Here is a 72,089-nt window from a genome sequence, read left to right as displayed (position 1 = left end):
GCTTGTTATCATCAAATAACACTATCATTCTCAGCTGCCGACTTCCGGCCTGGGAGAAGTGCGACGCGGAAGAACCGTCGCGTCGCCTCGACGTAGCTGAAGTCGACCCAAAGCCAAAGAAGGCTACTGAGTCGACCCTGAAGCACTTTGACTCCTGCTGCATGAAGGTACATCCTGCTTTAGATGATTGCCTCGTTATATTTATCTACGTATTATCGGCGAACTCGACTAAAATCCGGCCAAGGTCGGGTTGCTCTTGCCCCCGAGTTCACGGTGAACGAGGGCCTAATTCGGCCCCCATAAATTTATGAAGATAACCTCGACGTGGGCGCATTGATCAGGCTCAAAAGGCCGAAAATGGTTTCTCCGTGGGTTCCGACCCCACTGCACCTAAACCTCGGCAGGGTCCGAGGGAGATAGCTGTGAAAGCCCTAGTGGTGATTTGGTTAGTGGCTCGTACTCCCCTTCGGAGGCGGCGCTAACCCCTCTTTATAGACCTACGGTCTGAAAACCGAGCTCGAAAAAGCTCGGCTAGACCTCCGAGAAGCGGCCTAGCACGGCCCTACTTGGCGGTCAGAGGCCCAAACCCAACGCCTCTAGAATCTAAGAACTAAGCTCGGCGACCCTCGCGATCTTCGGATCCGAGCTACAAGACTTGGTGAAATTTCCTAGGAGCCCCCCTAGTTAGTGTAATCGGAGTTCGAACACTCAAACAAGTTAAGAAGAAAGAAAAGGCTAAGCACAGCTAAAAAACATGCCTTTATTAAGCAGCCCGAGGGCTCGGATACAAAGTCGAGAGTCGGCAAAAGTACCAAACCTCGTTCACAAGCAAAAAAAGATAAAGGGAGAAAGGTAAACGCGGAGAAGTGAAAATAAATCTTTTCATTAATAAAGAAATGCCGAAAGGCTAAGTACAAAATCAAAGGTCGACCGATCAACAGTTTCGAAGGCCGACCTCATCTACAATAAAAAAAAAAAGAAGAGAGAGAAGAAAGAAAATCTACGCCCTAAGAGGCGGCGGCAGCATCGGGCGTCACCCTCAGGGTTCATCTGTGGCGACGACCTGGGGGCCTTCGGCAGGCACAGGCCCGGGGTCTACGGCGGGAAACCTCGGCGGACGCCTCGGTAATTCCGTGAGGGGGAACCTCCGTCGCCGCTAGCGCGGCTGAGTCCGCCTCAGCCTCGATGGAACTCCTCCTCGGCCGCGAGGGCATCAGGGAACGTCGTCGTCGGAGCCGTTAGCCCACCTCATCCTCGGACGAATCATGGAGAGGTCGAATTGGGGGCAGATCCGAGCCATCTGCCTCCGGAAGTTTTCGAAACCCCGGAGGAACCCGTCCACAGTCTCCTCCTTCCAACATATCACGGAAACTTTTCCGACTCCTTGAAAGAGCTCCACGGCGTTCTCGGCCCGCTCGAGCGCCTTCTTCTCACGGGCCTCGAGCTGCTCGATCTTGAGGCGGAAGACCCCGCCCTCGTACTTGAGGCCCGCGATCTCGGACTAGGCCTCCCCCAGATGCGCCCCAGAGGCGCGCAAGGGCCGACTTTGCCAGCGAATGAGCGGCCCTCTCCTACCTCGAGCACCTTGGCCATAGCCAGGCGGCCGGCCTCCAGTGGCCTCCCCCCGCGCCTCGGCCTCGGATAGGTGCCGCCTCTAGCTCGGCGATTCTTTTCTTAGCCGGCTCCAGCTGCCGGCTAACTCGCCGAGTCTCTTCTTGACACCCTTGGGCGATGAACACCAGGGTGTCAACCTCATGAATGTGCTGCAAGGAAAAAAGAGGAAACACTTATGAGCTGAAAGACCTACAATTAACGCTCGCCGATAACTTAAAAGGAAAATCAGGAAAGTAGCTTACCCGAGCGGTGTTACGGTACAGTACCGTCGAACGACCTCTTCCAACGGGATGTTGGCAAACTCAGCCCGGTCCGCTGGAAGCATTGCACGCCGAACACCGGCTCGTGCAACATCAGGCATCAATGGATAGCCGAGCTCCCCTCGAGGTATTGGGGATCCGGCTCGCCCGACTCCTCTCGCCGGGGCCCTCGAAGAGCTCGGCTCCTCCGAGCTGGCGACCTCAGAGCCTCTGGCCGGCACCGGTCCCGGGCGCCGTAGGTGAATGGGGGTCGGCCTCCCCGCTGGGCAACAGGAGCGGGACAGAGAGGGCCGTTGTGCCCGCGTCGCCAGCGTCCCTGCGTCCGCCCCTGATCAGATACAGAGGCCCCCGCCTCCGAGCCCCTCGCCCCGGCCGATGTAGAAGCACCGGCCGACCTCGACTTCTTCCGAGGCTGGGGAATTGCCCCCCGGCCTCGGCCTCCCGCCTCTTCAATCGGAAGAAAAGAGACGTGCTGCTGGTCGGCATGTGAGGGATGTCTGAAACCGAAAATTTTTCTAAGTATCAGGCCACTGTTAGAAAAAAAAAAAGAGAGCAAGTAAGAACAAGGCGATGCGACTACTCTTACCCTCGGGGCGCGCCGAACTTAGGCCCACGCTTGCCAAGGCGCCCTCTCGTAGGAGCTCGGTCAGGTTGAACCCCTTCCCGAGAGCCCGCAGAGAGTCCAAAACCCTCGACTCCCTCCCCGAGGGATTGGAAAGCCTATTAAGGGCTTTCAGCCGCGGGTGCCCCCACCTTGGGTCGAACCCCCACGGCGCCTCGGACGCAAGAAAGAAAAATTTTTCCTTCCACTCATGAATAGAGGAAGGGGCACCCTGGAAGAGTGACATACCGCCCCAAAAGGCAAAGTATAGCCACCTCGCATCCTCCGGGTTTTTCTTCAATAAAAAACACCGGCGAAAAATGCTCACCGTGATCGGAATCCCGTGCCCAAGACATAAGGACAGAAACCCCGATTATGTCCTTCCACGAGTTCGGAGCAAGCTGTGCTGGAACGAGTTGGTACTCTACCAGCAGGTTGCTCACGAACTCGTGAACAGGAAACCGCAAGCCGGCCCAGAGCGTCTCGCGATAGATCGCGATCCGACCTGGGGGCGGCCGCGTCACCCTGTCTTCCGGCCCTGCGGTTTCGAGACGAAAACCCGGGCTGGAAGAAGAACGGAGCGGATCAACTCCAACTCCTCCCCCGACAGACTCGACCCGACATCCTCTGGACCAGAACCCATCCCTACAGGAAAGTGGAACAAGCCGGAGGAAAAGAAAATGAAAAGGAGGGGGAAGAAGAACCCTAACTGGTACAGGGTAGAGACCTACGGGGAAGTCGCCGGAAATCGCTCCGGGCACCGTCGGCAAGATTGGGTTGAGAGGAGGAGCAAAGAAGGAGACGGCAAAGACAAAGGTAACCAAATAGAACCTTTAGGGCAGGTTCGTGGGGTTTATATAGGCCCCCCTAACGGCCCAGATCGGCGGGCTCGGTTTCCGCCCCCCGCTCGGATTGCGCCTTGTGTCGGCCTCAGAAGCCGAAGCACTGTATTGAATCCAGAGCAATGAATCGAGTACGAATCGAAGCGCCGTCCCATCGGATCTCGCGGCCTCATCATGGATCCGAACAACCGGACCATCTTGAAAGACGAGCGGTACGCCACTCCCGCTTCCTCCGTTTAATAGGCCTCAGGGACACGTGGAGCGTCGATCTAGCCCCCGCTTTCCCTGATCGTTGTCCCACCAATACGAGAACAGAAACACCCGACCTTGGTCGTGCCACGTATTCACTTTGAGGCACCGAAACGACGTACGCTATTTAAGAGGGGAGCCTCGACCACGAGATCGAGGCGCGCCTCATTGGGCCCAGGAATCCTCATCATGAGTTCTCCGAATGGAGCGACTTCGGAAATCCAAGGGGCGTTTGTCCTCGTTGTAGCCGCCTCGGGATGCCTAAGGCGGCAGACCCCGTCATAAGTCCGCCACCTAAAGGCGACCTCGAGGTACCAAAGGACGCAAACTCCCGTCATAAAAAGCTCCCGGACACGCAAGGACGCGGATGCGATTCTCCTCCGACCTCGATAACCGGCAAGGACATTTTCTACTTCCCGCATCCAAGCCTGCAAGCCTGCTCGGACTCGGAAGTCGGGGGGGTAGTGTTGGGGAAATACGGTTTTCCTCCGGTAATACAGTAACCCCGCCGCTAGAAAGGCCGCATGATCGCCGACCTCGGAACAACTGAGGTCGGCGTCCGACCTCAGAGCCTCCGACCTGGGAGAATCCCGACCTCAAAGGTTTATCCGCGTCAGCCACTTACTACGGCTGTACCTCTGAGAGGTCTGGCCAAAGGCCATACCCTGCCGCTGTCCAGCATTTATTACGCCGTGATCTCTGCAAAACCCCTGGAATCACTCAACAATTGATGAAAGTCTCCGGCTTACTCAACAATTAATGCATACCGCCAGCTTACTCAATAATTAATGCGCAATGGCTCCAGTTATTCTACGGACCCGCAACTCGCCACGGCAGTCAGCCCAGCCGAGTCCAATCAACGATGATAAGTCCCTGATCTCGGCCATGCCTCCAACATCAATGCAATGACTTCACCTGATCGTGCGCCAGTTCTGAGCGGCATATCGAGCCATACAAGCGGCCTCGTCCAATCACACCACAGGTACACCAACCCCCCTTATAAAAGGGAACTTTCGCTTTTCAGAGGGGGGGACAAAAAAACTAATAAACACACTTTCTTCTTCTCACATAGATTGCCCCCCCTTCTGACTTGAGCGTCGGAGGGCCGGCGCCGGAAGACCCGGCCACCGGCTTTTTGCAGGCACCACAACGGAGGATGCCACTCGCCGACGGACAGCCGCTCCGCTGCCGCTCCCCTCCTCGACCGACGATCGCCCCCGGGTCCAATTTCCAGCAACAACTACTGCCAACTCCAAATCATGTGTTAGATAGTTCTACTCGTAGGGCTTCAGCTGTCTAGAGGCATCGGCAACTATCTTATCATTTTGCATCAGTACACAACCTAACCCTTTCTTGGAGGCATCACTATAGATAGTGAAACCCCAAGTACTGGTTGGCAGAGTAAGAATAGGAGCAGATACTAGCCTTTGTTTTAGCTCTTGAAAACTTTGCTCGAAATCTTTACTCCATACAAACTTTGCTCGTTTCTAGGTCAAACAAGTCAAAGGAGTAGCAATCCGGAAAATTCTTCCACAAATCTTCTTGTAATAACCAGCCGACCAAGAAGCTTCTATTTCATGTAAATTGGTAGGACGAGGCCCAATCCACCACTGCTTCTATTTTTTTTGGGTCCACTGACACCCCTTCTTTAGAGATCATATGACTAAGAAATACAATACTATCCAGCCAGAATTCACATTTGCTCAGCTTGGCATATAATCTCTTCTCCTGAAGAATCTGTAACACCACTCTCAAGTGATCTTCATGTTCCTCTTTGCTCTTAGAATAGATCAATATATCATCAATGAAAACAATAACAAACTGATCCAAATACTGTTTAAAGATCCTGTTCATCAGATCCATAAATGTAGCTGGCGTATTGGTTAGTTTAAATGGCATGACCAAAAATTCATAGTGCCTATACCTAGTGCAAAACGCAGTCTTCGGCACATCATCAGCTAGGATTTCAATTGGTGATATCCAAACTGTAGATCTATCTTGGAGAAGACTTGGCCACCTTGCAACTGATCAAATAAATCATCAATTTGGGACAGAGGGTATTTGTTCTTCATTGTCACCTTGTTCAGTTCCCGATAATCAATACACAGCCGCATGCTTCCATCCTTCTTCTTGACAAATAGTACAGAAGCTCCCCATGGGGAAACACTCGGCCGGATGAATTTCTTCTCTAGGAGTTTCTGTAGCTGAACCTTCAACTCTCTCAGCTCTGTCAGGGCCATCCGATAAGGAGCCTTCGAGATAGGACTAACACCCGGTAAGAGATCGATTCGAAAATTAATCTTCCGATCAGAAGATAATCCAGGTAGATCATCAGGGATACATTTGGATACTCTCTCACAGTAGGGATATCATTTAGCCTTGCTTCTTTTGTAGTGCCTACCACACAAGCTAAATAGGCCTGACACCCTTTCTGAGGGCCTTCCTTGCACTGATAGCAAAGATAATGTGTAAAGAGGGTTCTATAATTGTTGCATTACCCTGATAGAAAATTTCCGTTCACCAAGTATTTGAAACACTACCATCTTGCCAAAGCAATCAATGTGAGCATGATATTTAGACAGCCAATTCATACCAAAGATGACATCAAAATCATACATATCTAACAGCACCAGGTCAGCTAACAATTCTCTGTCCTTTATCTGAACTATGCAGTTTTTATGAACTGAATCAACCACTACTGTCCTCTTAAGAGGGGTAGCAAACAAGTAAAGGCTCATCTAACTTATCAGGCATAAGATGCAAAGATGCAGAGAACTTGAAGGATATAAAAGAATGTGTAGCCCCAGAATCAAATAGTACAGAAGCATCAACAAAGTTGATGGGGATCATACCTGCCACACTCTGTCACTAGCACTAGCATCCTGCTGTGTCAGTGCGAACACTCGTGCAGCTCCTCTCTGCATCTGACCAGTCGGTCTAGAAGATCCAGAATCAGCCTTCTTTTTGTTTGGGCAATCTCTGGCTATGTGTCTTGGTTGCCCACAGGTGAAACACGCTCCATCTTCTTCAAGCAAGGACCGGAATGAAGCTTGCCACAATAACGACAAGTCTCAAATTTCTTCTTCTTGTTGGGAGGGTCTCTATAGTTTCTTGGCCGGTTCATCAGATTCTTGACATTTCGGGACTTTTCTGCTCACCTCTTTCCTTCTATGACTTCTTCAGATCTGCTTCTACTTTCAGTGCTCTCTCTAGGACTTCTCCATAGCTTGTAAAAATCAGGATTGACAATCGGGATTGAATTTCGTCCCTTAGGCCTGCTCAAATTGTTAGCCTTGCTCTCTTCAGCCTCCTAAATTGGGGACAGAACCGACCCAATTCATTGAACTTATTGGCATATTCAAGCCCATCATATTATTTGTCTGTCTCAAAGATAAAAACTTATTTTCCTTAGTCCTTCTGACCGACTTAGGAAAGTACTGCCCATAGAACATTTTCTTGAATTCATCCCAAGTCAGCTGATCATCATCATCTTCAATTGCAGCTTTCATGGTTGTCCACCAAAACTTTGCATTTCCTCTTAGCATAGGAATAACCTACCTAACCTTGACATCCTCGGAAAACTGCAGAGCATCATACATCTCTTCCATCCCCCGAATATATGTCTCAGTAGTCAACGGATCGACTCCACCATCAAATATAAAAGGATTCAGTCTCCGGAATCACTCATAGTAGGAGTCCACAAGCTGTGCAGGTCCGGCAGTGGCTTGCATCTGCTGTTGCATCAGTTGTTGCATCTGCTGTTGCTGCTGAAGAAGCTGAGCTATTACTTAACATACTCCAGTAAAATCTGCCTGGGTGGTAGCTGGGCTGGAGTTTGCTCAACCGGTTGGCTGGCAACTCTCTCACTCTTGGACTCTCCTCCTAGCTACAATATTTGCTAAGATTGTCCTCTCTGTTGCTCATTTTCTCCTATCAAATTTAGTTAATTATTAACTAATTTTCTTTCTTTGATATGCCGAATTTATTAAACGGACTTAACTACTCATTCCCCTTATTAAAATTAGAGTTTTTTTTATTTTTTATTTATCTTATTAAACCTATTGCTCTGTACCACTAAAAGTCACATCCCGAATCCAGATCATGATGCGTGCTATTGCAATTTATGCACACATAGCATGAAGCCACTTAAAATTTTATAACAAAATAATAGTTTCATTTGCTAATGTCATAACATTATTCATGAATTGGAACAGTCAAGCTTCTAAAATTTGATTTACATAACTTTTCAGTTACTCCACCCTGAATACACCAGCGCCTTGCTCCTAGTAATCTTATTCATTTGTAGGAAAAATAGTGAAAAGATATGAGCTACACAACTCAGTAAGTAACCAGTACTATCTTATTGGATCAAGCATATTATGCCAATGCAATGTTTAAGAAGCTAACAGTTGTAGCAAAATAAAGCTTTTTAGATGATTTACACAAATCAGGTCATAAAGCAATGCCATGTTCCATCCATGAAAGTTCATAATCATGATAATGCAAGTTATATAAGAATGTTGCCATTTATCAATACTTTATAAAACATGCTCTCAGACAGATGTGCTACTTGGTCACTATATCCATGACAGGGCCATATTCGTGTCGACGATTTCATATTGTTACCAACTTTAACACATTGGCAGAGGCCTATTCATATTCGTTACCACTTAAACCATTGACAGGGGCCTTATTCTTTGGATGCTAGCTCCAGGGTATCGACTGGCCTCTATTTCTAGAAGCGGTCATAGTTATCTAAGAGTTCATAAATCATATTTTTTTTCTTTCATAAATCATAATCATCGTAAATAGTTGAAAATGATAAATGGCATCGTTATGCATAAAATTCATGATCATGCCACAAATGTCATTTCCATACAATTATCGTAACCATATTCATACTCATCATATATCATGAAGGAATGCAATTTGATCAAATTCATGAATCACATTCAATTTATGCTTGATTCTAATTTGAGAAAATACATCAAATCAAATACAATTCATAATTTCATACTTACAATTAAACAGTAATTTGAAATCAATAAAATTGTGCCAAGGTTACTTACCTCAATTTGCTCACCTTCCTAGGTTAGATGGCAATTCTCCAATACCTCAGCAATATCATCAAATTATATGTTATTTGCACGTTCAATTTCTATTTATTTATACTCTTTTCTTAATTATCCATTTAGAACCCATCCATAGGACTCAATTTCATTATCGGATTCCTACCTAGTTCAATTTTAATTTCTAGTTCAAGTCTAGTCAAATTCTTGATTCAGGTCTAATCATTCCTGGTTCAAGTCGATCCAAATCTCTAGTTCAAGTCTAGTCAAATTTCGATTCAGATCTAACCAATTTCTGGTTTAGGTCTGACCCAAATTTTGGTTTAGGTCTAGTCAAATTTTGATTCAAGTCTAATCCATTTATGGTTCAATCTGACCCAAATCTCTGGTTCAGGTCTAGTCAAATTTCTGATTCAGGTCTAACCAATTTTCTGGTTCAGGTCTGATCAGATTTTTGGTTTAGGTCTAACCCAATGTCTGTTCAGGTCTGGTCAGATCTCTAGTTAGGTCTGACTCAATGTCTGGTTCAGGTCTGGTCAAATCTCTGATTTAGGTCTGACGAATGACTGGTTCAGGTCGGTCAGATCTCTGGTTTAGGTCTGACCCAATTTCTGGTTCAGGCCTGACCCAATTGTAGGGTTAATATTATTATTCATCTTTATTTATATATGTTTATTATCTTAATCTCTAATTAATTATTGACTATTTAATTATTAATTTTTTTCTTTTTTTTTCTTTTTTCTTTTTCTTCTTTTCTTTATTTTTCTTTTCTTTCTCTACTTCTTTCTTCTTCGTTCTCTTCCCCAAGGTTCCCCCATTCTTTCTTCTTTCTTTAATCTTCTCCTCCTCTTCTCTCGTGACAAAGGAAAAGAGGAGGCTCAGGAGAGGCCGGGCAGCACCCCCCCCCCCCCCGCCGCCTACGGTGCTCGCAGCCCGCGCTTGTGGCCGTGCGGGCGGCAGGCGACGGGTGGCCTGCGGCGCGCGCGCGGCTCGTGGCCTATGCAGCAGCGGGTGGCCTGCGGCCTACGGCCGCGGCTGGCGCCCGCGGCCTGTGGCTAAGGCCGGCACTACAATCGGTGTTCCCAGGTGAGTCCTTAAACCACCCCCCCCCCCCTTTTTTCTTATCTCCTACCCCTTCCTTCTCCTGCGAAGGAGATCAGCTCGGGGAGAGGGTCGGCCTGAGGCCGGCGGTGCCAACTATGCCTACGATAGTCTCAATGGCCGCGGTCTGCCCTCCCCATCTTCATCTCTCTTTCTTCCCTCTTCTTCCCTTCCCGTTTTTAATTTTTATTTTTAAACTAAATCTACTCTACGAAGCATAAATTGTAAGAGGAAAGGGATTAGAGCTTATCTGATCTGAAGTGGTCGCCCGTCTCCTACTCCGGCGATGTGCCTTCTACTCCAACGACATGGGTCTAACACCGGGTCCTGCCAGCCAGAGAGGATTGTGAAGAGAGACAGTGCAAAGAGAGAAAAAAGATGATGAAATGCTCACCGATCGGGGCTTCTTGTGGGCCCCTGATTGCGTGGGGAAGGCCTGCCGGTTGTAACTGCCCACATCAGGCAGTTACAAATGCCTGTCCTTTGGTGTGATGGTCCCCCCCTCGTTTCTCCTAGAAATGAGGGACGGTTATCGCAAAAAGGTTAGTTTGGTCATGCATCATGACTGGTCGAGTTAGTGCATGCGACAAGGTACTATTTTTATTTTTTTTCTATGACCGAATTGGTCACAAAAAACTGTCTTGAGATTGGGCATAAAGTACACTTATACCCAATAGTATTTATCCTTCTGAGGTTTATTTTTATCCAATACTAAACTCATAACTTAACAGAATATTAGTCAAACCGTTAGCTTTAATGCAATCCAAATGCCACATCAGAAAAAATTTCAAAAACAACCAAAATAACCTTACAAAAACCTTTCTGAGGTTTATATTTATTCCACTTATACCCAATATTTTGTAAAAACTTACACTTGCACCTATTTAAATTGACAGTATTAGTGAAACTATTTATCTATTGAAAAAAGACAAAATTACCACTATAAGCTCCTCTTATACTTTTTCAACTCTCGGAACTTTTCGAAGTATTACATCTTCAAGAGTTTTCTTCTTTTTAAGATTAAGCAGATAAGATTTTTTCCTTCTTACTACCTTACCACGAGCGTCATTTTCTGATGAGAGACCAACAACAAGCTTCCTTCCCAACCGACATCCGACGACTAGCATCCTTTCCGACCAACCTCTATCTTTTCTGATCAAGTTTTGTTCTCGCTTTTTCCGCCCATAAAGATCAGAGATGCCGGAGTATTGTTTATTAATTTCGAGTTCTATTTGTTAATATTGTAGACATTGTTGCTATGATTCCTCAACATTGTTGCTATGAATGAGGATTTCTATATCAACATATGGAGCTATAATAACTCAGGCAGCCTATCATCAAAAGGATCCAAATCAGTACGTGCATGAGAACTCTTTTTTTGGAAGGTACATCAGTTGTAGTTCCATAACCTGGCTTAGACCATGGATAGGTTGGCTCAAGCAACAAAACTTTTGATGTTAGTTCCCTGCAGCAAAAAATTTTAGAGGCATCCACTTGCTTGAGAGGTGCTAAATTACTTTTTGCTTAGCACATGGTTCTTTTTTGATAATTTATGAAGATCAAGCTCAGATCCGTTGTGCCTCACGGCTATTCTCCTCCTTGGATAGATGTAAGGCTAATTTGTCATTTTTTAATTTTTTTCTAATATGGCATTTAGTCTTTTTTAAGTTAATGGTTTCGCTAACATTCTGTTAAGTTATGGATTAAAATGTTGGATAAAAACAAATCTTAGGAGGATAAGCGTAGATTTTTCAAACTATTTGATATAAGTATAATTTTATTTCTAATCTTAAGGAGCTTTTTGTAATTTATTCATCACATAAGAATAATTTTAATTTTTTTATATGAGGTAAATGGATTAACTAATATCGTTAATTTAATCTTATGTAAGTTATAAATTTTATAAATTGGTGGATATATATAAGTGTAATAAGTATTTTTTTAAAAAAAATGTAATTAATTTAATCGATGGACAGAAAGGTTAGTTTGTTCCTGCATCACGAGTGGCCAAGTTGGTGCATGCAACGAAGTACTATTTTCAATATTTTCTGAATTGAGTTGTTCAATATATTTTATTAATTATAAGTGCATTGACCTAGCTTGTACTTTTTTATTATAGTACTTGTGTAGTGATAAGTGCTGATTAATCTATAATTTAATATTCTTTTTCCAGCACTTATCAATGTTCTTAAATGGAAAACTACTTGTTTTACCATGAAATCGAATAATCATTGAAATAAATTTAAATTATGGTAAGTGATGAGAGCACAAAAGTGCGACCTACATATTGCTAAAATTAGTGTTATTGTTAACCGATAATGATAAATTCACTGGATTAATATTATATTTAGGTTTAACATAGATTAGTATAAATTAGAGATAAAATGCACATTGAGTACAAATTTGACTTCAAATCGGATCCGAGTCGGGTTCGGGTCCGAATCGGGTCCATCTCTTTTGTGTTTCTGGAAAATAATTTTGGGCAAATCTAAATTGGCCATGTCATAACTATAAGGTGCTGGGTGACCCATGACTTGAAAGACTTGCAACTGACCTCTAGTCAGAATAGATGACCCGTGACGAACTTAGTCCGTCCGTCTACAAGCCAAATTTCATATCACATTATTTTATTCATATGACTAATTGGATGGAACTTGGTATCTCCCAGAGTCCAGACCTTCCTCCAAATCCAATTCCATTGCAGAAACGGGTACATGACCCATATTCAGTTCAACGAGGCGTGAACACAGCCTTCCCGTGATCCCGTTCTTCACACACGCCACATTCCGTGCGATGACGGGAGACCCCAAGCCCATCCCGCAGCATCCCTGCTCCAATCTGTAATCCCGTGATCACGCCTCCTCCACGATTCCTCCCAGCTTCCAGCCGGATCAGCCTCCGACGCCGCGTCCGAGCTTCAACTTTCCAGCGATCTCCCAGCACCCGATCAAGCCGTGAAGCCCTCAGCCGTTCCGTGCATTCATTCTTCCCCCTTCCGGATCTGCAGCTCCTCCGCCTCCACGCGCGCCTCCTTCCTTCCACGATCGATCCCGTTACTGCAGCCTCCGCGTCCGGACAGCCCGCGACCCCACGTTCCGCCTCCAAGCCGGCACCGCATCCGTGAATGGCGTCCTCCCGTGATCGGCTCCTCCCAGCGCCCGGATCCACGTCTCCTCCTCTTCCAAAGCTTCCGGATTAGCACTCCATCCTAGCTGCTCGTGAAGCGCCTCCTTCCTTCTGCAAGCGATCCATCCCACCATCCGTGCATTCCTCCCAACGATCAAGCCATGATCCTGTTTTTCGAGAAGAAGAAAATCAAGCGCCCATTGATCCTGCGACCGTTTTGATCCTTCGCCGGCTTCAAGGCTTTGGCAAGCTATATAAATGGGAGGACGGCAGAGGAGAGGGGGGGGGGCTCGGTTCAACAGAAAAACAGGGGAGACCCCCTGTTTCAGTGAAAAGAAGAAGAAAGCAGAGAGGGAGATGAAGAAATAAAATAAAAAAAAAAGAGAGAAGAGAGAGAGGCTGGGAGCGGAAGGGAGTGAAGAGCAATTTTTTATGAAGATGGGAGGACTTCCGGCCACCATGAGCAGCTAAGCCTCGGTTTAGGGGTTTGATGAAGCCATAGAGGAGTATTTGTTTCATTTTTATTGATTTGAGTTTGTATTGTAAGATGGTTGCATGATGAAGAATTTATCAATTGATCTTATGATTTATCCAATTTATGTGAATCATTTATCTTGCATAAAATATTTTACATAGATTGATCTATTTCATCGAATCCAACACCTGTGGTTTGGAGGAGATATTCATGTGACATCGATTTCATGTTTAATGACTTAATGATCAGATGCATCATGCTAGGTTAGACAGGTCATGCTTATCGTTAGAGTAGATGGTTTGTGCTAGACTTAGATGATTCATGCTGGGAATTAGTTATAATTTTCTTTTGTGATTGCTTTGGCTTGTAGTCGGGAGCAATCAAGTCTTACATACAACTCAATCATTGAAAAGCGTCACGGATATAAATCTATCGGTGGAATCTAGCCCTAAACACCTCTCTCCATAGATAATTCATACTACTACACCCATATTAATTCTTAGTTTTTATCATTTACTCTAGCTTATCCCCTTTGAAGTAATTATTTAATTAGAAAAATAACTTGTCTCCAATCCCTGTGGACCGACACCCGTAATCACTATCCTACAGGATACGTGCTATTGCGTGGTTTATTTTTGAAATTGAAATAACCGATCAATTTTTGGCGCCATTGCTGGTGATTGCTAGCATAGTTATTTTTCTTACTAAAAAAAATTTTAAAAAAAAAAATAAAAAATTTTTCTTAAAAAAAAAAATTTCTATTATTGTTACTTTTCTTATCTTCTTTTTCTCCCTTACTAATTTTTATTTTTTTTATATATTATTTGATCAGGAATCGAGGAAAAAAATCTGGGATGATCAAAAGGAGAACTGCCGGAAAAGAAATGCTGTAGAGGTTTGCAAAAAAAAAAAAAAAATAAATTGCTGGGGAAATTCCCTTTGGTAACCTCTAAACTTTTCTTATTTAAATTAATTATTGGCTTGAAATTTTGTGGTGATTGTTTGATTTTAGTTATAGCAAAATTGTGAATGCATGCCTGATACACATACACAAATCAATCTGCACATAGTAAGGGCAATCACCCCAACAAGATAAGAGCCGGATTTCATCACCGGACTCTTGCCCAACTTAGGTGAACTCAATCTCACATAGTGTCACTTTAATTAAAATCAATTAGACATTGGCTCCTAGGGACATTCGAGCTCAATAGGACGAAGATCACCGAAAGTTGCACCAATTTTGCTCTGTGGCTTAGTTGATGTCTAGGCAAGCTTTGTCCCTATAAGGGAGACAGTTCATCTGTTCGAGGCAAGTGGGTTTTAAGTGGGACCTTTGCGAACGCATCGTGACCCCTCCACTTACCTGGGAGCTTACCTAGTCAACTCGGTTCATTAGACCGGATTGGAGGCTTAGGTGCCCTCTTCAAACAAGTTAGGAGCTGTCTAGTGATTTTAGGTCAAAGACTAGGATTGATATGCTTTTCTCTTTTATTGCATGCTTGATTGATCGAGTACTAGTGTATGCACGGTAGTCGTTCTAGAGTACAAAACCTATTACCTTTCGACCCTGAAATAGAACGAACCCTTAGGAACATTCGAGCTAAGATCAAAACATTAGGATCATCCCCACCTCTTAAGATGGCTGAAGAACAACCCAAACTCCTGAGGGAATACTTTACTCCCACTATTTACACTTCCCCATCTTGCATTCGATTACCTGAGGTAGCAGCTGTACAATATGAAATAAAGTCTAGTGTGATCCAAATGCTTCCATCTTTTTATGGGCTCACCAATGAAGATCCATATAAACACCTAGATGAATTTCTTGAGATTTGCACCACTGTCAAGATTCAAAACTTCACTGATGATGCTTTAAAACTTAGATTATTCCCCTTCTCCCTTAAAGATAGAGCTAAGCAATGGCTGAATTCTTTAGAGGCCAATTCGATTCATTCCTGGGGTCAAATGCAACAAGAATTTCTTAAAAAATACTTTCCCATAGGAAGAACGAACCAGTTTAGACGTGCCATTACAAGCTTCTCCTAAACCGAGGGAGAAGAATTTCATGAAACTTGGGAGAGATTTAGGGACCTAATCCGTAAATGCCCTCATCATCAAATACCTAAGTGGCAACTAGTGCAAAGTTTTTATGACGGATTGACAGAACGAAACCGTCAGATGATCGATGCTGCATGCGGGGGGACTTTCATGCTTCGAAATGAGCATGAAGCATGGCAACTATTTGAAAATCTTAATGAAAACTCCCTCCACCATGCTTCATGTTCTCGTCAAGCATCCCCGAATTTTTAAAGAAAAGGAGCCATTTGTGAAATAAGTCATTCTATGGACCTGTCTAGCAAGGTAGATGCATTGTCCCATAAGATTGACCAACTAATGATAGGAGGACATGTCGTTAGCTCTTCCCAAGCACAAGTGTGTGCTATCTGTTCTAGCCCATCGCATCCAATTCATGAGTGCCCCTCAGCACCCCAATATCCCGAACTCGTGCAAGAACACATCAATGCTGCTCAAACACAGTCCAGACCGGGTAATGACCCATTTTCCAATACATATAACCCGGGATGGCGAAATCATCCAAACTTTTCTTGGAAGCAGCAAGCTTCGAACACAGCCCAACCCTATTCCCAAAATTTTCAAAATTCTCAGAATTTTCAAACCCAACAAAATATTCATCCCTACCGTCCCTCAACTCAATTTCAACACATTCTTCCTCCACCCCAAAGAAACACAGCCTTTGAGGAGAAAGTGTTGAACGCCCTTCAAGGTTTGGAAACCATTACACTATTGGTGCACTCTCACACGCAATCAATCGCCAAGCTAGAATCCCAGATGGGGCAACTAGCTAATGCACTGAACAAGCGAGAGGAAGGAAAGCTTCCAAGCCAACCACTAAGTAATCCTAGGGGACAATACATGGCTCAAGAAAATCAATTAAATGAAATTCATCATGAACAAGCCAATGCTTTAACTACCCTAAGGAGTGGACGTATAATAGACAATAAGATTGGGGAGGACAACAATAAGAAAGGTGAAGAAGAGGATAGAAATGTGTCAAATGAAAATCTAAAACCTTCTTCTTCTTCTTCAGCTAGTCCATCTTCTGCCAAAACTCACATCCCAAAGGCCTCATTTCCTGAAGCTCTTACTTCACCCTCTCCATTTGGCAAAAAGGGAACTTCATTAGAAGAGATGATAGAGGTCTTCAAACAAGTTAAAATCAACCTCCCACTCCTTGATGCCATCAGACAAGTTTCCTCCTATGCCAAATTTCTCAAAGACCTTTGTACACAAAAGCAAAAATCTAGGACACATGTGTCTAAGAAGGTCTTCCTAACTGAGCAAGTGAGTTCTATTCTCCAACACAACACCCCTCCAAAATTCAAAGATCCTGGTGCTCCCACGATCTCCTGTGTCTTAGGAAATAATTTCATTGATCGAGCACTCTTAGATCTAGGGGCAAGTGTCAACCTTTTACCTTATTCAGTTTATGAGAAACTTGGTTTAGGTGAGTTAAAACCAACCTCGGTATCCCTTCAATTGGCTGATCGATCTGTAAAAACACCACGTGGGATAATTGAAGATGTTCTTGTCAAGGTAGACAAATTCTATTTTCCAGTAGATTTCATTGTCCTTGATATGGAATATGAGCCCAATCCTAATAAACAAATCCCCGTGATCTTTGGGCGGCCCTTTTTAGCAACAGCCAATGCATGCATCAATTGTAGAACAGGGGTAATGAACATATCATTTGGGAATATGAAGGTAAAATTAAATGTGTTCAATACGGCCGACCAACCCGCAAAGGAAATTGAGTGTTTTATGATAGACAAAATAGATGACCTCATAGAAGGAGATGCAAAAACTATCTCACTATGTCTAGCTGAAGACAATAAACTTAGCGCTTGTTGGGAGGTAACCCAATTCTCTTAGATTATTTCTTAACATTGAGGACAATGTTAGGTTTAGGTTTGGGGGTATTCATCTTGATTTTCATCCCCAAAAAAAAAAATAAAATAAAAAAAATAAATAAATAAATAAATAAAAATAAAAAAATAATAAAAAATAGAAAATAATAATAAAAAAAATAAAAAATAAAAATAAAAATATTTTTTAAAAAATGTGTTTATTTTCATTTTTTATAAAATAATAAAAAAAGTTATTAAAAAAAAGTTTTTGTTAAAAAAAAATCCTAATTTATATACATTTATGCGAGAATGATAAACACACGAGGTATATAAAATCTAAAAAGCCCAATGACTAGTGGGAAGTAATACAAATTTAAGTTCTTTTTATTAAGTCTCTCTTAGGGAGTTGTAAGCTAATTAATACTTTGGAATTTCACTACACACTGGCCGACTCTTCTAAGGTCTAGGCTCGACATTATGTTGAGAGTATGGTAGCAACCTTGGACCCTGATGAATCATACTTATCTAATCCAAAAAAAAAAAACATCAATAAAAATGGATTTAGTCAGGAACATCGAAAAGGGCTACCTATTGTCAAAGATCAAGTGGGCTTGTGATGAGGACTCCGAGCATAAGTCCGTAGGGGAGTCTTGATGCCCGACACCTTATGCCAACTGGTGTGAGAGTTGTCGACTGATTGCTCGTTACACGGAGAAATCACCACAAGAGTAAAAGTGCACAATTTATATATCTTTCTTTAAAAAAAAAAATGTTGTATTGACTGAAAAAGACAATAGTGTGAAAGCCGTCGTTGTAAAAATTCGAGTAAACTGGAATATTACAGATAAAGCCCGTGAGGTACTAAAGTAAACATCCACAACTCTCGAAATCCTGCAGATAAGATGATTTTGAATCAGTGAGTAGGTCTTTTCGACCAATCCTTGGAAACTACTAGTATTAACAATATTTTGGAGATCCGAACCCTTAGCTTGTGTACGGTCCAGATTTCACCGAGCACTCTAGTATAAATAAGTCTTACAACTCCCTAAATAGAAACTTAATGACTTTAACTTAGATTGCATACTAACCTAGAATTTGGGCTGACTTAGTAAATAAAACCGTGTGTGCTTTGAAATTCTTATCATTTATGTATCTTAGATAATAATAATAATAATAAAAGAGAGTTTTTGAAAATCTTAGCTAGTATGCATTTGGAATTCGATTTTCACTTCATAGATCAATCGATCTAATAAAAAAAATAATAAAAAAATAAAAAATAAAAAAATATAATAATAATAAATAATAATAAAAAAATAATTTATTGAAGTTTGTGGGTATCTTCACTGAAAACTGTCACGAGACTAAAACTCGTCCACTAGGGTAACCTAGGGGTTTAAAGCCATGTTGCATATGGTAAATGCAATCGCGATGCCTGCGAAAGTGAGTTAGAGTTTTTCTTTTCTAATTTTATTTTGCTCGAGGACTAGCAAAACATAGGTTTGGGGGTGTGATAAGTGCTGATTAATCTATAATTTAATATTCTTTTTCCAGCACTTATCAATGTTCTTAAATGGAAAACTACTTGTTTTACCATGAAATCGAATAATCATTGAAATAAATTTAAATTATGGTAAGTGATGAGAGCACAAAAGTGCGACCTACATATTACTAAAATTAGTGTTATTGTTAACCGATAATGATAAATTCACTGGATTAATATTATATTTAGGTTTAACATAGATTAGTATAAATTAGAGATAAAATGCACATTGAGTACAAATTTGACTTCAAATCGGATCCGAGTCGGGTTCGGGTCCGAATCGGGTCCATCTCTTTTGTGTTTCTGGAAAATAATTTTGGGCAAATCTAAATTGGCCATGTCATAACTATAAGGTGCTGGGTGACCCATGACTTGAAAGACTTGCAACTGACCTCTAGTCAGAATAGATGACCCGTGACGAACTTAGTCCGTCCGTCTACAAGCCAAATTTCATATCACATTATTTTATTCATATGACTAATTGGATGGAACTTGGTATCTCCGAGAGTCCAGACCTTCCTCCAAATCCAATTCCATTGCAGAAACGGGTACATGACCCATATTCAGTTCAACGAGGCGTGAACACAGCCTTCCCGTGATCCCGTTCTTCACGCACGCCACATTCCGTGCGATGACGAGAGACCCCAAGCCCATCCCGCAGCATCCCTGCTCCAATCTGTAATCCCGTGATCACGCCTCCTCCACGATTCCTCCCAGCTTCCAGCCGGATCAGCCTCCGACGCCGCGTCCGAGCTTCAACTTTCCAGCGATCTCCCAGCACCCGATCAAGCCGTGAAGCCCTCAGCCGTTCCGTGCATTCATTCTTCCCCCTTCCGGATCTGCAGCTCCTCCGCCTCCACGCGCGCCTCCTTCCTTCCACGATCGATCCCGTTACTGCAGCCTCCGCGTCCGGACAGCCCGCGACCCCACGTTCCGCCTCCAAGCCGGCACCGCATCCGTGAATGGCATCCTCCCGTGATCGGCTCCTCCCAGCGCCCGGATCCACGTCTCCTCCTCTTCCAAAGCTTTCGGATTAGCACTCCATCCTAGCTGCTCGTGAAGCGCCTCCTTCCTTCCGCAAGCGATCCATCCCACCATCCGTGCATTCCTCCCAACGATCAAGCCATGATCCTGTTTTCCGAGAAGAAGAAAATCAAGCGCCCATTGATCCCGCGACCGTTTTGATCCTTCGCCGGCTTCAAGGCTTTGGCAAGCTATATAAATGGGAGGACGGCAGAGGAGAGGGGGGGGGCTCGATTCAACAGAAAAACAGGGGAGACCCCCTGTTTCAGTGAAAAGAAGAAGAAAGCCGAGAGGGAGATGAAGAAATAAAATAAAAAAAAAGAGAGAAGAGAGAGAGGCTGGGAGCGGAAGGGAGTGAAGAGCAATTTTTTATGAAGATGGGAGGACTTCCGGCCACCATGAGCAGCTAAGCCTCGGTTTAGGGGTTTGATGAAGCCATAGAGGAGTATTTGTTTCATTTTTATTGATTTGAGTTTGTATTGTAAGATGGTTGCATGATGAAGAATTTATCAATTGATCTTATGATTTATCCAATTTATGTGAATCATTTATCTTGCATAAAATATTTTACATAGATTGATCTATTTCATCGAATCCAACATCTGTGGTTTGGAGGAGATATTCATGTGACATCAATTTCATGTTTAATGACTTAATGATCAGATGCATCATGCTAGGTTAGACAGGTCATGCTTATCGTTAGAGTAGATGGTTTGTGCTAGACTTAGATGATTCATGCTGGTAATTAGTTATAATTTTCTTTCGTGATTGCTTTGGCTTGTAGTCGGGAGCAATCAAGTCTTACATACAACTCAATCATTGAAAAGCGTCACGGATATAAATCTATCGGTGGAATCTAGCCCTAAACACCTCTCTCCATAGATAATTCATACTACTACACCCATATTAATTCTTAGTTTTTAGCATTTACTCTAGCTTATCCCCTTTGAAGTAATTATTTAATTAGGAAAAATAACTTGTCTCCAATCCCTGTGGACCGACACCCGTAATCACTATCCTACAGGATACGTGCTATTGCGTGGTTTATTTTTGAAATTGAAATAACCGATCATGTAGCCTGTCACATAAACAACACATGTTATGTGGTAGGCTAACATTCATTTGTATCTAGGTCATAATTTGTGTTCAAGTATTATGGCATGTTAAATGCATAATTTTCTTTGCAGATGTTGGGTGTTATTTCTATCATAAAATCAGGAAACTTTACATTTTCTAATGTACTTCGATAAAATTTGTTCAAAGCAGATGGACCTGGTGGGAGAGATCGAGATGTAGGCTCATGTGTGGTGCATCCAAAGGAAAACCAGGAAATTCAGTTTTTGTAAGGCTGGGGTCGACTCATGGAAAGCTGGGGTCGACCCATGAAGAGCTGGGGTTGACCCCAGTGAAGGAAGGGTCGACCCCAAGAAGTCACAGGGAGACGACAGAGAGTACTTCTCTGTCAGTCTCAGGTGGGGTCGACCCCTAACAGTCAGGAGTCAACCCCTGGGGTCGACCCCAATGAAAGAAGGGTCGACCCCAGGAGTAACAGGGAGACGACAGAGAGCTATTTTCTGTCGTCTCAGGAAGGGGTCGACCCCTAGTCTGTGAGGGATCGACCCCTAAAGTATTGGGGTCGACCCCTGATCTGCAGGGGTCGACTCCAACGCCGTGCCAGGCGTGCCATTCAGTCAATGACGAAAATTTTTGGTCTTTGACTGGTTTAGGAACTTCATGATTTATGTTCCTAAGGGACTAAGTCATTCTTGGGCTAGGTTTAGACTCAAGGAAAGAGAGCATGTAAGTCATGGACTTGGGTTGAGTGCTTTCTAATGTGGCTTAGGGGGAGATTGAGTTGGCTTGGGATTAGACTAAAATTGAGAGCCTATATAAAAGCTTGATGTAATCAGTTTTAGGGTTATCACTTGTATTATTTTCTGGAGAAATAAGAGCCGCCTGAAAACTTTCTTCCACGTTCTCTCTTCTCTTCCTCTTCTTCTCCACGAAAATCCTAGTTTGTGATTGTGATTCTCTATCTCTTCTTCTTTCTTTCCCCACGCGGCTTGACGCCCTAGGTTAGCGGATATCAGGAATCCACACGCTTCCGCACAGCGCCAACATTTGGTATCAGAGCAAGGTTTTGGCGTAGGAAAGAAGAAACGAAGGAAAGACATCAAGAAAAAAGCAGTCCGCTTATCTCCCTTCAAGGTGATTTTTCAAATCAGATTTGTGTTTATTTGTGATTGTGGTCTGGCCAACCATGAACAATAACATGAAGGTGGAGTTTGAGAAGTTTAATGGAAAGAAAAACTTCTCTATGTGGAAGGTCCGGGTGGAGGATCTCTTGGTGTAGAACTATCTGGATTCGGCCTTGGAGGACAGGCTGGAGGGTATGACAGATAAGGAATGGTTTTTTTTGGAGAAAAGGGCTTGCGCTGCCATCAGAGGATGCTTGGCAGATTCAGCCTTGTACAGCATCCTAGAGGAGAAGACACCCAAGGGATTATGGACAAAGTTGCATACCATGTATATAGGGAAGAATATGTGCAACAAATTGATGTTGAAGAAACAATTGTACAGCCTTTGGATGCATGAAGGTGGAGATATTGTTCTTCATATTCAGAGGTTTGACCAGATTTGCAATGACTTGCAGACCCTTGGGGTGAAGATGGAAGAGGAGGATAGATCTCTACTCTTGGTTTGCTCGCTGCCAAGTTCTTATGATCCTTTGGTTACTACTTTGTTGTATAGGAAGGAGACGCTGAATTATGAAAACATAATTTCTGTGCTAAGGTCCAATGAGCAAAGAGAAAGATTGACAAAGGATGGAGTTCCTCAGGAAAGTCTTACTGTCGGAGAGAGGCCTGGGAGAGGGAAGGAACGGAGCAAGCAAAGGGGACGATCAAAGTCCAAGAAAGGCAAGAAAGAGTTCAGATGCTACAAGTGCAATGAAGCAGGACACTTGAAGCGGATTGTCCGCTTTGGAAGAAGCTTCAAGGAGAGAAGAATGGCAAAGATTCAGTCAGTGTCGTGGCTGATCTCAAGGTGGAGGATGACCTTTTGGTAGTTTCGGATGATCACAGGAACAACACGGATATCTGGACAATGGATTCAGCCTGCTCTCATCACTACACACCAAATCGGTCTTGATTTGCTCCATACACCAAAATCGATGAGGGGAGTGTGACATTAGGAGATGATTATCCTTGCAAGGTGGCCGGCATTGGGACCATCAAGGTGAGGATGTCTAATGGGATGGTGCGGACTCTTACCAATGTAAAGCATGTCTTGGATCTGAAAAAGAATCTAGTGTCACTTGGCTACTTGGAGAAGAACGATTAAAGCTTTAGTTGCCGTTCCAGGAGTGGTATTTTGAATATATCCACAGGAGCCATAGTTGTGATGAAGGGGAGGAGGTTGGAGAATAATTTGTACACGATGAAAGGGTCCGTGGTGTGTAGGTGATCCGAAACAGTAGCAGTGGCATAGGGTCTGCAGGAAGCATATCGTTTGTGGCATTACTACATGGGCCACATGGGAGATCGTGGTATGAAGATGCTGAGCAAAGATGGACTGATATCAGATCTGGATGGAGGAGTTCTAGAGGTGTGTGAGCCTTGCCAGTTAGGGAAGCAACATAGGGTGAAGTTTTCTACCAGTACTACACGCAGCGGTGGTCCCCTGGAGCTAGTGCACACGGATATTTGGGGACCGGCCACGGTCACAGCCAGGAATGAGGCAAAATATTTTTTAACCCTTATTGATGACTTTTCAAGAAGAGTTTGGGTGTACTTCTTGAGGAAAAAGTCAGAGGTCTTCTCTAAGTTCAAAGCCTGGAGGGCAGAGGTAGAGAAAGAGAAGGAATGCTGTGTGAAGTGTGTACGGTCCGATAATGGTGGCGAATTCACAAGTAAGGAGTTTCTGAAATTTTGCGAAGATTGTCGGATCAAGAGGCAATTTTCAGTGAGGAAGACTCCTCAACAGAATGGTGTGGCCGAAAGGATGAACAGGACTCTCATGGAGAAAGCTAGATGTATGAGAATGCAGGCAGGGCTTCCCAAGGTGTTTTGGGTGGACACAGTAGACACAGCCTGCTACTTGGTGAATCGATCTCCTCATACAAAGCTAGATGAGAGGATTTCAGAAGAGCTATGGTCTGGAAAGAAGGTAGAGGTTGTCCATCTTAGAGTATTTGGGTGCACGGCATTTGTGCACATTGATCCCAATGAGCGGAGCAAGTTGGATGCCAAGTCACGAAAGATGGTGTTCATAGGATATCCGCGTGGAGTCAAGGGTTATCGGCTGTGGGATCCCTTGGAGAAGAAGACTACTATCAGTAGGGATGTGGTCTTTGATGAGAATTCAGTCCTAAAGATGCAAAGGGTGAAAGAAGAGCGGGGGGAGAACCAGCCGGATAGGGTTGGACAGCTAACTTTTTATTCAGTTTTACCTTTTGCAGGTGCACTAGAAAGACATGAAATTTAGGTGGAGCACCAGTCAGAGGTGCCTCCACATGTGGAGAGGAGCGAGATGCTAACTCGGAAACGAGATGTGCAAAGGGAGGAACAAGATCCCAGCAGAAGCATCGGAGTCGCACTGCACAAGCCTAAACGGATTATGAGGTAGCCGGAGAGGTATGGTTTTGGCGAAACCATGTCTTATGCATTGGTTGCTGTGAATGGAGACCCGGAGACCTATGAGGAGGCATTGGCATGCTAGGATAGCGATAGGTGGGTCCAAGCTATGGCAGAGGAGATGCAGTCTCTTCAGAAAAATCAAACTTGGCGGTTGGTGCAGTTGCCAAGTGGAAAGAAGCCTATTGGATGCAAGTGGGTGTTCCAATGCAAGGAAGGACTTTCAAATAAAGAAGGCATCAGATACAAGGCCAGGTTAGTGGCTAAGGGATACTCCCAGAAGGAGGGCATTGATTATAATGAAGTATTCTCCCCAGTTGTTCGACATACTTCTATTCGGATGCTGTTGAGTATTGTTGCCATCCAGGATTTGGAGTTGGAGCAAATGGATGTTAAAACAGCCTTCCTCCATGGGAATTTGGAGGAGAAGATTTATATGGAGCAGCCAAAGGTGTTTGGTGAGCCAGGGTCAGAAGGAAAGGTCTGTTTGCTGCAGAGATCACTCTATAGGTTGAAGCAATCATGAAGGCAGTGGTACTTGCGGTTCGACACATATGTGAGGAGCATTGGCATGACCAGATGTGAGTATGACCCTTGTGTCTATGTGAAGACTCTTGAGGATGAGTCTAGATTATATCTACTCTTGTATGTAGATGACATGCTGATTGCTTGCAAGAGTAGAGGAATTGTGGAAGACTTAAAGGTAGCCTTATCTCGAAAATTTGAGATGAAGGATTTGGGTCCAGCCACGAAGATTCTAGGCATGGAGATTCTCAGGAATAGAACCAAGAAGGTGCTGCATTTATCTCAGGAAGGTTACATCAGAAAGGTATTGCGGAGATATGGCATGGATGGAGCAAAATCGGCGGCATTACAATAGCCGGTCATGTCAGTCTTTCGAAGATAATGTTACCACAGACTGAGGTGGAAGCTGAGGAGATGAAGAGCATTTCATATGCTTCAAGAGTTGGAAGTTTGATGTATGCCATGGTCTGTTGTAGACCAGATCTTGCACATGCAGTTAGCCAAGTCAGCGGTTCATGGCTAACCCTGGCAAAGAGCATTGGAGAGCACTGAAAGGTGTTTTCAGATACTTGGTGGGCACAGTTGGAGTTGGTATTTGCTATGGACAGGAAGGTAGCAAGAAGAAGAATTCCAACATGACCAAGGAGAACCAGAGCCGGATGATTGGTTTTGTGGATGCTGATTACGGAGGAGACATGGACACACGTCGTTCTACCACAGGTTATGTGTTTTGTTTGAACGGAGGTCCAGTGTCATGGAGATCAAGCGTGCAACCAATCACGGCATTGTCTACAACAGAAGCGTAGTATATTGGTATCACAGAAGCTGCCAAGGAAGCTCAATGATTGAAAGGATTGGCGTTGGAAATGGGATTTGCACAGGAGGCTGTCAGGGTGCATTATGATAGCCAGAGTGCATTATGTTTGGTTCAGAACTCGGTCTATCATGTGAGGACCAAACATATTGACATCAGGTACCACAGAATTAGAGAGTTGGTGGAAGAACGTGAAGTGGAGCTAGCCAAAGTTCATACGAAGGAGAACCTGGCAGATGCCCTGACCAAGACTCTTCCAAGGGATGGCTTCCTTAGGTGTGTGACGCTGATGGGATTGATGGACCAGGAGAAGCTTGCAAAGGCTTTGGAGCGCCAAGGTGGAGATTGTAGGCTCATGTGTGGCGCATCCAAAGAAAAATCAGCTCAAAATTCAGTTTCTGCAAGGCTGGGGTCGACTCATGGAAAGCTGGGGTCGACCCATGAAGAGCTGGGGTTGACCCCAGTGAAGGAAGGGTCGACCCCAAGAAGTCACAGGAAGACGACAGAGAGCACTTTTCTGTCGGTCTCAGGTGGGGTCGACCCCTAACAGTCAGGGGTCGACCCCTAACAGTCAGGGGTCGACCCCAGTGAAGGAAGGGTCGACCCCAGAAAGTCATAGGGAGACAACAGAGAGCTGTTTTCTGTCGTCTCAGGAAGGGGTCGACCCTAGTGAAGGAGGGGTCGACCCCTGTCTATTAGGGGTCGACCCCTGAAGTATTGGGGTCGACCTCTGATCTGCAGGGGTCGACTCCAACACCGTGCCAGGCGTGCCATTCAGTCAATGACAGAAATTTTTGGTCTTTGACTAGCTTAGGGACTTCATGATTATGTTCCTAAGGGTCTAAGTCATTCTTGGGCTAGGTTTAGACTCAAGGGGAGAGAGCATGTAAGTCATGGACTTGGGTTGAGTACTTTCTAATGTGGCTTAGGGGGAGATTGAGTTGGCTTGGGATTAGACTAAAATTGATAGCCTATATAAAGGCTTGATGTAATCAGTTTTAGGATTATCACTTGTATTATTTTCTGGAGAAATAAGAGCCGCCAGAAAACTTTCTCCCACGTTCTCTCTTCTCTTCCTCTTCTTCTCCACGAAAATTCTAGTTTGTGATTGTGATTCTCTATCTCTTCTTCCTTCTTTCCCCACGCGGCCTGACGCCCTAGGGGACGCCCTAGGTTAGCGGATATCAGGGAACCACATGCTTCTGCACAGCGCCAACACGAGAAATCGTGTAGTGGAGGGTAGGTAAGTGGCAAGGTGGTACTGCTCTACTTAGTCATTTTTTTTATAACTATTATAAGGGCAATTCTATTAAACAATAAAAAAATAACATTTACTCCTTCAAGTTACCCATCCAATCGGATACTATTGTAACGGAATAATCCATCAATTTATCCGTCCATCCAAACATCCAAATTCCATATTCCATGGAATAAATATTATTTCTCCAAACTCTAAATTTTATCTTGGAGCAAAGTGCTACCTTAGAATTGCACGGCACAAAACTCCCTCCCCTAATTCCTAAAGGTTTGATATTTAGGGAGGTTTAAAGTTCAAATCCTTGATGGCACGTAAGGTTAAAAATGGATCAAATTTAGATTGGGCATTAATTTATTCATATCTATATTCATACTTTATAAATTGTATTTATATTTATTTTAAACCAAAATAGATATAAATTGCATACTACTCCGAGTATAAATTGGATTCGTGACTAAAATTTGATACGAATAATATATCTAACAAACGATAAATGATCATATTACATTATATAATTGGAACACATTGGCAGTTTTCAAGAGTAAGATAATGGGAATTATCTTACATGAAGAATTTATATATTAAAAAAAAAACGATCATAAAAATATATAACCATCCATGTCGATAATAAACAAGCTCGTATGTATAGTTTAAACAATTTTTAAACTAATGTTAAATATTTGGATATTTGAACCTAAAAAGGCATATTGTATATCTAAATCCCAAAAAGATGCAAATCCGAAATGCAGAAAAACCAACTATTCGAATATCCAAATCTGACTCCGGAAACATAATTAAAATCTGCATCTATATTCATATTCAAAAAATTCATATTTTTATATTCGAAGCCAATAGGATAGTGATTTTTATATTAACTAAACCGCACTATTAGATTCAGTAACATGTTATTATTTGACTACTCAAAAGAGATTCATACAAATTAAAGGTTACTTTGAAGACACCAATGAATGACTTGGCATGCATCGTGGATTAATTTTGAAGTTCAATTGTGAGACTCGTAAGGGCGTATATGTCGAAAAAAATTTGGGTACTTATACAAGACCAAGAAATTCAAAAAATATCTTTTAGCTATCTTTTTTGGATAAGATCGTAGATTGTTACGAATAGTATCAAAGCAAACTCGGTTGGACGGATTAATTTTTTACACTAGATCATGTACACTGCACTAATTTCCATGCGGTGAACAGGTTGTGAAGGGCAAAGTCTTATTTTTTCTTGGGTAAAAGTGGCTTTTCATATAACTCTTAAGTGAGTACAGCCAAGTACATCAATAGAAAGAAAATAAAACAAATTATAAGGGACATCAGGATCCCTAATCCAGATAACTTCTCCAGAATGCATGCCGAGTCATGAAGGAGGCAACTCAATCGGCAGCTCTGTTCGCCTTCCGATACACATGTGCTGCATGAAAATAATCTATCTCCCTAATCAGTCTGCAAGTCTCCCGAATTAGCGGGTGGCCACCTCCAAATCTATCCACTCCTGATATCTAGTCAATCACCGTAGAGGAATTACCCTCAAGGTATACCCCATCTGCACCATATACTCTCCTCTCAGGTTGCCCGCAGCTCCACCTCAATGGCGGTCAAACCAGAGGTGCGTCGGCCTCCCGTCACAATCAGCCTACCCTGGTAAGCTCTGATCAGAAATCCTACTCCTCTATAAACTCCATCCGCCGATCTACCGCCACTGAAATTAACTTTGAGATTACCAAAGGATCGGGGCACTCAGAAAAAAAAAGGGCAAATCTGAATGCTGTGACAGCGAAACGGGTACCCCAGATGTCCTTGGCCATTTTAGAGGATCTCGACGCGGTTGCCGTGGTGATCTCTATAGAATTCCGAAAATCTCTATCCACCACCGTCCTTGGAGCCGACCCACTGCCCTCAAAGAGGTGCGCATTTTTGTCCAACTATATGTGATAGGCTAGGTATGCCCTCATGATCTCCTCCTCGACAGTGCTAGGTCTCCTCATAGAATTTTGTATATGATGCAATAGGTCCTCCACTGACTGCAATGTATGTGGTTGAGGAACAGACGACCTCTCCCAAATATGTACTGCCCTGGGATAGCTGAGGATAACATGAGTAATAATCTCCTCAATGCCCGGTCAAGCCTCATATAATGGAGTGGTCTGGATACCTCACCTTGCTAACAGCTCCTTGGTCACCTTCCATAAGAATGAGGGCAAAGTCTTGGTGGTACGTTCGGGTCGTGTATCGTTGTCACATGGTGTATTCTTTCTCCGGTCCCACTGAGCCGCCCTCTCGATGGCTAGAAGCCAGAGCTAGCATTTCTGTCAATTTCGCTGCAGCATTCGTCTCTCTGTCAGTGCCTACTGTTTGATTCCGGTTCTCCTGCCTCTGTCTCGCGGAAGAGACTCGGAATGCAAAACTTGGAGAAAGATCAAGTAGTCCTCATCATGCAGTCCCCGGATCTCGCCGATCCCCAACCCTTCTCCGGCGAGAAACCAACCCCAAACCATAATTCGAATCCGAACTCCGCCACCGCCGCCGCGGTCCCTCCGTCGAAGCCCTCCCGGCCAACCCTCAACCGCCTCGCGGTCTCGAAGCCCAAATCCCGCTTCGTGGAACTCAACTACCCTCCCCTTCTGAAGCCCGAGCACCAGCCCCTGTCCGAGATCCCCAAAAGATCCGACGACACGGACTCCGACTCCGACGATCAAGAAGAAGACGAGGAGGAGGAAGAGGAGGAGCAGCCCATCTCCGACAAATTTCTCCCGAAGAGCGGCCGGTGGTGGTTCGGGTGGCAGGCCCTGCTCGAGTGGTCCGCCTTCGTCGCCATCACCGCCTGCCTCGTCTCCAGCCTCACCCTCCCCTCCCTCAAGCTTCATACGCTCTGGGGTCTGAAACAGTGGAAGTGGTGCCTGATGGGCCTGGTGGTGCTGTGCGGCCGCCTCGTCTCCGGGTGGCTGGTGTGGGCCCTGGTGTTCGTCATCGAGCGCTACTTCCTCCTCCAAGAGAAGGTGCTCTACTTCGTGTACGGCCTTCGGAAGAGCGTCCGCAGCTGCGTCTGGCTGGCCCTCGTCGTCCTCTCCTGGTACCTCGTCTTCGACCCCAAGGTGGACACCTCCCCCATCCTCTACCGCTTCTCCCGCGCCCTCGTCGCCTTCCTCGTCGCCGCCACCATCTGGCTCCTCAAGATCCTCCTCGTCAAGGTCCTCGCCTCCTCCTTCCACGTCGCCACCTTCTTCGACCGCATGAAGGAGAGCGTCTTCCACCAATACATCCTCGAGAGCCTCTCCGGGCCACCCCTTGAAGAAGATAATGTTGACACCACCAGTCGCACTAAAGAGGAGGAGAATGAGAAGAAGAGGAAGAAGAAGCTGAAGCGGCGATCGCCGGTGGCTGGGATGATCATGGGGCGGTCGAAGACGATGCCGGCGAGGATGGGGGGGTCGTCGCGGAGGATAGACATGAAGAAGCTCCGGGATCTGAGCCGGGCGGCGGCGAACGGGCGCAGCGTGAGGCGGCTGGTGAGTCACATCATGAAGACGGGGCTCTCCTTGTCGACGCTCTCGAGGACGGTGGACCGGACGGTGGACCGCTTCGGGGAGACGGACGCGGACTCGGAGATCACCAGCGAGCGGGAGGCCCGCGTCTCGGCCGAGCGCATCTTCAAGAACGTCGCCAAGCCCCACCACAAGTACGTCCCCACCTGCTCTTGATTGGTTGCACGCTACGAGCTACTACGCCTTATGATAATACTAGTTAATATAATATACTAACTCGTAACTAATATAATACTTGCTAGTTTTAGTACTATATCATCTTCACTTTATCCTTGGAACCCCCCAATTTTAACAGGGCACAAAATGGATACGAAACTCTGCTGTTGAGGATTATTTAGAGACGGTAATTTATGATTCCATCCGTTAACTTGGTTTATAAATAATGATTTTAAATAAATTTAGGTTGGACATAAATAGATTTAGATTATAGATGGATCAATTTATATAAATTTGTTTATTTAGATTTGACCTATTTGATATTATTTTTTTGCTAAAATAGATAATTTATAAATTTTTGGTATATATATATATATTTAATAAAATTAAAAAATAATAAGCCTGAGTACTATAAGCAGCTCTCTTTTTTCAACCGAGGGCGTGCCTCTGGCTGACCTATTTAATAGTTGGCTCGGACTATTATCATACTGTACCAATATAATGCCGTGCGACGGCGCACGGCGAGTGGTCAACCGTCGCCTGCCACGTATGCGATGGGAGTCAGGACTGGAGGGCGACCGTGCCCGGTGATATTCTCACCCTGGTAGAGTGAGTCTGGGTCTGGGTTGATATAAAAAAGTGATAAATGGGTCTTATTTGGACGTATCGATTATCAAATGGTTTTCAGAAAGTTTTTTTCTGGTAAGACAATGACTTGGCGACATGGTAATAATGTAAACCAGAGCAGCATGTCCCTCTCTTCTCATTCATGGCCAACCAAACGGCTTGAATATAATAAATCGTTTGCACCAAAATCCTAACATCAAAATTAATTGTATAAGTAGCTGCTCTGAAACAAAATATAATAAAAAAATATTTAATTTTATATATAAATAATGAGATATAACCAAAAAAAAACTCAGCCAACTATCATCTATCTTTATTTTTATATTTATCATTATATCGATCATTATTTTTTTTTTAACTTTAGTTGCTTTATTTTACTCCCGTTTATTTGTAACTATTAGCATAGAATCATGCTAACAGCTACATGCTACCTCCTCCTTACAGTAGTAAAAGCTCTTAAAGATTAAAACACTAAGAACCGCACTATCAACTCTTCATCCTATCTTTCTTTTAGTTTTAGACAGAGCACACCCATGCACTTGCATAAACCTGCCAAAGGATATGCACCCCGTTCATCCCGTAGTAGAAAATTAGACAACTAAAACATTCGCACGCAAATTTTTCTATTCACTATATAGAAGTTGGTATTATTAACACCAATTTATTTGGCCATCATCAAAATTCATTGCTTAACATGTAGAAAAAATTTGACTATTAAAACTTTCTATTTATTTTAATATATTATATTATTATATTTTATTTTAAAAATAGTTAAAAAAAGAAAAGTCATAATTTAGGCATCATGAAAGACTAGTATTAATGATGTTGGTATCAATTACAAGAATTCTGCATGAAGGTTTTTGTGCAGAATTTTTCGTTTGGATACCGATTTAATAATATTGGTATTATCAACTAAAGAGTTTACTCTATCATTATTAAAGTTCATTAATTAATATATAAAAAATATTATTAAATTTTGGAAGTATAATTTATTAAATTATCTTTATTTAAAAAATATTTTAGAAAGGTAAGGTAATATTGTACTTTTGTGCGGGTTATATTCTATTTCATAAGCTTTGGGACTCTGGTATCCTGCCTGTTATATCCTGCAGGGTACATGCTAGTTCATAATTATTCTCCAGTAAACTTTTGGCTCTTTAGCAAAAGGAGAGAGAACGTGATTTTTTTTTGGGTCAAAATTACCCTTTATAATGCCGCCAGAGCCTTTCCATGTTTTAATGAGGGTTGTTCACTGAAAAATGAGGGTGCAGTAGGCTGTTTTCTAAAACTTGTCTTCTTTTTTTTTCTTCTTTCTTTCTTTTTTTTTTTATATATATTTATTTATAGATGGGCACCTTACAGTACATAAGTACAGATATACTTAATAAAGTCTAAAAATAAAATATCACGAAGAGTTTTGAGCAGCTCTCCATCCTGCGTCCATAGAGTACCGTCTGAATAACTAGCCACGTAAGAGACCACTCAATCCGCGGTTTCATTAGCCTCCTCATAAACATGCTTGGTCAAAAAGAACTTTTTTATTTTTACTTATAGCTCAAATAGGTCCATTCGCCATTTTGGGACCCTCTTGTATCCATCCTAGCCGAGTCGCCCTCCTTTTACGATGGATCTGACCTAAAACTTGTCTTTAGAAAAGCTTGTTTGCTTTAGCTTTGAAAGTAGGTTATCTGGTGCAGATTGGCGGTCATAAGTGCCCGTCCTTTTCACACTTTGCTGCCCATTTCTCTTTTTCCGCACCCTTCGGATTGATGAGATATGGGTTACGTCTCCAGCCCTGTTTTTTATTGGCCTCCTTTGTTGAAATTCTAATTTTATCACTCTCATCTTTTCACTGATGCTTAATTATTTAAGACTTTGATGGCCTTATCGAGTGGGACGTGATGTTGCAAGAGCTAATTTTATAAAATATCCGATGACACAAAGCTTGCTCGAGTGGGGCGTGATGCTGCAAGGGCTAATTTTATCAAATAACCGTTGAGATCATATCATCTCACAAAGATTGCACTTAGTGAATCTGCTAACCTTGCTCTATATAAACCCACCGTATGTTCTAGTGGCACATGGTGTGACAATTTATGCGACTTCATTATTAGAAACATGTCTAACTCAGATTCGGAAAGATGTTCGCTCACCTCGTGGACCAAAAATGCTTTATTCATGTTTTAGAGTAGAAGTGCAAATGAGCCCTATCCGAACTCAACTCAACTAGTACTAAACTTGAGTCGAGCTTGAGTAGCAAAATATTCAACTTAAAGACATGTAAGCCTAGATGAATATATATATATATATATATATATATATAATATTTTTATTTATATTTTATATTATATATATATATTAATTTAATATTTTAAAATATAATTTTATGTTATATTTAGTATTAATCATTTTTTTTAATTATGACGATAGCTCGAATTCGAGCTCGAATATGGCTCAGTTGGTTTTTGAGTCGAGTCGAATCAATTTTGAGTATTGTTTTTTTTTTTTTTTTTATCGAGTCGAGTTCGGGTTTGGATATCAAGTCTAGATCGATCTCGAGTCAAGCTCGAGCCTCTAGCTACTTGCTCATCTGGATTGATTACACCCCTATCGTAGAGATGCAGAAGGAAGTGGAATTAGACAAAGTGACAAGGAAAAAGTAGATGAAGAACGCAAACCTTATGATATCTGAAAGCATTTGGATAGCATGCCTGCTTCAGTTTCCATAGTTTCCTCAATAACAAGCTATGCTCTATGATGACCTGGAGAAAATAGATTAATCGATAAATTTAACAAATAATAACTACAACCTTGGTCTGGGAATTGAGAAATATTTGATTTGAATAAAGGAACTGAGAGATTCTTAATTCAGCCACACCTTCAATAACACCCAACTTCTCGCCCCTCTTGCAAACACTATGGGACATGGATTAATGAATGATTGCAGGTATATTGAGGAGGAGGATTTGAAGAGGTTCCTGACCAGGGAGGAGGTGCACACAATATTTCCACTCTTCGAAGGAGCCCTTGAGACAGGAAAGATTAAGAAGTCTGCATTCCGCAATTGGGTGGTAAGATTAAGCTTTCACATGATACACTTGTTAAGTTGGTACTTTAATATTCCATTATATGTGTGCACAGCAGAAAAATATTGTTTGGCAACATAATTTGAATAAAGACAAGCTAAGTATATATCTAGTATAAGGCGAAGTAGCTGTTTATTCTATCTTAACAATTGTATTTGTTGCTGCTCCACTGCACACAGATGCCTATTAACTGTAAGAAAAATGCCCACTTCACTCTTAGTGTACTCACAAGGTCTGACAGTTCCTAGGAAATTAGATCAAAAATAAATAAATAAAAAAATATATAATATAAATAATAAACAATCCTTAAGACAATCCTTATGGAACATGACTCGGCCATCCAAAATTTGATCTCTAATTCTCCACCCACAGATCTTTAGCCTGCTATAGAGTAATAAAACAATAAAAAGATGCTTACATGTCCAAACAGAGATCAACTGTAATCTTTGATTACCAGTTTACCAAGTAAATCGGTTAGCCACTTTGGTTTATTTCTAATTATCCTCAAATACAGGGCTCAATTGACAAGAGAGCACTGATTATCTCTCGCTCTCTCTCTTCCCTTCTTAGTTGTCTTCTTCCTCTACCCTCATTACCTCCGGCTTCTCCCTTTTACTCGGTCTCCATCTTCTAGGCCGGGCTCCACAGTAAAAGTAAGGTCCAATGCTTATGCCTAAGCTTGGCCCGGCCCGAATATCGGGCGGATATATTTGTCAAGCCCGCCAAATCTAGAAAAGCCAATCCCAGGCCAACTCACCAAGTCCGATTTCCTCTTTCCCCACCATTTCAGGCTAAGTGCAATAAAATTTTGTAGTAAAAAATATAATTGCTTTATATATATATATATATGTATGTATATATATATATATATGTGTATATATATATATATGTATGTATATATATATATATGTATGTATATATATATATATATATATATATATATATATATATATATATATATATATATGTATATATATATATATGTATGTATGTATATATATATGTATGTATGTATATATATATATATATATATATGTATGTATGTATATATATATATGTATGTATGTATATATATATATGTATGTATGTATATATATATATATGTATGTATATATATATATATGTATGTATATATATATATATATGTATGTATATATATATATATGTATGTATATATATATATAGATATGTATATATATATATATATATATATATATATATATATATGTATGTATGTATATATATATATATATATATATATATATATATATATATATATATATATATATATGTATGTATGTATATATATATATATATATATATATATATATATGTATGTATGTATATATATATATATATATATATATATATATATATATATATATATATGTCTGTATGTATAATTAATTTGGATTAGGTCATTTTATAAATTTTCTCAAGCTTGAACCGATTTTTAAATTGGGCTTACTTTTTTAGCTAGGCTTTTTAGTTGGGTTGGGCAGGCTAGACAGAAAACCTAGCCCGTGATCAGCTCTACTTCTACCTTCTATCCACTCTTTTTGTGTGTGTGTGTCCCAGGCCAACTCACCAAGTCCGATTTCCTCTTTCCCCACCATTTCAGGCTAAGTGCAATAAAATTTTGTAGTAAAAAATATAATTGCTTTATATATATATATATATATATATATATATATATATATATATATATATATATATATATATATATATATATATATATATATATATGTCTGTATGTATAATTAATTTTGGATTAGGTCATTTTATAAATTTTCTCAAGCTTGAACCGATTTTTAAATCGGGCTTACTTTTTTAGCTAGGCTTTTTAGTTGGGTTGGGCAGGCTAGACAGAAAACCTAGAGAGGCCTACTTTTCTTAAAAAATTTACCAATAGAGAGGCCTACTACCCAGGGAAGTGGTCCTTCACCCCTAACCGCTACTAGAAAACCACTAATCTTGTTTCACTTTCAAAAGGCTTTCCCATTGCTATATATCATTGTTTAAAGAAAAATTATAGAAACTTGGAAATCTACCACCCAGGAAATCTACCATCTGATCATTGTTTGATCAGATGTTGGCATGTTTACTGCTATGCCGAAAAATATTTTAGCACATTTAGAGAGTAATTCAGAGAAACCTGAAGGCACATGAGCACAGTCTGAAAATCATCTTATACTTTGCGAGTAATCATATTTTAGCCATGATACTGCAAAGTACACTGATTTTGACAGAAATATTTGCCCCCTTAAAATAAGCCAATCCTAAGTCATTATGATGTGCACTTACTACTAGAGTTTTCAAACTTTGCTCCTTTACAACTAGAAAAAAATATTATCCGGCTAATTTTATGCTTTTAACTCCTAATATTATCAATTTCCATTGCAGGTGAGAGCATATCGAGAGCGGAAGTCATTGGCTCATTCCCTGAATGACACAAAGACTGCAGTGCAGCAGCTGCACAAGCTGGCGAGTGCAGTTGTGAGTGTGATCATTCTTATGATTTCACTTCTTGTGATGGGGGTGGCCACCACAAAACTCCTTCTGGTAGTCACTTCGCAGTTGCTGGTGGCAGGCTTCATGTTTAAGAACATGGTTAAGATCATCTTTGAGTCCATCATCTTCGTCTTTGTCATGCACCCTTTCGATGTGGGTGATCGCTGTGTGATTGATGGTGTTCAGGTTAGCCCCTACTGAGACATCATGTGGTTTGAATGCTCTACAAGCAATAAGAGCATCTCTTTCCCAAAACTTGTTTACCTTTATGAATTACAAACAACTGATGCTTGGTTGTTTGGTTTTTGATGCTAGCATTGATAGGCAATTGCCTTCTACCAAAAAAGATGAAAACATAATGCTCATTTTGCAAAGTCATTCTTAATTTTACAAGTTGCTTCAATTTGAAGCTTTTAGTATGTTTCAATATCAAAGCTTCCTGTCCTTTTCAAATTAATAGATTAGACTAACATGCTTGGATATTCTAAATGATGCTCCACTGAGTATGATAAATCTTCTATGTATTTTGGGCATCATAGTTGCTTTGCCTGCATTTTCTCTGATCTCTCTCTCTCTCTCTCTCTCTCTCTCTCTCTCTCTCTCTCTCTCTCTCTCTCTCTCTCTCATGCTCGGTTTAGTTGGAATTGCAAATTTGTGATGATCATCATTTTTTTTTCTTTTTGAGAAAAGAGGGGTAGGCAATGATCATTCATTATCATCTTGGCACTTAAACATAGATGCGGTGAAGATCTATTTGCTTATATTTAGTCAGTTAAATATCGCCTATAAAATGTACTGTAGGTCTGTAGCTATATATTTTCCACCTTTGAATATATGGCCCATTAATTGATCATGCATAGCGATGGTTCTTTGTCGAGGTCTGTTGCTTATTAGTGAAGTGCCCAGTGTTATATGTAAAGATACCTTGGTATTTTCTTTATATATTAAATTGTATTCTTGATATGTATCATGAAGCCTATGTGAGTAGCTGGATGTTGTGCAGATGATTGTTGAAGAAATGAACATATTGACTACAGTCTTCCTTCGGTATGATAACGAGAAGATCTACTACCCTAATGCAGTACTGTTGTCAAAGCCCATCAGCAACTTCTATAGAAGTCCTGACATGGGTGATATGATTGAGTTTTCGATCGATGTTTCTACCCCAGTCGAAACTGTTACTGCTCTAAGGAAATCAATACAAGCGTAAGCATAACTAGCCCTTTACCTCTGATCTGCAAGTTATGACTTTCATACAACATGCTTGCTTTGTATGATATGTGACTTCAGTTAACTTTTTCTCTGCACTTGATGAATTAGCATTTCATAGCCTTCTTACAGCACATTGACAAAAGTTAACGGATGTAAAGTCTAAGCCTCACAGAGCAAGCCTACAACATCCAAGATTTTACTGTAGATAATAGAAGGCTGTTGCAGTTCAAACTCCAAACCCACAACATGCTTCCTTTCTCCTCTCTCTCTCTCTCTCACACACACACACACACACACACATAGCAATATCCAAAATTTGAACCCTAGACCTCTTGAAGGGCAAGCCTTTAGGGGTGAGGTGCCAATCATCTGTGCTAACCAAGGCACGCCATACTATACCGAACCGAATAGTATAGAATGTACCTTACTGTACCAGTTTAGTACCAATGCATAATACTGAGGGCGTATTGACATTTGGTACGCCGAACTGGCCTCCATATTGGACATATTGATACAGTAACAGGTTGACACCGGTATGGAGCCCGGTACTAAGACAGTATACCATGGTGTTGATAATTGTTGGCAACATGCTTCATCTCTTTAGAATTATCAAAAAATGAGGAACCTGTGACAAAGTACCTCAAAGAGAAATAAGCCTATAACTATTTTTCTCTGGGGAATCTAGCTCATGAACTTGTGTATTGCCATGTTGGTGCAGGTACCTGGAGAGCAAGCCAAAGTATTGGCACCCAAAGCACTCAGTTCTAGTGAAAGAGATTGAAAATGTCAACAAAATGAAAATGGCTCTAACTGTGCTCCACACAATGAACCATCAGAACTTCCCTGAAAAGAATAATCGGCGGTCAGAACTTGTATTTGAGCTGAAGAAGATCTTTGAAAGTCTTGGCATCAAATATCATCTCCTCCCTCAAGAGATCCATCTAACCCAAGTCGTTATGGCAGATGGAAGGATGCCTGCACAGTAAACTTACCAACTAATCTTATCCTCTGCTGCCTAAATGAAGTCTGGTAATGGGATGTGGCTAGAGAGAAAAGTGGCTGGTCAAAGGTCAGTTTGTAAGTTTGCTTGGTTTTTTGTGGTTGATAACCAGTTGAATATGAAAGCTGCAAGGAGTGGAGAAGAGCAAGACAAGATTTACTAATGAGATTATAGGGGGCAGTTTTTGAAATTGGTGGAATGACTGCAATAGAAAGAAAAATCTGATAATGTCTTCAAGAGAGAACAATAATCCCCCACAACCATGCTGGTCTCCTTATGCAGTCCTGCTATTTAATGTTGGTCAGTGAAAAGTATTTGTAAACAGAAATATAGTGAATGCATCTCAATTCTGACATTTTTCCTTTGGTTGTAAGTAAAATTTGTATGAAATAGATTTGCCAAATCTCTACCAAAATATTCAGGAAAGAGAACAGTTACCTATAGAAGATGATCTCATTGTATTGGATATTGGTTTCTGCTCCCTGAGACTTGATCTTTCTCTCGGTATGGACAGAAGGGATATCCCACTCGGATAGAAGAGAAAATGATCGATCAGTCTGGGAGGGGGACCAAGACCCTATAAATACTAGTAGAGTTTCTCCCCATCAAAAATAACTCCCAAGATCCAATGGATGGGATTGCCACAATTAGCCCAATAACCTTAAGCATTCATATAAGTAAAATGCCCAATAATCACTCACTTAGGCCCATCTTGAGTGGGTTACACTTATGTGAGCAGTTATGTGGTCACTTGGGCCATATGCAGAAGCCCATAAGCTTACAATCTCCTACTTGGACTATGTTGACCACAAGGTTTCAAAAGAATACATATATATATATATATATATATATATATATATATATATATATATATATATATATATATATATATATATATATATATATATATATATATTTAAATTTATCTATATGTGGTCAAGTGATTGAATAATCAGAGGAAAAACTTTAAATGCCGGAATTTTTTTTTTTAATAAAACAACTTTATGGTCCTTTCACCATGCTCTAGGTCCTTTAACTTGAATGAAAAAGTTCAATGGTAAGGGTCAGGCGGTCCTATGCTATCCTTTTAAAGAGCCACACACTTCCTTCCGTAACCACAAGTGCCATCAAAGCAAAATCAAGTAACTTTATTTGGGATACTTAATGAGTGAAGTGGTCATATTTAATTCACTCTCATGACAGACGTATCTTTATGTCTATCATTGGTCCTAATGTATAATCCCAATGGATTAGAAACAACTTTATAGCTAGTCAAAGCAAAAATGCATAACTGTACATGATCTACATAGACCCCAATGTATATACTGCATAGTTTTACACATCTATAGAATCAACGAGTCCCATTGATTTTACATGATCTATATAGATGCCAGGTGCTAGCCCCTTAGTCATTGGATCTGCAAGCATGCGGTCTGTACTAATGTGCTCAACTGTAATTTGACGACTGGCAATCTTTTTCTTTACAACAAGATACTTGGTGTCTAGATGCCTAGACCCACTTGAGAACTTGTTGTTATTGGAAAAAGCTACTGCTGCTGAATTATCATAGAAGAGTCTGAGTGGATGAAAAATAGAATCCACAATCTTAAGATCTGTGATGAAGTTCCTCAGCTAAATCGCCTGTGATGTGGCCTCAAAACAAGCAATATACTCTGCAGCCATTGTGGAAGGAGCAGTAATGGACTGCTTCTGGCTCTTCCATGAAACCACTTGACCTGCTAGTAGGAAGACATATACAGATGTTGACTTCCTAGTATGGCAAAATCAGAGTCAGTGAACCCAATAATCTCCAGCTTATCTGACCTCCTATATGTTAGCATGAAACCTGTAGTCTCTTGTAGATACCTGAATACCTTTTTGGCAGCATCCCAATAAGCTTTGCCTGGGTCACTTGGAAATCTACCAAGCAATCCAACGACAAAAGCTATATCAGGACGTGTGCACATTTGCGCATACATAAGGCTACCAATTGTAGACGCATAAGGTATATCTACCATCTCATCTCATTCCAACTGATTTTTCGGGCATTGGGATTTACTGAGTATATCTTCTTTATGTACCGAAGCAGTATTGGATCTGCCTTTATGAAAATTAAACTTTTTCAGAATTTTATAGATGTAAGGTCTTTGAGACAGACCTAAAATACTCTTCGATCTGTCTCTCAAATTTCTATGCCAAGGACATAGGAAGCTTCACCCATATCTTTCATTTCAAAATTCTGAGCTAGAAAGGCTTTTGTATCATGTAGCAGGCCAAGATCATTACCAGCAAGCAGAATGTCGTCAACATATAGGACTAAAAATATAACTTTGCTCCCACTGAACTTTTAGTATATACATTGATCAACAACATTTTTCTTAAAACTGTAAGTCAAAATCACCTCATTGAATTTGAGGTACCATTGTCGGAAGGATTGTTTTAGTCCATATATTAACTTCTTAAGTCTGCATACTAAGTGCTCCTGCCCATCTTGTATGAATCCTTCAGGTTGAGTCATATAAATCTCTTCACACAAATCTCCATTTAAAAAAGCAGTTTTGACATCCATTTAATGTAGCTCAAGGTCAAAGTGAGCTACCAAAGCCATGATAATTCTGAAGGAGTCCTTTCTCAAGACTGGAGAGAAAGTCTCAGTGAAGTCAATACCTTCTTTCTGCATGAATCCTTTGGCTACCAATCGGGCCTTGTATCTTTCTATGTTACCTTTGGAATCTTGTTTGGTCTTAAAAATCCATCGACAACCAACAGGCTTTGAACCTTTAGGTAATACAACAAGGTACCAGACTTAGTTTTGAGCCATAGATTCAAGCACATCTTTTATGGCATTGAACCACTCTTCAGATTTATTACTATTCATAGCTTTGGAAAAACTAAGGGGATCATCAACACATAGGCCATTTTCATGTAGGTAGACAATATAATCATTCGGTATGGTCGATAATTTCAGCTGTTCTCCTACAGGTGCTTGCTGTGGGATAGCAGTGGGTCCAGTAACTTGATTGAGTGGCTCCTGTTCCACCTCCACATTTTGAGGTTCCTGAATTATGGGTTGCAACATTGAAAATGGTATAAACCCATATGGAACAGATCCAGAAGTCCCTTGTGAGGAAGAGTTTTGCCTTGCCAGTTCCTCGAACTTTATGTGTCGAGGTTGTGCACTCCCACTAATTGAGTCATTCTCTAAGAACTTCGCAGTTCTTGTTTCTATGATCTTGATATGGGATGATGGATAGTAAAACCTATACCATTTGGACCTTTTTGGATAACTGATAAAGAAACCTGATATGGTTCTATTGTCCAACTTCTTGATATATGGGTTATACACCCTAGCCTCAGCATTACAACCCCACGTGTGAAAATATCTCAAACTCGATTTTCTTCCTATCCATAACCCATAGGGTGTCTTTGGAACAGCTTTCGAAGGAACCCGATTCAAGATATGCATGGCTGTTTTTAAGGCAAGCAAAGTGGTAGGTTAGAGTAACTCATCATACTTCTGACCATATCAATTAATGTGTGATTCCTCCTTTCAGCTATACCATTTTGGCTAGGTATGCCAGGAGTGGTGTACTGAGGAACTATGCCACACTGTACAAAAAACTTTGCGAAAGGGCCAAGAGCTTGGCCTATAGCCGTCTGTCTACCAAAATACTCACCATCTCGATCTGATCTTACTACTTTAATTCTCTTACCAAGTTGGTTTTCTACCTCGGCTTTGAAGACTTTAAAAGCATCAAGTGCTTCAGATTTTTTCTTTAGCAAGTAGATATAACCAAATTGAGAATAGTCATTAGTAAAGGTAATGAAATATTTTTGGCCTGAAATATAATGCAGGAATGGTCCACAAATATCCATATGAATCAAGTCAAGTGTTTCATCACTTCTTATGGCATTCTCAGAGGAAGTCTTGGTCTGCTTTTCCTTTGTACAGTCCACGCAGACTCCACAGAGAAGGTAATGTCCAGTAATCCTTCTCTTATTACCCTTTGAATTCTCTCTTTGGAGATATGCCCTAATCTCCTACGCCATAAGAGAGATAACTGACTACTGTTATCTTTATTTTTATGCAAGGTTACTAAAGATTGATTTTGGGTAGTATTAAGATGAATCTGATACAACCCATCAATCAGAATACCTAAACCAACACATTGGGATTTATAACATAATTGAAGCTGGGAATTGATAAAGCTAAAAGAAAATCACAACATATCAAGTTTAGATACAGAAATTAAATTTCTAGAAAAAATATGAATATAAAGAGTGTTTTCTAGATCAAGTACAAAACCAAAATCTAGAATCAACCTAAAAGTGCCAACTGAATGAACTTTGCACGCCATTCCTAGTAATCACGCTGCGCTCATACACTCTTGGCAACCTGCTGTTCAGATATCCCTGCATGGAATTTGCCACATGAACAGTGGCACTAGTGTCAATCCACCAAGTATTGAATGAAACAGATACTAAATGTATTTCAAGGATCACTGAAACAAAAGAATTACCTCTTTTCTGAAGCCACGTGGCATAACGAGGGCAATCCTTTTTCACATGTCCTTTCTTCCTGCAGAAGAAGCATCTGCATTCCTGAATGCCAGCTTGATTTCCCTTTGCAGCTGACACCTGTTTAGCTTTCTTCTTTCCCGAGTCACATCTAGCAAACCTGCTACTCTCTCCTCTGGTTCATTTTTGTCCTTTATGAGAGATCATATTAATGCTAAGAGATCCCTCTTGCTTCAACCTACCCTCCTCCTGAACACACATGGTCGGTAGTTCATTTACGGACCACATATCCTTATGTGTGTTATAGGAGACCTTGAAGGGTCCGAATTCATGCGGCAGGGTGTTCAGAATAAACTGCAGCAGAAAAGAATCTGAGATAGTGATCTTGATCGCATTCAGCTGTGAAGCTATATCCCGCATCTCCATTATACGCTCTCGAATGGAGCCCGAACCGGAGTACCTCATGGAGGAGAGATTTGCCATTAGGGTGCTAGCCAGTGCCTTGTTGGAGGAAGCAAACTGTTGATCTACTGCCTCCATAAATTCGTGGGTTGTCTGACATTCAAGGATCGATCCCCTAATGTTCCTACCGACATCAGCAACAAACTTAGTTGATTTGAGCGCTCCCACTTATCATAAAAAGCTTTTTCTTCTAGTGTTGCCCCTTCTGTAAGAGCAGGTGGCATATCAGCTCTCAACGCTAGATCAAGATCTATGCACCCCAACAAAATAAGCATTCTTTTCTTCCACTCCGTATAGTTGGAACCATTAAGAATTGGTTGAGAATTATTCATGGGTAACAATAGGGAAGCATTCATTACTGAAAATAAACAGAAATAAGTAAAGAAAACACATCACAAGACATTCACACAAATATCCCAAGTCACTATGTGTTCATGAAACTAAAAATGCTTGGGAAACCAAAATATAGTATGCAAAAATTTAATGACATATTTTGGAGATCCTAACCAATTGCAACACCATATTTCCTCTTTTGGGAGTAGATCTATAGCTGCCCTAGGTTCACCCATCCTGACAGTTAGCAACTATTTGCAAGACTAGGAGTTCTAAAGTTTCCAATTTCTATAAAGTCTGACACCTTTGGGCAGTCCAGATCTCTACAAAATAGGTCACAGAAGACTCCCATCCTACTCCATCCTGGGTCTAATATCATGTTCAGCCCTCCTTTGGGAGCAGACTATACATGCTAGAACTCAGGTGCAAGATAGTGTGAACACGAATACATATGTGGTGAACTTGTCAGATTCTTCTGCTTGAGACCGCTTTGGCTTGCACTCAGACAGTCGAAAATACAAGTTGACACCACCCATATTGTTGTTGTTCAAATTTGGCCCGAGGGTAACACGTCGGAGGAGTCGAGGGAGCTGCCGGAATGTCGAGGAAGAGGGTGAGCCACCTTCCACGTGACGGTGTAGCTGCACATAGCCTTACCGGTGGTTTCGGTGAGATCCTTCCGACACTCAAGTTAGAGTGGATCTCAGATGGATCAAAAGTCTCTTAGGCATTACCTGATGGAGCTATTTATAGTCCCTGTAGAGGTGCCTAGGTGGCGGAGGTATGGCCTGTTCTCATCATGAGAGGGGATAGCTTTAAGCCAGATGGTGCATAGCTAGAGCTTGCTTGAGGCGCACGGTGCAGTTCGCTCTTGTGAACGGTAAGGCATTGACAGTTGTAGCAGGATATGGCTGGAGTAGCACGGCGTTGTCCTTGACTGTTGTTGGCCAGCAAGTGAAGCATGGCGCGGAAACGTTGTAATGTACAGCCACATAGGCAGGCAAGGGTGAGGCCAAGCTCGATGAGAGGTCGCGTCATATATTCGGCGAGGTTGGCTTGGCGAGTGCTGAGGTCGGCCTCGCTTCCTTGATTCCGAGGTTTGCTCAGTAGGGCACTCCGAGTTCAAGGATCGGGGCGCGTTATTAGATGAGGCGCCCCAAACTCGGTCGGGGCGTATCGTCGAATATTAAGGATGCCCCGAGCTCGGATCGGGGTGTATCAGTGAATCTAAAAGGTGCCCCGAGCTCGGGTTGGGGCTTGTCGGCGAATAGTCCTGCGGTCAAAGGAGCTCTTTGGCGCGCAACTGACTCAGCAGGGCGTTCCAAGCTCGGGCTCAGGACATCATTACAGGCGTTGGAAGAGGTTACGATAGGTCGTAGTAGCGGAGAGATCCGACCGAGGTCAACTAAGCTTTTGGCAGAGTCTGAGATTCGGCTAGTTTTGAGTAGAGTTGTGGTCCTACCTGGCCGGGATGGGATGATCACTTGCTCTGAGCAGGACGATCCATTTTGCCCCCCCCCCCCCACCATCACATATATGTTACGCAAAGATATATATTATGCATTCCATCAATCAATCATAAATTTAATCATGCTATATGGGCATACAAGGCAACAACATGTATAAAACATGTATATAGCATAATTAGAGATATGAATCTAAATTGATTAGATTAGGGCTATAGGGCTTGACCAGGTACCTAAACATAACAACATCATCATCATAAATAAAAGAATAATAATGTCCAAAAAGTCCAATTATACAAACCAAAAGATGAATGATTACAACTTGGAAGCCACTGTTATAAACAGGCCCCATGAATATTACATAAAACTCATAATACAAGAACATCATCCAATAACCAGCAAAATTCACAATTTAATCAGGTTCCTGGCCGACCCTAAAAACTACATAATAGCCCTTTTAGTATTTTAACTGGGCCATTGAATAGGCTGTAACTTTACTATTTAATGGGCCTATTGAATGGGCTTTACACGTCCATTGCAGAGGAGATGCCAACTTATCTCCTCTCAACGAAGCAGTTAGAACCCATTTGAAAAATAATATCTCAAACGCGATGGAAATCGTCGAAATGATCCACAATCTGACCGAGATCGCCGGCGCCCACACCACAACGGCCTCCCTCCGCCGCTGATCACCGTGCAGGAACAACAAGCGGCCAGGGCTTGTTGCTGCCGGCGCCTAACAAACTTCCTCCGCCGACCTGAACTGCTTCACGAACAGCCTAAATGGGAACAAAAAAAAAAACATCTAGGCTGCCATGAAGGGTAGCCGACTAGCCGGTGCCAGCCGTGGTCGCGTTGCGCATGCGGGCAATGTGCGCGCAATGCGATCTCGGCCGCTGACAGCGCTTGTCTGTTTTTTTTTCCAAACGAAAAACTGCGGAAAGGAGGGAGGAAGAAGGGTGAATAGTGAAATCACGATTTCCACTGTTCCGATTCTCACTGTTCAAGTGATCAGTGAAATCGCAATTTGGAAATCGTGATTTCACTGTTCACAAAGGAGGCCGAGGAACCCGCTCTGATACCAATGTAAGTAAAATTCGTATGAAATAGATTTGCCAAATCCCTACCAAAATATTCAGGAAAGAGAACAGTTACCCATCGAAGATGATTCCATTGTATTGGGTATTGGTTTCCGTGCCCTGAGACTTGATCTTTCTCTCGGTATGGACAGAAGAGATATCCCATTCCGATAGAAGAGAAAATGATCGATCAGTCTGGGAGGAGGACCAAGTCCCTATAAATACTAGTGGGGTTTCTCCCCATCAAAGATAACTCCCAAGATCCAACGAATGGGATCGTCACAATTAGCCCAATAACTTTAAGCATTCATATAAGTGAAAGGCCCAATAATCACTCACTTAGGCCCATCTTGAGTGGGTCACACTTATGTGAGCATACGTGGTCACTTGGGCTACATCCAGAATAGAGGTGATCACGGGCCTTCTGGCCCGCCCAGCCCGTCCGGCCCGGCCCGAAATTTTTCGGGCTTGGGCATTGAAAAAGGGCCCATTGGTCGGGCCTGGGCAGGAAAAGCGGCCCGACCAAAAAAATCGGGCCGGGCCTGGAAACGTTAAAAATAGCCCGGTTCGGCCCGGCCCGACTATAAAATCCTGTTATAAATTATAATATATTAAAAAAATTTAACAAAAACCCTAACCTTTGGGCTTTCCCTTCCCTTCCCTTCCCTTCCCCTCCCTCGCTGAGACTGAGAGCCGCCGCCGCCTCCCCCCTCCCTCGCCCCCCCTCCCTCGCTGAGAGCCGCCGCCGCCCTCCCTCGCTGAGAGCCGCCGCCACACCCCCCCTCCCTCGCTGAGACTGAGAGCCGCCGCTGCCCCCCCTCCCTCGCTGAGAGCCGCCGCCGCCCTCCCTCGCTGAGAGCCGCCGCCGCCCCCCCCCCTCCCTCGCCCCCCCTCCCTCGCTAAGAGCCGCCGCCGCCCTCCCTCGCTGAGAGCCGCCGCCGCCGCCGCCCCCGCCCCCCCTTTTCCCTCGCTGAGAGCCTGATAGCCGCCTCCTCTCGGTGTCGTCGCCTCTTCAACGACCGGCCGGCGGCTCTTCGCGTCCTTCTCCCCCGGACGGCAACCTCCGCGGCTCCGGTCACCGACTCACAGTCACTGGTAAGAGTTTTCTCCTCCTCCTCCTCCTCTTCGAGCTCGATCTCGGTAGATTTTGCCCAAGCCCGGAGAGAGAAAGAGAGAGAGAGAGGTGGGGGGCAGCGAGAGAGCTCGGAACAGTGGGGAGTGGGGACAGTGGTTTTGTTTTGGGTTGAGACGGGAGACAGAGAAAGAGAGGAGGGATCTTTCATCCCTTCTCTTTTTTGGTTTTGGTCTTGGTTTTCCTTCCCTCACAATCACAGTGCTGCAATAACCCAGTTCGAGCTGGGCCATCAGGAAGAAAGATCGGGGGATTGGAGATGGACTTCTTGGAGGGTGGAGATTCTCTGAATTTTCTCCTCTCAGTTTCTTCTCCCCTGATTTTTTTTTTTTCCGGTTGGATGGTGCTTTATTTGTATTATGATAATTCTTATGAACTGAATTTTTTTATAATTAGTTGTATAATTTTTTTGGTAGGCTAACAATTGTAGTCATTTAGATATTCTATTAATAACTCTAATAATTATTCATGTTCAATCAACAATTGCTAATGTTTCAATTTTGTATTTGTAGGTTTTGAGAGTTAGAAGATGCAAGGATGTTCTACAGTTTTCTATTATGAAAGTGGCTTCAAGAATTATGAACTTTTATGAACTTTTGAATGCACAAAGATGCATGTTTGTTATAATGTTAATGGGACAATGTAATTTGTATTTTGTCTAAGTTTGCAGTTTTTATTATTGGGTTGTAATTTTCAGCTGGACAACAGTGTTTCATACATTTTATTTTCTTTCTATTGGCTTGAAGCTGCAAATTTTTTCTTTTTTAATGTTTGTAGATATATCCAAATTCCAAAGTTTGAAATCACCACCAACACTATCTATTTAAAATAGGCTAGTTATATCCTTAACATTAACCAATTAACCAATTTAGAGAGCCATTAAGCTGTTGGGCCATTTTTGCCCATTTCTAGATTCCAAAAAAAAAAAAAAAATCGGGCCTGTCGGGTCGGGCTGGTCGGGTCGGGCCTGTCGGGCTGGTCGGGTCGGGCCTGTCGGGCCTGTCGGGTCGGGCCTGTCGGGTCGGGCCTGTCGGGCTGGTCGGGTCGGGCCTGTCGGGTCGGGCCTGGGACCAGATTTATAAGGTTGGGTCGGGCCTGGACAAAAATTTAAGCCCGACAGTCGGGCCGGGCCGGGTCTGGGCATAGCCATCGGGCCTAATTTCTGCTGTAGAGCCCGGCCCGAGCCCGGCCCGGCCCAGGTTTTGATCACCTCTAATCCAGAAGTCCATAAGCTTACATTGGTCTCAAACAATAGGTCGTTTGCTATCTTTATTACACTAATTTGCTTTCATTATTGGGTCGACTATGAAGTGGAAATTTAAGAAGAAATAAAAGAAATAATTTTGGATAAGTGGGGAGTAAACAATGGAGAAAAATGAAGAAAGAAGTGGAGGGAGAAGGGTTTCGGCTCTGATATGCTAATATATAGAGCACATAATCCCTAACTTCTATGAAAATATAAACAAAATAAGTTAAGTGCATCTTGATGACTAAAATATTCTTACCTAAGGTATAAAAGTTTACAACACCCCCTCCCCCAAATAAAAAAAAAATGCCCAACTTGTGCAAAAGTTGGTTGTGTTGGTTCTTTTCAATAGCTTTAATAAAAACATCACCAAGAGCTCGTTCAAGGTGGCAAACCAAAGGTGAATTTTCTTGCTAGCAAGGGTAAATAAATGTTGGTCTTCATCCATTGATATGCTTTATTCTAGCATGTTGAACAAGATTGTACACAATATTATTGCATCATTTGATCTTGTATAAGTACCCAAGATCTATGCAGCAAATAATCAATGTGGAACTAAACACATGTCGCACGAGTCCTCACATACTCTTTCATTTAAGTCCTAACGTCCTCGTCAGATGTTTAAGCCCTGACATCCTCGTCAGATATTTAAGTCCTAATATCTTCGTCAGGCTAAGAGTTCAAATCTATTCAAATCTAATCACAAGCATCATGATCGGCTCGTAGTCAGCCTCAATAAATTCGTACTATAGTGTCCTTAATCCATATAGGTTATAGGCCAGGTCTGCTCTGATACCATTTGTAAAAATTCAGGATGTCACTCAAAATGGCTAGTCGGAAAGTATTATTTGGATTCTTTAATTCTATATAAGTATCCAATATCTATCCAGCAAATAATTGATATGGGCTAAATATATTTTTGTAGAGGTCCTCGTAGATTTATTGAATTTTGCTCTTGCAGGAGTGCTTTTAACCGAAGGAGCTCGCAACACCGTGTGCCATTGGCCAATAGTGGCTTATGCACTTGATCTAGATATTATTGGTTGTTTCATGCTTATCTATGTCACATTAATTACCTGATGTTGACCGCCTATCAGTACCACATCTTGCCCAACTTGCATCGGTACATAATTCAACCTTTAAATGCGTATGATTGGCAAAATCTAAGCCCCTTCCAGCTGAAGACTAAAGAAACATCAACATCCTATGTTTTGCTTCAAGATGGGTGGACCATGGAGCCTTTATGAATCAACTAACCATGCTAATTGCACAAGTTGTATAATGACAAGTAAAAGAAAGATCAACATTCCAACCAGTATTTGAAACAATAGCAACATTTTCTAGAGGCTTTCGTCCTCCATCATCCAACCTAATTTACTTGTTTGACTATTGTCACGCCCCGGACCCGGATCCGTGACACGGCCGTGCTATTGCCGACTACCGCCCACAATAGCACGCAGCCTCATACCTGGGTAACAGGGTAGTCAAACCAACCGAATCTTTTCATATGAAAGCATTCTTAGTACAACATGCTGGTCAGTACCCAAATACAGAGCTTCTATGTAGTTTATGTACACAAAAGTATACTTGCTTTACCCCAAAAGAAAGAAGCCCTGATACCAAATTAACGTGTCTCTGGCAGCTATCAGTGGTAAGGATCTGAAAGAAAAAGTAAATGAACGGATATGAGCTACACGGCTCAGTAAGTAATCATACATAATCTTACCGGATCGAACATAATGGTAACCATGTTTATGCAGGATTTGAGGAGCTGACATGCATATTCATCTAATAATCATCATGGCACAATAAGTATGCGATTTAAACAAAGCAGTAGTGCAAATCACAAAAATTTTCATAATATATGCATATGAAACCGTGCCCCCGGCATGCCGTGGTCCTTTTTCTCTCGGATGCTACTGCGAAGTCAGACTCGACCACTGGCGGGGCCAGCTCAGTTACTATTCAGCCACTGGCGGGGCAGGCTCAGTTACTATTCAGCCACTGGCAGGGCAAGCTCAGTTACTATTCAGCCACTGGCGGGGCAGGCCCAATTCCAATTCAGCCACTGGCGGGGCAGGCTCAGTTACTATTCAGCCACTGGCGGGGCAGCTCAGTTACTATTCAGCCACTGGCGGGGCAGCTCAGTTACTATTCAGCCACTGGCGGGGCAGCTCAGTTACTATTCAGCCACTGGCGGGGCAAGCTCAGTTACTATTCAGCCACTGGCGGCTCAGTCATTCTCAGTAGCATCTTTGAGCCCATTATAGTGCCTCTGGGCTAGCTAAGACTTTATAAACTTACATGCATGATTAAAATATCAGTATCATCATGTTGCATACATAGCCATAGCTTCTGGGATCATGCAATTTACTTATGCATTGTAACATATCATGCATGAAACATATATACTTAAAAGAAATGCTGAGGAAACATTAATAACATGACATGATCCAAAACAGGATTAGAACAGGTTACTTACTCTCTTCACAAATCATGCATACAATTCAAATTGTATGAAAAACACTGGTTCATCTTATAAAACGTAATACAAGATCTACGATAAGATTAAGACAGATTACTTACTTCAATTCGCTTTCCAAATTGCTCAAGTCCAGGTGACAAATCCTTAATCACCTAAAACAACATCATAGGGTTTACATTATTCCCCATTCATTTATTATAACTGAAAGAGTAGATGCCCTATAAGCCAATCATTTGATGGGTTTCTCTTTGTAATCCTCCAAATCATGTACTTTGACACTCGATATATATCAATAAAGACATTGTGTTTCATCATTTGCTGCTTATCTATTTTATTATTGGATGATGAACCCCATAAATTAGGACATTGGTTTTAGGGTTATGATGAGATCATACCAGTGAGACCTAAAATCCTAAAATCCTAATTTAGAATATTCCCAGTCAAATTGGTATATTGAGTCGGGGATCAATATTACCGGAAAGACTGGCACATCTTATGTATGCTCAAAGTAGAGGGTGATTGATCTCACAATCACTTGTGTGAGACACTAATACAAAGATGTGGGTGCTCATTAGAGGAATGAGTTCACTGAAATGACCAGCCATGAGAACATCTTATGGATTCTTACTTAATTATCAAAAGATGGTTCTCATAGTGGGAGTTGTGCAAGTGATCCTTAGACCTGAGATCACCATGGTACCTTGTGCACTTGAAGCTATGTTTTGGTTTACCCTCATTCACGACATTGCGTTGTGTACGGGGTATTCTGGATATGGTGGATTTTGTACGAAGGTTGTGAGTAGGTCAACAAGGAATCAGTCACTTCTAGTAAGAGAAGGTAACATCCTACTTACTCTAATCTTATGATGATTCAAGAAGCCTTTGATCAAAGCAAAATGAATATTAGAAAGAGTTTCTAATGTTTCATTGTTTGAATTATCATATAAAAGATTGAGAGAGACATGAATAAGTGATTGAGTTTGATATTGATCCATACTCATGCACTTATTCAGGATGTAGTATGACTGAGGGATTGAATTGCACAGTAACTTTCCACTGAAGGGTATGTTTGGATTTGTCCAATACATTCCTCATCTTCCGGGTAGACATGATACGTTGCTAGACGTCAATCATGTCTTGTGGGTTGATCGGATCAAAGAGTTTGATTAGATCAAAGCATCAGAAAGGTTCTGATTGCTAAGTCAGGTTTAGCACTAAATTGAACCTAAATTGGATTAGAGGTATTCTAATCAGGTTAGGTCAACTTGCACCTGCACCTACTGCTGGCTAAGATAAGGAACCCAATGGGTCACACACAAGGGAATTGATCAAGGGTCTAATTGGATTAGATCATGTTTGCAAGATGAACATGCTAGCACGTGTTGCAAACCCTAGCTCCTGATTCGAATTAAATTCGAATATGATTCTTAGATTAGGTTGATCTAATATGATTAGATCATGACCTAATATGGGTTAGCCAAGAGTTGAAACCCATTTGGCTTTAATTAGACCTGATTTGATTAGGTTTAATGTTTTCTTTAAGTTGGTTAAACCCAATTGGATTGGGTTTGATAGGGCCTTCACTTCTGGACCATTGGATCGCTTCCTGGATGAAGGATCTGGTCCACTGGTTGGCGCCTTCATCTGGACCATTGGATGGCTTCCTGGATGAAGGATCTGGTCCACTGGTTAGCGCCTGAAACTGGACCACTGGATGGCTCTCTGGATGAAAGATCTGGACCGTTGCTCAGCGCCTGAATCTGGACCACTGGATGGCTCTCTGGATGAAAGATCTGGACCGTTGCTCAGCGCCTGAATCTGGACCACTGGATGGCACCCTGGATGATGATGCCCTGATCTGGACCATTAGATGGCGCCTAGATCTGGACCATTGGCTTTGGTTCACTGCATTTGGGCCCTTGGATCATCAGGATTTAAGAGGGAGATGTGAGAAAGAAGTTGATACACCCTTCTCCTTAGCACCCCATCATGATGGGATGCATCTCTTGGCACATGCCTCATCATGATGAGGTGTGTGGATGGGATGCATCCCTTTATGATGCATCCCTCCATCTCTTATAAATAGGAGGTGCCTTGGGGTTCTAAAGATCATCCAAGAAAAAGCCTCTCCTTCTCTCTCCCTTATCCCTTCTTTCTTACAAGCCTCTCTCTTTTGTCCTAACCCAAGACAAGAGGGTCTTCTTTAGGACAAAAAGGCTAGTGAATGTTTTAGAGGTAGAAAGGAAGAAGGAAGTGAAGGAAAATCAGCCAATTAAATCCTTTGGAAGGATTGAACAATTAGAATCAAGTTTTGGTGGAGCTAGAGTCTTGAACCCATTCCTGTGTGGATCAACATCGGAGGGTGAACATTTGGGCACCTTAGGACATCTTCAGATATATTGGATATAGCGTGATAGGTATTCTTCTATACCAAGATTATATTTTCTACATTATTTGGTTATACTATTAAGGTGATCTTGGCTTATTAGGGTTTCATATAATGGGTTTTATAAGAAAATTTTATAATCCCGTATCTTCCGCTGCGCCCTAGGGCACTGGGAAACCCTAACAGTGGTATCAGAGCCACCCTTAATCAGTTTAACCAAATGATAATACATGCTATTATCTTGATGCTATGAGATAGCTAGGTTGTTTGTATGCATGATTAGTTTATGCTATGAGATAGTGTTATATTCATGTTGTAGCACAGTATAATTGCTAGTACTAAATTATAGAATATGCAATGAGACCAATATAGTAGTATGAAAACTTTGGGCTGACCCATTCTGGAACAATCGACTTAGTTGGTGTCTAGGAAGGAAGCCACAGGTGGTTACTTAATTAGGACCTCACTCTCTGAGTGAGGGGTGCCTCCCACCTGCTTTCCTGGCCAATTATTTGATTGTCTTTTATGGTTGAGCTTAATGTTAGTAAGATACTACTATTTGAAAGCCCTCACTAAATTCATAATTAAGTCGTAGTGTTAATTGCTTTAAGCTGAGCCATTCTGAATCAATTGACTAAGTTGGTGTCTAGGAAAGAGGCTACAGGTGGTTATTTAATTAGGACCTTACTAAGTAAGGAGAGCCTCCCATCTGCTTACCTGGCCAACTATTTGATTGACCTCCATGGAAAAGCTAATTGCTGATATAACACTATAAAGGTCCTTCCTTCATGCTTAGATATTATTATGTCAATATCTACGCTAGCTTGTTGTGATTCCCACAAGGCTAGTATTAGGGATTGATATTGTAATATCTTGGTGCATATGATGCATATGGCATATTTTAATATGTTGCCTTGTTGTGATTCCCACAAGGGCAGCATTATTCAAATATGACTGTATAAAAATGAAGGGTTTGACTTAACTAGACACAATAGTTTGTTGTGATTCCCACAAGACTATATGTGTGCTAGAGGACAGAATAAAGTTGGAAATTGCATGGGATGCAATTGGAAAGAGTTTCCTACCTTTGAACTTATAAGGGCTTGTTGTGATTCCCACAAGGTCTTTTATAAGGAATTTGGATCTCAACCCCACTAAGAAAATTAGTATTTTCTCGTTCATCATATTTGAGGGTTATGACATTCGATAAAAATAGTGGGAGTAACAATTAGATAAAAGTCCTTGTCTGATTGAATACATGTCATCATGATTGGTCTGCTTATATTAGTGTTCTTTGTAATTATAGATTAATTCTGCAAAAATGGCATCTTCACTCTCACTTAGAGGTATCTTAGATACAAACAAATTGACTGGTCCCAACTATGTGGATTGGTTGAGAAATTTAAAGATTGTTCTCACACAAGAAAAACTTTCCTACATTCTTGAAACCCCTGACCTAGGGTCAGCAGGGGAAGATGCAACTGAGGAGGAATTGGCCACATATCGTATGTGGAAAAATGATAGTTTGACTGTCAAATGTATCATGCTTGCTTCTATGAATAATGAATTGCAGAGGCAGCATGATAGCATGGATACTCACTCCATACTCCTTAACTTAAAGGAGTTATATGGTGAGCAGAGCAGAACTGCTAGATATGAGATATCTAAACAGTTGTTCCGTGCTAGAATGATCGAGGGATCATCTGTGCAAGACTACTGTTTAAAGGTTATAGACTTAATCACTCGATTAAGTCAACTTGGTTTTGCTATGGACAGTGAGCTCAGTCAGGATTTGATCCTGCAATCACTACCCGACTCATTCTCGCAGTTTGTCGTGAATTATCACATGAACAAACTGAATTCCTCCCTGCCTGAGCTTCTAAATATGCTGAAAACAGCAGAGTCTCACATCAAGAAGGACAAGGGTCCGATCCTTCTTGTTGGTGAGAGCTCAAAGAAGAAGTCGGGCAACAAGGGTTCAAAGAAAAAACTAAACCCTAAGAGTCGCATCAAAAAGAAGAAGGGAAAGAAAATCTCTGGACCCGGTACCTGTTTCCACTGTGGCAAGACGGGGCATTGGAAAAGGAACTGCAAGAGCTTTCTTGCAAGTGTGAAGCCTGATGCAAGTGTTGCATCAAAAGGTATGTTTTTATTACATGCCAATATGACATTAAGTTCTTCTGATTCTAATTCATGGGTATTGGATACCGGTTGTGGTTCTCACATATGCAAATCTTTGTATGGACTGCAGAAAATTAGAAGTCTGAAGAAAGGTGACTTCGAGCTATATGGCGCTGGAGGAGAATCCATCCAGGCTGAAGCTGTTGGCACCTACATACTGGAGCTACCCTCCGGAAAGTTCTTGAAGCTAGAAGACTGTTATTTTATGCCAAAAATTATTAGAAATGTAATTTCAATTCCTTTGTTGCTTAAGAAAGGATTCGAAATAAATGGAAAGAGCAATGGTTGCTCTATTTCTTTATCTAATGAGTATTATTGTCATGGCACTATGGAAAATGGTCTTTTAGTATTATGTCTTAATAATGTTATGTTTCATATTGGAAAAGATAATAAAAGAAAAAGAGAAAATATTAATAATACCCTCCTCTGGCATTACCGATTAGGTCATATTAGTGAGACAAGGTTACATAAGTTGTATAAAGATAAATTCTTTGATCCTTATGATTTTGAATCATTAGGAACCTGTGAATCTTGTCTTATGGGTAAAATGACCAAGTCTCCATTCTCGGGACATGGAGAAAGGGCAAGTGAGTTGTTAGAACTCGTACACACTGATGTGTGCGGTCCTATGTCAACTCAAGCTAGAGATGGATACTCTTACTTCATCACATTTACTGATGACTTATCAAGGTTCGGTTTTGTGTATCTAATGAAACATAAATCCGAAGCCTTTGATAAATTTAAAGAGTATCAAAGTATGGTCGAAAAACAAACTGGAAAGTGTATTAAAATCCTTCGATCTGATCGAGGAGGAGAATACCTTTCTAGTGAATTTTTAGACTATCTTAAATTAAAGGGTATACTCTCTGAATGGACACCTCCATATACGCCACAATTAAATGGTGTAGCTGAAAGAAGGAATCGTACCTTATTAGATATGGTACGGTCCATGATGTGCTTCACAAATCTTCCAATTTTCTTTTGGGGACATGCCCTAGAAACTGCTGCATTAGTATTAAATAGAGTACCATCTAAGTCTGTATCTAGCACTCCATATGAGATATGGAAAGGAAAGAAACCTAATCTTAAGTATCTTAAGATATGGGGTTGTCATGCTTATGTCAAAAGAAATTTTGGACATAAGCTAAGTGCTAGATCGGACAAATGTATATTTGTAGGTTATCCTAAAGACAGTTTAGGATATATCTTCTATGATCCTACCGAACAAAAGGTATTTGTTGCTAGGCATGCCACTTTCTTGGAAAAAGAGTTTTTCTTAGAAAAAGGCAAGGATAGAAGAATTGAACTTGATGAAGTTCAAGACTTACAAGGTGAGACACATAATAATCCTCAACCAGATGTACCCATGGAAGAGGTACAACCACTACACACTACTCCTCTCCGAAGGTTAGAAAGAGTGCGAAATGCACCTGAGAGGTATGGATTTATCATTGAGAATGATGAAGCCCACATCGTTGATAACGATGACCCTCTGACCTATTCGGAAGCTGTCAAGAGTAGGGACTCTGACAGATGGTTGGACGCCATGAAATCCGAGATAGATTCTATGTATACAAACCAAGTGTGGACTTTGGTTGATGCACCTGAGGGAGTGATTCCAATAGGGTGCAAATGGGTATACAAGAAGAAGATAGGAGCTGATGGCCAAGTAGAAACCTACAAGGCCAGGCTAGTGGCAAAAGGTTTCAGGCAAAAACAAGGCATTGATTATGATGAAACTTTTTCGCCAGTAGCTATGCTCAAATCTATTCGGATTATCCTTGCTATAGCTGCATACTATGATTATGAGATATGGCAGATGGATGTCAAAACCGCCTTTCTTAATGGTCACCTTGAGGAAGAGGTCTATATGACACAGCCAGAGGGATTTGTCTCAAGAGGGAGAGCAAATCAAGTATGTAGGCTTAAGAAATCCATTTATGGATTAAAGCAGGCATCTAGAAGTTGGAACATCCATTTTGACATGATAGTCAAAGAGTTTGGCTTCATTAAAAATATAGATGAACCTTGTGTGTACAAGAAAACTAGTGGGAGTGCTATTGTCTTCTTGATATTATATGTGGACGATATATTGGTCATTGGAAATGATGTTCCAATGATGCAATCGGTCAAGACTTGGCTATCAAAGAAATTTTCCATGAAAGACTTGGGTGAAGCATCCTATATACTTGGTATAAGGATCTATAGAGATAGATCTAAAAGGATGCTAGGTTTGTCCCAGTCTAGGTACATTGATAATGTGCTGAAGAGGTTCAACATGGATGGAAGTAAGAAAGGTTTCTTACCCATAGGACATGGCATACAACTCTCTAGGAAGATGTCTCCTAAGACATCTGAAGAGAGGAATAGAATGAGTTCTATTCCCTATGCTTCGGCAGTAGGGTCGATCATGTATGCTATGTTATGTACCAGGCCTGATGTAGCTTATGCCTTGGGTATGGTAAGTAGATTTCAGGCAGATCCCGGGGAGGATCATTGGAAAATTGTGAAAAGCATTCTCAAATACTTGAGAAGGACTAGAGATGTTTTTCTGATTTATGGAGGATCAGAATTGAAACTAGAAGGCTATTCAGATTCTAGCTTTCAATCTGATCCAGATGATAGCAAGTCAATCTCTGGATATATCTTCACTTTGAATGGTGGAGCTGTGAGTTGGAAAAGTTCCAAACAGCAAACTGTAGCTGACTCAACTACTGAGGCAGAATACATAGCTGTTAGTGAAGCTGCTAAGGAAGCAGTCTGGATGAAGAAGTTCATCACAGAGCTGGGTGTAGTTCCTGAGATTGCCGGACCAGTCCCAGTTTATTGCGATAACACTGGAGCAGTTGCACAAGCTAAGGAACCAAGGTCTCATCATAGATCCAAGCACATTTTGAGACGCTTCCACCTTGTTCGAGAGATAATCGAAAGACAAGACGTCAAGATTGAACGAGTAGACACAAAGAACAATATAGCAGACCCATTTACTAAAGCTCTACCACAGCAGCAATTCAATCGTCACCTCGATTGTATGGGGTTAAAATATAAGGGCGATTGGCTTTAGTGCAAGTGGGAGATTGAAAGAGTAGATGCCCTATAAGCCAATCATTTGATGGGTTTCTCTTTGTAATCCTCCAAATCATGTACTTTGACACTCGATATATATCAATAAAGGCATTGTGTTTCATCATTTGCTGCTTATCTATTTTATTATTGGATGATGAACCCCATAAATTAGGACATTGGTTTTAGGGTTATGATGAGATCATACCAGTGAGACCTAAAATCCTAAAATCCTAATTTAGAATATTCCCAGTCAAATTGGTATATTGAGTCGGGGATCAATATTACCGGAAAGACTGGCACATCTTATGTATGCTCAAAGTAGAGGGTGATTGATCTCACAATCACTTGTGTGAGACACTAATACAAAGATGTGGGTGCTCATTAGAGGAATGAGTTCACTGAAATGACCAGCCATGAGAACATCTTATGGATTCTTACTTAATTATCAAAAGATGGTTCTCATAGTGGGAGTTGTGCAAGTGATCCTTAGACCTGAGATCACCATGGTACCTTGTGCACTTGAAGCTATGTTTTGGTTTACCCTCATTCACGACATTGCGTTGTGTACGGGGTATTCTGGATATGGTGGATTTTGTACGAAGGTTGTGAGTAGGTCAACAAGGAATCAGTCACTTCTAGTAAGAGAAGGTAACATCCTACTTACTCTAATCTTATGATGATTCAAGAAGCCTTTGATCAAAGCAAAATGAATATTAGAAAGAGTTTCTAATGTTTCATTGTTTGAATTATCATATAAAAGATTGAGAGAGACATGAATAAGTGATTGAGTTTGATATTGATCCATACTCATGCACTTATTCAGGATGTAGTATGACTGAGGGATTGAATTGCACAGTAACTTTCCACTGAAGGGTATGTTTGGATTTGTCCAATACATTCCTCATCTTCCGGGTAGACATGATACGTTGCTAGACGTCAATCATGTCTTGTGGGTTGATCGGATCAAAGAGTTTGATTAGATCAAAGCATCAGAAAGGTTCTGATTGCTAAGTCAGGTTTAGCACTAAATTGAACCTAAATTGGATTAGAGGTATTCTAATCAGGTTAGGTCAACTTGCACCTGCACCTACTGCTGGCTAAGATAAGGAACCCAATGGGTCACACACAAGGGAATTGATCAAGGGTCTAATTGGATTAGATCATGTTTGCAAGATGAACATGCTAGCACGTGTTGCAAACCCTAGCTCCTGATTCGAATTAAATTCGAATATGATTCTTAGATTAGGTTGATCTAATATGATTAGATCATGACCTAATATGGGTTAGCCAAGAGTTGAAACCCATTTGGCTTTAATTAGACCTGATTTGATTAGGTTTAATGTTTTCTTTAAGTTGGTTAAACCCAATTGGATTGGGTTTGATAGGGCCTTCACTTCTGGACCATTGGATCGCTTCCTGGATGAAGGATCTGGTCCACTGGTTGGCGCCTTCATCTGGACCATTGGATGGCTTCCTGGATGAAGGATCTGGTCCACTGGTTAGCGCCTGAAACTGGACCACTGGATGGCTCTCTGGATGAAAGATCTGGACCGTTGCTCAGCGCCTGAATCTGGACCACTGGATGGCTCTCTGGATGAAAGATCTGGACCGTTGCTCAGCGCCTGAATCTGGACCACTGGATGGCACCCTGGATGATGATGCCCTGATCTGGACCATTAGATGGCGCCTAGATCTGGACCATTGGCTTTGGTTCACTGCATTTGGGCCCTTGGATCATCAGGATTTAAGAGGGAGATGTGAGAAAGAAGTTGATACACCCTTCTCCTTAGCACCCCATCATGATGGGATGCATCTCTTGGCACATGCCTCATCATGATGAGGTGTGTGGATGGGATGCATCCCTTTATGATGCATCCCTCCATCTCTTATAAATAGGAGGTGCCTTGGGGTTCTAAAGATCATCCAAGAAAAAGCCTCTCCTTCTCTCTCCCTTATCCCTTCTTTCTTACAAGCCTCTCTCTTTTGTCCTAACCCAAGACAAGAGGGTCTTCTTTAGGACAAAAAGGCTAGTGAATGTTTTAGAGGTAGAAAGGAAGAAGGAAGTGAAGGAAAATCAGCCAATTAAATCCTTTGGAAGGATTGAACAATTAGAATCAAGTTTTGGTGGAGCTAGAGTCTTGAACCCATTCCTGTGTGGATCAACATCGGAGGGTGAACATTTGGGCACCTTAGGACATCTTCAGATATATTGGATATAGCGTGATAGGTATTCTTCTATACCAAGATTATATTTTCTACATTATTTGGTTATACTATTAAGGTGATCTTGGCTTATTAGGGTTTCATATAATGGGTTTTATAAGAAAATTTTATAATCCCGTATCTTCCGCTGCGCCCTAGGGCACTGGGAAACCCTAACAATAACATCTCTTAGTTCATCATACTATGAACTTACTTGCTTGGATCCCATCCAAGGATTTAGCCCAAGTCCAATTTGAAGCCTTTGGGGTTCGATTTAAAACCAGATTGGGTCCACATGGGTTGATTGGGTTTTTTAATTAAAGGATTGGGCCTCGTTTATAATTGGGTCCTCTGATTTGGTCAATGTGGCTCATCTGGGCCTGAGTCGAAGTTAGCCCAAGGTCAATTCGACCTTCTGTCAGTTGAATTGGGCATGAATTGGGCCTGATTCACAATCAATTAGGTCTGCTGAGACAAACTCAGCTTAATTGGGTTCAAATTCAACACCAATTAGGCTTAATTGACCCGTTTAACTCGATTGGGCTTGAATCAATCCTTCATCGGATTCACCCAAATCGAATTAAAGAATTTAGGCCTAACGGGTTTCGGATCCGGACTCGGATCCGACCCGCTAGGCAGACCCGTTAAGGATCTCTTTTCTTCTCTCTTCTCTCTTTTTTTTTTTCTTTTTCTTTTCTCTTCCTTTTTTTTTTTCTTTCCTTTTCTTCCCTTCTCCTTTTTCTTTTCTTTTTCTTCTTTTTTCTTTTCTTTTTTTTTTCTTCTCTGTTTCTTTTCTTCTTCCCGAAGTTTCTTCTCCTCCCTTCTTCTCTTTCATCCCAATCTCCCCTTCCTCTCTTCTCCAACGAAGGGAGGGCGGCGAGCGGAAAGGGGGGGATGGCGAGCGGAAGGGAACGGCGAGCGGAGGGGAGGATGGCGAGCGGAGGGGGACGGGCCACGACCGGCGGCGTCCGCGGCCAAGCCCCGCGGGATCCCTGGCCGAGCCTGCGGCACTCTCGGCCGCGCCTGCGTCGACGGTGCTCGCGGCCGAAGCCGGCGGCCGCCGCACACGACGACGAGGATGAGTCCCTTCTTCCTCTCTTCTTTTTCTTCTTCCTCCCTTCACCAACCTCCCATATTCTCTCTCTCACTCCCAAACCCTCTCTCTTCCTCTCTTCATTCTTCCCCTGTGAAGGAAGAAGGGGAGTTTGGGAGGGCCGAGCCACAGTCGGCGGTGCCACGGCTGGGCTCGCGGTGTCCACAGCCGCGCCTGCGGCTGAGCCCACGGTCGCGCCTGCGACGGCCTTCTCTTCTCCCACGGGGAAGAGACGCCGGAAAAAACCAGTGGCAACGCGGGATGCCCGTGGCCGTTTCCCACGGCTGTTCCCCGTGGAGGTCGTGGTGCTCGCGGTCGGAGCCAGCGGTGTCGCCGGCGCCGCTCGCGGCCGCATGCAGTGAGCCCTCTTTCTTCCCTTTTCTTTCTCTCTCCGTGTTTCTTTCTTTCTCTGTTATCCCGATCAAGTCAAGAGGAGAAAAGGTAGAGGGCTTACCTAGCTTTTGGAAGAAGCCACGAGCATCTTCTCCGGCGACGGAAGTAGGTTTGGCAAACCCTCTCTCAGAGAACAGAGGAAGGAAGGAGGAGGAAGGGGTACGGTACACACACAGAGAGAGAGACCTAGGGGGCTGTAGCCACCTTTAGCTGGGGTGAAGTGTCACCCCCAGCTTCCCCTCGTGAAGGGCCTAACAGCTGGGCCCTCCACAGCTTCCCAGCTGTCCCTACCCTAGTCACATCCATCCTTAGGGTATGGGATAGCAGCCACCAACAATGGGCCCTAGTTAGGTCCATTAGGTGTCCTGGCCCAATGCTCAAGTACGGGCCCAAAAAGGTTTTGGGCTCAAATTGGGCCCGGATATTACATCCTACCCCCCTTAAAATAAATTTCGTCCTCGAAATTAAACATACCTCAGGTGGACCGATGTAGTGAGGACTCATTTTGCCGTATCGCCCAAATCGGGCAACACCCTTGAAAAGAACATTTTTAGGTAGACAAAGTTTTCCTCCAAAAATTTCAGTTCTCATAGCTTAACAAGAATCGCCCGGTAGGGGGCCTTGATGATGGGTCCCTTTCCTAAGATCGATGGTGAATTCGATTTCTCAACCAGGGATAATTCCTGGTAATTCATCAGGGTAAATGTTTGAGTATTCCTTATTTCTTATAGCTACCTAGCAGTCAAGAGTTTAGGATGAAACTGAAATAAATTGCTTTCTTCGACTAAGGTATTATGACAATCTTAACATATTATGATACTCCCAACTACCCATTACCCCAAATTTTTTTACGGTTATAGTCTTGTTAAACCTAGAGCTCTGATACCACTAGATGTCACGCCCCGGACCCGGATCCGTGACACGGCCGTGCTATTGCCGACTACCGCCCACAATAGCACGCAGCCTCATACCTGGGTAACAGGGTAGTCAAACCAACCGAATCTTTTCATAAAATATGCATATCAAACCGTGCCCCCGGCATGCCGTGGTCCTTTTTCTCTCGGGATGCTACTGCGAAGTCAGACTCGACCACTGGCGGGGCCAGCTCAGTTACTATTCAGCCACTGGCGGGGCAGGCTCAGTTACTATTCAGCCACTGGCAGGGCAAGCTCAGTTACTATTCAGCCACTGGCGGGGCAGGCCCAATTCCACTTCAGCCACTGGCGGGGCAGGCTCAGTTACTATTCAGCCACTGGCGGGGCAGCTCAGTTACTATTCAGCCACTGGCGGGGCAGCTCAGTTACTATTCAGCCACTGGCGGGGCAAGCTCAGTTACTATTCAGCCACTGGCGGCTCAGTCATTCTCAGTAGCATCTTTGAGCCCATTATAGTGCCTCTGGGCTAGCTAAGACTTTATAAAACTTACATGCATGATTAAAATATCAGTATCATCATGTTGCATACATAGCCATAGCTTCTGGGATCATGCAATTTACTTATGCATTGTAACATATCATGCATGAAACATATATACTTAAAAGAAATGCTAAGGAAACATTAATAACATGACATGATCCAAAACAGGATTAGAACAGGTTACTTACTCTCTTCACAAATCATGCATACAATTCAAATTGTATGAAAAACACTGGTTCATCTTATAAAACGTAATACAAGATCTACGATAAGATTAAGACAGATTACTTACTTCAATTCGCTTTCCAAATTGCTCAAGTCCAGGTGACAAATCCTTAATCACCTAAAACAACATCATAGGGTTTACATTATTCCCCATTCATTTATTATAACATCTCTTAGTTCATCATACTATGAACTTACTTGCTTGGATCCCATCCAAGGATTTAGCCCAAGTCCAATTTGAAGCCTTTGGGGTTCGATTTAAAACCAGATTGGGTCCACATGGGTTGATTGGGTTTTTTAATTAAAGGATTGGGCCTCGTTTATAATTGGGTCCTCTGATTTGGTCAATGTGGCTCATCTGGGCCTGAGTCGAAGTTAGCCCAAGGTCAATTCGACCTTCTGTCAGTTGAATTGGGCTTGAATTGGGCCTGATTCACAATCAATTAGGTCTGCTGAGACAAACTCAGCTTAATTGGGTTCAAATTCAACACCAATTAGGCTTAATTGACCCGTTTAACTCGATTGGGCTTGAATCAATCCTTCATCGGATTCACCCAAATCGAATTAAAGAATTTAGGCCTAACGGGTTTCGGATCCGGACTCGGATCCGACCCGCTAGGCAAACCCGTTAAGGATCTCTTTTCTTCTCTCTTCTCTCTTTTTTTTTCTTTTTCTTTTCTCTTCCTTTTTTTTTTTCTTTCCTTTTCTTCCCTTCTCCTTTTTCTTTTCTTTTTCTTCTTTTTTCTTTTCTTTTTTTTTCTTCTCTGTTTCTTTTCTTCTTCCCGAAGTTTCTTCTCCTCCCTTCTTCTCTTTCATCCCAATCTCCCCTTCCTCTCTTCTCCAACGAAGGGAGGACGGCGAGCGGAAAGGGGGGATGGCGAGCGGAAGGGAACGGCGAGCGGAGGGGAGGATGGCGAGCGGAGGGGGACGGGCCACGACCGGCGGCGTCCGCGGCCAAGCCCCGCGGGATCCCTGGCCGAGCCTGCGGCACTCTCGGCCGCGCCTGCGTCGACGGTGCTCGCGGCCGAAGCCGGCGGCCGCCGCACACGACGACGAGGATGAGTCCCCTCTTCCTCTCTTCTTTTTCTTCTTCCTCCCTTCACCAACCTCCCATATTCTCTCTCTCACTCCCAAACCCTCTCTCTTCCTCTCTTCATTCTTCCCCTGTGAAGGAAGAAGGGGAGTTTGGGAGGGCCGAGCCACAGTCGGCGGTGCCACGGCTGGGCTCGCGGTGTCCACAGCCGCGCCTGCGGCTGAGCCCACGGCCGCGCCTGCGACGGCCTTCTCTTCTCCCACGGGGAAGAGACGCCGGGAAAAACCAGTGGCAACGCGGGATGCCCGTGGCCGTTTCCCACGGCTGTTCCCCGTGGAGGTCGTGGTGCTCGCGGTCGGAGCCAGCGGTGTCGCCGGCGCCGCTCGCGGGCCGCATGCAGTGAGCCCTCTTTCTTCCCTTTTCTTTCTCTCTCCGTGTTTCTTTCTTTCTCTGTTATCCCGATCAAGTCAAGAGGAGAAAAGGTTAGAGGGCTTACCTAGCTTTTGGAAGAAGCCACGAGCATCTTCTCCGGCGACGGGAAGTAGGTTTGGCAAACCCTCTCTCAGAGAACAGAGGAAGGAAGGAGGAGGAAGGGGTACGGTACACACACAGAGAGAGAGACCTAGGGGGCTGTAGCCACCTTTAGCTGGGGTGAAGTGTCACCCCCAGCTTCCCCTCGTGAAGGGCCTAACAGCTGGGCCCTCCACAGCTTCCCAGCTGTCCCTACCCTAGTCACATCCATCCTTAGGGTATGGGATAGCAGCCACCAACAATGGGCCCTAGTTAGGTCCATTAGGTGTCCTGGCCCAATGCTCAAGTACGGGCCCAAAAAGGTTTTGGGCTCAAATTGGGCCCGGATATTACAACTATGTAGGTTAAGAACATACTTTCTTTGAGAAATAAAAATCCCTTTTTTAGGTCCGACAACATCTATACCAATAAAATACTTCAAGGGACCAAGATATTTATTATCAAATTCACTTGATAGAAATGATTTCGAGCATCAGATTTCATCTAGATGATATCCTGATGTAACAATTATGTCATCAAGATATACATGAAGAATGGTGATATCCAATCCTCTTCACGTCACAAGAACAATATGGTCAATATGACACTGGCTATGCCCAAATATTCTCAGTGAACCACTGAACTTCTTAAACTTCTCAAACATTATATAGCTTTCTTCAATTTACAAACATTTCCTTCCAATTTTGTCACCCTTAAATCTTGGAGGAGCTTTCATATATATATTTTTTTCACATCTGCCTTCGTATAAGAATGCATTTTTGACACCTAGCTGAAGCGAAAGCCGAATACCATACTAGCAAGTAGTGACAAGATAACACGTATTGAATTCATCTTGGTAACCGGAGCAGAAGTCTCCAAAGTAGTCGACAAGATAACCAATCTTACTTTATATCTCTTTAAAGATTAGTTCGCCGTTTACTTCACATGTGCATCCATTTACATCCTACGGGCTTCTTCTCTTATGGAAGATCTACAAGTTCCCAGTTGCCAATTTACAATCAAGGTAATTAATGATAAGAAACAAAAATTAATGATAGGATGAAAAGCAAACATAATTGAGAGTCCATGGAGATTGTTGTACGAATACTATTGGGTTGATGGTCTGTAGGCATGCTTTTTCATCCTCTTCAACAATAGGAAAACTTGCTGGTGCCATCAGAGAGCGTAGGTGCAAGAAGAGAAACATCCAACATTTCTTTACCAATATTTTCCACTAGGATGTATAGCCAAAGAGAAGGAGATAAATGCAAGAGAGGTTAAATTTATAGGTACATGCTTTCTGCCACAAAATACTTAGATCCCTTAAAGAAAGATATATTTCACCGATTCCGAATCAAGTTTCAGATCGATGGTCAAGTTTAAGATCTACGGGAACCAAGAATATACGGCAAACATGCGCAACCAAAAAAAATTGAGGGAATTACAAATATTAGGTAATCATGATATTGATCCGATCACAGAGAAGAAATAATTCTCTCAACCCGCTCAACTCAAAGCTTTTAAAAAAATTAGAAAAAAAAGACAAAAAATTGCAAAAGTATGATTTATGTCCCCTTTTCTTTGATTGGTGAATATAAAACCAAAATATATAGACTCTATTTATAAGAGTAGTAAGATTCACCCTTGCATAATTCGGGTTAGATTTTTCTTTTAATTCTAATAGGACTTAATTTTCTAAAATAGACATAACTTATGTCATAAAAAAAAAACACCATTCTTTTTACTAGTAGAAATAAACTCGAAAAAAGCTATAATTCTATAGGAGATAGATCTCGATTTTTATATCAACTTTACATTATATCGCTCCGTCTGACTCTTCTAAAGCCTTTTCGAAACAAAACTTTTGGATTGACTGACCCATTTTAAGTCCAAATGATAGAGTTTAGGCCTAATTTGTAGGGGCACAACTCCTCCTTAGAGGGTGCTACGTCGTAGATCTAAAAAAACTACCCGATTTCAATATATATATATATATATATATATATATATATATCGATCGGGCATCGTATGACTAAGTTATGGTCTCTAAAAGTTTAGTGAATGATTTGGCTTCTCGATGTGGAGGATCTCATTTCTAAACCCTGTCTAGCCGTATGCATAGTAACCAAAATGATCTACATTAAATTTAGTGATTTTTCTGGATCAGATATAAAAGACGATGTGATGTTTTAAAACCAAGGGTATGAGAAGGCACTCGACTAATATGATATGATGCAATATGAGCAACCTTAGGCCAAAAATGCTTAGGCATTTTAATACCTAAATTCAATCTATAAGCCATTTCAAATAAATGCTGATTCTTTCTTTCAACAACACCATTTGCTAAGAGATGTATAGACAAACATTTTGATGAATAATACCTTGTTCTTCAAGAAATTGAAAACTACTCTCCTTCACTATTGGGCTATAACTTTAATTGATTAATTAAGCTAAGTGAGAATCATCTTATAAAAGGACTTTATAGTTCTAGATGCTTCATCTTTTGTTTTCATTAGGTATGTGCAAGTAACATGAGAATAATCATCAATAAAGGTAATGAAGTATTGATATCCAAACAAAGATCAAATGTGATTATGAGTACATACATCAATATAAACAATATCAGATAATGAGTGACATCTCTTGTTGCTAATTGGAAAAGAAGTTCAATAAGGTTTAGAAAATTCCCAAGTTTCACATTAAAAATCGAATACAGAAACAAACTAAATGAATGAGGTAGTAAATTCTCAAAGATTTAAAAGAAAAATGACCTAGTTGATTATGTCAGAACATTAATTGATTTTTATTAGCACTGGTAGTCTCATTATAAGATTTGAGAGCCAAAGAAAGTGGACCATTAGATTTTAGGAGATATAACCCATCAACTTCTTTACCATTGACAATAGTTCGCTTTAGCACGAAGTCCTGAAAGATATGATATGAAAGATAGAAAATTATGCAACAATTCAATAATTTTGTAAGAGTGCTTATAGAGAGAAGATTAATAAAAAGGTCAGGAACATGGAGAATACATAATGATAAGTTACACGATAAGCTAATGGTGCCATTCTCAGATATAGTAGAAGAAGAACCATTAGCAATCCTTACCTTATCTCTATGGAAGCAAGTAATATACGAAGTGAAGAACGATGACATACTAGTCATGTGCTCCAGGGTGTTCTAGATGTGGATAGAGATATATGATGAGCAAATGAATGAATACTTGAATGTGCATAAGAGATGCAAGAAGGTGGTTTGTCCAATTGAGTAAATATGCCATGAAGAACCTCAATTTCTTCTTTAGAAGCTCTTAGAAGAAGAGCTAGGATGCAAAAAAAGCTATAGGCATATCACGAGAGTGACTAATAGAAGACATATCATTTCTTGTGGTAATAGCATTATGAGCATTTGAGGATATAGGCGTGTGAAACTTAGGCAGACAACCCACCAAATCCAACATGTTTCTCTAGTATGATGTGTGTTGGACATACCACGTAGGGGGTCCTTGAGCCACAGTTCCTGGTCTGCCATCGTGGATGCACTGGAGGAGTAGGGTGGTTTATACCACTAGGGTGTCCCTGAACCCACTGGCGAGGCCCTGTCGGAGTCCAGAATCGGGCGAGGCTTGGTCGGAGTCGACTTGTAGCGCTATGGGCCCCTACACTAGTTTAAGAAAATAAAGTTGCGCCTTCACTAACACCTGCAGATTTTGGTGTAACGGTAGCGCTTGATCCTAATAATTAGTATCAGAGCTATAGGTCTCGAGTTCGAAACCCAGGAATCACATTGGGGGGGGGGATTGTTGGATATACCACATAGGGGGTCCCTAAGCCATAATTTTCGGTCGCCAAACGTGGATGCACTAGAGAAGTAGGGTGGGTTATACCACTAAGGGGTCTCTAAACCCACTAGCAAGGCCCTGTTGGAGTCTGGAGTCAGGCGAGGCTTGGTCAGAGTCGACTCGTGGTGCTATGGGCCCTTGCGCTAGTTTCAGAAAATTAAGTTGCACCTTTACTAACACCTGCTGATTTTGGTGTAATGGTAGTGCTTGATCCTGACAATATGTCTATCTACAATTATCACATCCTTATTTATCCTACTCATCTTGTGAGACTCTTGACTTTCATCTTTTCCTACTGCCATTTTTACCACTCTTATGAGATATTGTGGCAAAGGCTGATTTATCTATAGTCCCAACATTCTATAACATAGCAGAATGCCTGCTCTCTCTACTTTGAATAAATGAGTAAACATAACTAAAGTGGTGGCAAAACATCAGATATACATAATGATAAGTTACACGATAAGCTAATGGTGCCATTCTCAGATATAGTAGAAGAAGAACCATTAGCAATCCTTACCTTATCTCTATGGAAGCAAGTAATATACGAAGTGAAGAATGATGACATACTAGTCATGTGCTCCAGGGTGTTCTAGATGTGGATAGAGATATATGATGAGCAAATGAATGAATACTTGAATGTGCATAAGAGATGCAAGAAGGTGGTTTGTCCAATTGAGTAAATATGCCATGAAGAACCTCAATTTCTTCTTTAGAAGCTCTTAGAAGAAGAGCTAGGATGCAAAAAATGCTATAGGCATATCACGAGAGTGACTAATAGAAGACATATCATTTCTTGTGGTAATAGCATTATGAGCATTTGAGGATATAGGCGTGTGAAACTTAGGCAGACAACCCACCAAATCCAACATGTTTCTCTAGTATGATGTGTGTTGGACATACCACGTAGGGGGTCCTTGAGCCACAGTTCCCGGTCTGCCAACGTGGATGCACTGGAGGAGTAGGGTGGTTTATACCACTAGGGTGTCCCTGAACCCACTGGCGAGGCCCTGTCGGAGTCCAGAATCGGGCGAGGCTTGGTCGGAGTCGACTTGTAGCGCTATGGGCCCCTACGCTAGTTTAAGGAAATAAAGTTGCGCCTTCACTAACACCTGCGGATTTTGGTGTAACGGTAGTGCTTGATCCTAAAAATTGGTATCAGAGCTATAGGTCTCAAGTTCGAAACCCAGGAATCACATTGGGGGGGATTGTTGGATATACCACATAGGGGGTCCCTAAGCCACAATTCCCGGTCTGCCAACGTGGATGCACTAGAGGAGTAGGGTGGGTTATACCACTAAGGGGTCTCTGAACCCACTAGCAAGGCCCTGTTGGAGTCTGGAGTCTAGAGTCAAGCGAGGCTTGGTCAGAGTCGACTCGTGGCGCTATAGGCCCTTGCGCTAGTTTCAGAAAATTAAGTTGCACCTTTACTAACACCTGCGGATTTTGGTGTAATGGTAGTTCTTGATCCTGACAATATGTCTATCTACAATTATCACATCCTTATTTATCCTACTCATCTTGTGAGACTCTTGACTTTCATCTTTTCCTACCGCCATTTTTACCACTCTTATGAGATATTGTAGCAAAGGCTGATTTATCTATAGTCCCAACATTCTATAACATAGCAGAATGCCTGCTCTCTCTACTTTGAATAAATGAGTAAACATAACTAAAGTGGTGGCAAATCATCATGTCTCAAAATCTACATATGACCCGACTCAAACTCCATGTTCAAATCAGCTAGAAACTCAAAAATACAGCTCTTCCACAATTTTCTTATATGAGCCTGCATCCTCACTACAAGAAGGTTCAAAATT

The 72,089-nt window shown here is 42.1% G+C and overlaps 2 protein-coding genes and 1 non-coding gene across 3 annotated transcripts; 1 reads left to right on the top strand and 2 right to left on the bottom strand.

The window, feature by feature from the left end:
- Positions 1-15,351: 15,351 nt before the first annotated feature.
- On the bottom strand, positions 15,352-15,457 carry LOC120105293. The gene has a single exon (XR_005507685.1). It is a non-coding gene; the product is annotated as a small nucleolar RNA R71 (small nucleolar RNA).
- A 12,814-nt stretch (positions 15,458-28,271) lies between these two features.
- LOC103708329 (mechanosensitive ion channel protein 10-like) lies at positions 28,272-39,562 on the top strand. Its single transcript, XM_008793209.4, has 5 exons — positions 28,272-30,744; positions 34,341-34,464; positions 36,883-37,176; positions 37,994-38,196; positions 38,921-39,562. The coding sequence occupies exons 1-5, from the start codon at positions 29,465-29,467 to the stop codon at positions 39,186-39,188; spliced, it is 2,169 nt and encodes a 722-aa protein (XP_008791431.2). The 5' UTR covers positions 28,272-29,464; the 3' UTR covers positions 39,189-39,562.
- A 1,272-nt stretch (positions 39,563-40,834) lies between these two features.
- LOC120105289 (secreted RxLR effector protein 161-like) lies at positions 40,835-41,220 on the bottom strand. Its single transcript, XM_039117608.1, has 2 exons — positions 41,069-41,220; positions 40,835-40,973 (listed from the first exon to the last, which is right to left on the bottom strand). The coding sequence occupies exons 1-2, from the start codon at positions 41,218-41,220 to the stop codon at positions 40,835-40,837; spliced, it is 291 nt and encodes a 96-aa protein (XP_038973536.1).
- Positions 41,221-72,089: the final 30,869 nt, after the last annotated feature.

Source organism: Phoenix dactylifera, unplaced genomic scaffold, assembly GCF_009389715.1.
Source record: "Phoenix dactylifera cultivar Barhee BC4 unplaced genomic scaffold, palm_55x_up_171113_PBpolish2nd_filt_p 000253F, whole genome shotgun sequence".
In the NCBI taxonomy this organism is placed as follows: domain Eukaryota; kingdom Viridiplantae; phylum Streptophyta; class Magnoliopsida; order Arecales; family Arecaceae; genus Phoenix; species Phoenix dactylifera.
The sequence above is the reverse complement of the archived record's forward strand: the minus strand, read 5'-3'. Positions and strand labels throughout refer to the sequence as shown.

Coding starts and splice junctions, on each gene's coding strand:
- LOC103708329 (XM_008793209.4), top strand. CDS start 29,465: ATGCAAAACTTGGAGAAAGATCAAGTAGTCCTCATCATGCAGTCCCCG. Junction 30,745..34,340: donor GTCGCCAAGCCCCACCACAA/GTACGTCCCCAC, acceptor GAATGATTGCAG/GTATATTGAGGAGGAGGATT. Junction 38,197..38,920: donor CTAAGGAAATCAATACAAGC/GTAAGCATAACT, acceptor ATGTTGGTGCAG/GTACCTGGAGAGCAAGCCAA.
- LOC120105289 (XM_039117608.1), bottom strand. CDS start 41,220: ATGGTAGATATACCTTATGCGTCTACAATTGGTAGCCTTATGTATGCG. Junction 40,974..41,068: donor GCTGCCAAAAAGGTATTCAG/GTATCTACAAGA, acceptor TTGCCATACTAG/GAAGTCAACATCTGTATATG.